General features: G+C 40.0%; 1 protein-coding gene across 2 annotated transcripts; it reads left to right on the top strand.

Annotated features, from left to right (window-relative positions):
* The first annotated feature begins 30,783 nt into the window (after positions 1-30,783).
* Positions 30,784-65,184, top strand: WDR36 (WD repeat domain 36). 2 transcript variants are annotated; one of them, XM_005529991.3, is made up of 23 exons: positions 31,484-31,655; positions 32,891-32,918; positions 35,718-35,818; positions 36,313-36,430; positions 37,278-37,410; positions 38,313-38,367; positions 38,955-39,087; positions 40,028-40,203; positions 40,696-40,816; positions 42,245-42,310; positions 43,212-43,295; positions 44,711-44,865; positions 46,018-46,132; positions 47,370-47,535; positions 47,814-47,922; positions 48,682-48,761; positions 52,367-52,474; positions 53,902-53,999; positions 55,145-55,287; positions 55,633-55,749; positions 55,977-56,058; positions 58,265-58,452; positions 59,781-65,182. In XM_005529991.3, the coding sequence occupies exons 1-23, from the start codon at positions 31,509-31,511 to the stop codon at positions 59,928-59,930; spliced, it is 2,673 nt and encodes an 890-aa protein (XP_005530048.1). In that variant the 5' UTR covers positions 31,484-31,508; the 3' UTR covers positions 59,931-65,182. The 2 variants fall into 2 exon arrangements, with proteins under 2 accessions (XP_087910513.1, XP_005530048.1); XM_088054387.1 differs by lacking the exons at positions 31,484-31,655; positions 32,891-32,918 and adding an exon at positions 30,784-30,921 and having other exon boundaries at positions 59,781-65,184.
* The last annotated feature ends 6,905 nt before the right edge of the window (positions 65,185-72,089 follow it).

The raw sequence follows: 72,089 nt of genomic DNA, 5'->3' as shown, positions 1-72,089 counted from the left end.
GTGATGCTCACGATAAAGAGAACAGCTTGAAAGCACAGACTGAGAAAAAGATTAAAGTAAAAGGCACCTCTGGATGCCATGTAGACCAGCTAACTTGTAAATTACACCAGGCTGCTCAGGATTTAGCCAGGTTTTAGAAATCCACAGGGATAGCAGTTTTGCAGTGTCTGGGCCACATGTCCCAGTGTTCAGGTAGCTCCATGCTGAGAAACATGCATTATACTCATGAGGTACAGCAAAGAGTAAGTGGAACAGTAAATAGAATTAATGCAAAAAATATGCTATCCATTTGTCATTACTTAATAAAAAGAAACAAATATAAAACTGAACCCACACAATCCCTTCTGCCCCCCCGAGCCCCACCAAAATATCACCCCAAAACACAAATCATAAAATAAAGTGTCATATCTAGAATAAGGCATAGGAATTACAAGAACTTGGCTTTCTAAAACTGTTCAAGAAAAAGTAAATCTGAGGGGAGGAAGAAACCCGAAAACATACACTCTCTGTGAACTCTTGTTCACCAAAAGATTCCCAGCAATGAGTCAGCTCCTGCAGGCTGGTAAATGTTAGAAAATTGTAAAGAAGAAAATAATACCAGGGGAGGAGACATACCTATTTTCACATTCCTAAGCAGCAACAGGATATGCCTTTCTCTGAAAAAACAAGCACAAAATCTCTCCGAGATGGTAAATAAATAACAACTAAAACTTAGGAGATGTTAACTAAAAGTAAGAGCTAAAAATGCCCAAGGCTCCAAAAACAAAACCTCTGGTAAAGGACCTGAACATAGATTACCACACATCTAATGATGTCCAAGTAGCTTAGATACCAGTGGAACTTGATACTTCAGTTGTCTCTTCCAGATCCCCTAGATACAGAGTAACAAACTCACAGGTAACTACCCAAAGATATGGGTAAAAGCCACAGACACAGCTTTCCCAACATGATATCAACATATGTCTCTAGCAGCTGTTCACTCTTGTGAGATATTAAGGACATGGTGATAAGTGTAAGGTCAGTATATTATAACATGGTTGCAGGGTTTCAAATGGAATCTCACAGATCCTCAAAATGGTTTTGGCTGACAGCTACTTCTTGGTATTGCACACTCCAGTCTCCCAGTCAAGCAGGGTCACCGAGAGCAGGTTGCCTGTGATCATGTCTACAGGGTTATGAATACCTCTGTGAATGCAGACACCACAATCTTTCCGGGCAGCCCTGACAGTAAAGAAGTGGGGTCTGTGCGTTCAGATGAAATACCACATTTTAATTTTTGCCAAATGCATCTTGTCCTGTCAATGGGCACCACTGAGAAGATTTTGATACCCTGTAATAACATAAAATGCACACGTAAAATGCGTGAAAAATAGTTAAACTGGGGAGAACTCAAAGGCAGGCAATCCAAGAAAGAAAACTACATACACAATTCTGAAGGGTAGAAATACCAGTAAAAACTGCATTAAAGATATTTGGTTGGAAAGAATATATCATTAAATTGGAATAACTAGACTACTGTTTATGTAAGGGTCACTGTCAAGAAAAAGACAAATTTCCTAGATATTAGAGACCAAATATGAGTCAGGACAGTCAAAATCTACTACGCAGAAAAGACACTTATAGGAAATTGCAAGAACCCTTTTTGCTGTAAATGACACAATTGCTTTTTTGTGTTAACTTCAATTTTCATTTCCAGGCAGCATGTCCACAGAAAAATCAATGACATACAAAGATACCTTAGTAAGTGCTGTGCATTTTCCAAGTATGTTAACTTGTCCATGGTGATATGCAATTTTTCTTGGAAGACAATATCCTTCCTTCTCTGCAGAAGTTCCTCTGATGTTCTCTTCTCACTTGGAACTGTATCTCAGCTATAAGCACAAACTCATCTCTTGTCAGTGCATTGACAGCTCACAGACTTGCTTTCTTTTCCCAGCGCCTTTAAGTCACAATGAGATCCTTATCCTGTTTCTCTGGTGGCTTTCTGTGGATAGCCAGCCATTGCCTTATGCTAAATGGCTTAAAATCCCTCTCACACTCTCTATTGAAGGTTTCCTTAACACTTTCAGCCCCACAGCTGGAGACATCAGCAATATATTATAAAATCATGGGAGTATACAATGGTTTGGATTGGAAGGAGCTTTAAAGCTCATTCTAAGCCCCTGCCAAGTCTTAGCACTCACCTCATGGCTATCAACTTTATACCAATTATTTTCCCTTACAGAAATATGCTTGCAGACCAATGCTTTCTTTTTCGATTTAATTAGACAAAGTTTTTTCCCCTGTTCCAGATCTCTATAGCTTCCCCCAGTATGAATAATTATTTTTTTGCATAATTGTTTCTAAAATAGACTTACAGGGATACTGCTAGACAGGATTTGTAATAGCAGCTCATTTAAGAGGAAAAAGAAACCATCAAATCTTCTTTGAATATAAATATTCTAAGAACAATCAAGAAAGGAGAAGAGTTTTTCTCTATGTGAAAATAACTTTGTCATGTAACAAAGAAAGCTTAAGTGTTCTGGGCCACGAGGTCACAAAGAAGATGAATTACCAAAAATTGTCACAGGTTTGATGTTACAAGACTATATTGTTCACAGAATCACACAGAGATTACCTTTAAAACATTGAGGAATGCCCAAACCATGTCTCTTCTCATTGTTTTCCTAAAGAGGAACAATTCTAATCATATATGTCTCCTAATAATAATTATTCTAAAACATCAAAAGGAGAGACCAATTGTATTGCACAGAGTTTGTCACATTTTAAAATTACTCAATAGCTGTAGGCACTTGTCAAGAATTCATTGTTCAAAAATCTCTTTTTTAGATAAAAACCCAAACACTAAATTTAGCATACAGTAATCTGCAGCACCACTATCTGAAACCATCAACAGGAACCCCTAGCATGAGATGGAAAATGAAACTGGAGTTGTCCTAATACTAAATTTTGGGCTCTGCTCTGGAGAGATGTGAGGCCAGTGCTGCCCACTGTCCTGCAACAAACCTTCCAGCTCTACCAGGGCTCCTGCTTGACCCCTGTGCTGCTGTGAGGTGCAGCAGATCTGCAAGGTGGACATGGCAGCAGCCTTTAGACCTCCATGTCCAGGGGTTTCCTGATGGGAATTAAATGCTTATTGATGACATTTACTGACATTTTCATTGATGACATTTGCTGGCATTTTCACTTCAAAGAGGCACAGATGTGTTTGTTCCTTGTGTTTGTTGAATTCTTCTCTGCTGATGTGGCTTTGTGGTCTATCTGTTTCTCTCGCTGACTCATGTTCTAGGAGAAAGCAATATGCATCACACAGATATATAATCAGAGTTAGAGTTTACAGATTAATACTGACTCATAGATTACACAAATAACAAAAGTTTTCTCAACCTATTAAAATATTTTTTTTCTATTCATACATATTCTGAGTAAAATATGTGTCTGTTGTTTCTTCTGAATTAACTCAGGGTGTGCTGGTACTTCTGCTGTGTTTCTTTGACCAGAAATTTTACCTGCACTGGAGTTTTTTCTCTTCGGTTCAAGGCAAATAGAAGAAAGACTGAATCCCTTCTGAATCTTGGGCATATCCTGTGCACTCAAAATGTGTATGCATCATTGAGATAGGTCGGTGATAAGCAGCATGGTTGCAAGGCCAAGGTGATTGCCGTCAGTCAGGAGCTCCTGCTGGAAAGCAGAGCTCTGAACAAATTGCATAAAATCAGAGGCAGTAGGCTTCTGAGGAACCCCCTTTTTCTTCTCCCAAGTTCAAAATTCAAAGGTAGTTGTGTGCTCGTCTGTGCTGGTTTTGGTCGGAATGGTAGTTTGTTTTTCCTGTATTAGCATGTATGGAACTATGTTTTGTATTTGTGCTGAAAACACAGGGATGTTTCCATTACTGCTGAGCAGGGCATGGGAACAGACAAGGCCTTTTCTGTATCTCACTCCACCCAGTCCACCAGCAAGGAGGCTGGGTATGCACAAGGAGCTGGGAGAGGACACAGCCAGGAAAGCTGACCCCAAATGACCAAAGGGATATTCCAGATTATATGACATCATGCCCAGTATATAAAGGGGGAAGAAGTAGAAAGGAGGTTGGTGTTTTGGATTGATAGGCTTTGTCCTTCCAAGTCACTATTACGTGAGGCCCTGCTCTCCTGGGGATGTCTGAACAACTGTTCAACCACGGGAATTAATTCCTTTTTTTGCTTTCCTTGCATGCGCAGTTTTTCTTTTACCAGCTGTCTTTATTGCAAGCCATGGGTTTTCTCACTTATACTCTTGTGATTCATTCTCCCATTCCAGATGAGCAAGGCTGCTTGGCCTGCTGTTGACTGGGGTAAAACCATGACAGATCCAGGCCATCAGCTGGCAATTGTCTATTTGCCAGCAGGGAGATCAACTCTCTGTGTCACCGGTGCCTTCCCAGGCATACACCACTTGACTCTGCTTTCTCCCTTGTCTCTCACTCCCTCCTCAGCCTGTTTCTTTCCACCCCAGCTTTTCTGCTTTCCCACCTTCCAAGCCTGCCTGTGAAGTCCTTGTCCCTCTAACCTGACAAAACAGCTCTGTGTGTCCTTCCTCTCCCCATACTGTGGCAGGCTTCCTGATGGGGAAATGCAGCTGGGGAATAAAGTGGTGTCTCAGCCTTCTCTCACATAAGCTGCCAAGTGTCTCTGGTCTCCCATGTAATTGTGGAATGAGGCCCATCTCTTCCTGTCCCCATACTTTCACACCAAAAGGAAGAGAGACAGAAGAACAGCCAGTTGGAGAGTTGCTGAAAAGGGAGGGTGCTGCTCCTTCACGTAACCTCACACCCTTCATAGCTCTCAAAAATTAGTCTCCTCTCTACGTCAGAGTCTCTCCATTTTCAGCACCCCATTTATTTCTCTTAGTCAGTGCTGCAGGATAACAGATTAGTGCTTTCAGTCTAAATTCATTCCACTTTCATGTCATGAAACTTTATTACATGCTTCTGCTGTCATAAGACATCTCTCCCTCAGAACCTTCCCTTGCCTTGAGCGTATATATGAAATCTCTGCTGCACAGCCACTGCTGAGATCTTTGCCCCAAGAGAGATCTTTGTGCATATAAGTGTGTGCATGGTGTGTCTATGTCCACACACATGAATAAGGATACATTTAAATGCAATCTCTGGATATGATGCTAAGAAAGCAGCATAGTGATTCATCTGACCTGGACTGCGCAGTGTCTGACCATGGGTCAAAAAAGGACACATGAATTTTTAAAAAGACCTAACCACTGCAACAGATTGATGAAACCCATGTGGAGCTTCTGCCCAGCCTTTTACTACATAAGAAGGTTAAAAGTCTGGTTTTGCTTATATTCATTGTGAAAAATGACTCAACAAAAACCTACAACTTTTGAACTAAGGGGTACCACACTATTAGCTCCTTCCTCTGTGAAAGAAAAGTCTTCCATTTGGGTCATAGATGTCACATGCTTGGAAACATTCAGATGGAGTTTGGTCGGGGCTCTGAGCAACCTCATCTACTCAATATCCCTGCTTATTAGAGAGAAGTTGGATTAGATGAATTTTAAAGTTCCCTTTCACCCCAAACTTTTCTATGATTCTATGAAAAATATGTGGGGTTTGCACCTGTAAATCTTCATGCATAACTAATTGAAAGTAGAAAATTTAGCTTCTCATACTTTTTTAACGCATAAGGACATAGTTTCTTGCGCTATGAGGACCTTAAAGCGTTGTTCAGGATTCTGTAAGACCCTTTCTCTTTTTCCATATCAGAACAAGTTCTGCTGTAAAAAATGTCTTTTCTGTTTTAGAGAAAGACAATGAGAAGTGTAATTTGTCAACAAGAGAGGCTACCACCAAAGAAGTTTAACACCAAATTATTGTCATTGGTAACTAGACTTGAGGGAATGATAGCACTTCTTTTTATGAAGATATATATTGAATAGTCAGCATTTTAAAAAGAAGATTTTCAGGTACATTTACATGGTTACACTGTTCATGCCATCTCATCTCCTCTCTGATGCTGCCAAACAAAGTTAAGTGTATTATTATATTAAATGTAAGTTAATACAGTTATTATTTTCTTCCATATAAAACATGGAAGTATTTTTCAATTATTCATAGGAGTGTATCATAAATCATTTGTTTAGCAGAACATATGAAAAATGGCACAAACAAACAAAAGTTATGGAAGGTTCTACCAACATATGAAAAAAAAGTTACCAGAGTCCAAACTATCTGAGCCCAATAGCATTTTGCTTCTCTTTTCTTCACATGAGGCATTTGTTTTCCAGTGTGATAAGGAAAGTACAAAATTATTTGATCTCTTCAGAGAGCAGGCTCCAGCCTGCCCTTGATTCTGAGCCTAAGACAGACCAGAGGAGCAGGATGTGTTGGAGAAGATCTAGGTGTTTGGTAGAGCTGTCTAGGCCCTTCACAGCATTGATCAGAGTTTCAGTTATCAAACATACAGAAGTAGGAAGATACCATACTATTAAAAAGCATCATTAAATTTCTTGCTGTAAAGTATTAAGATTTTTGCCTCCTAATGTTTACTTAGAACCTCGTAATGCTTGTTTCAGAGAATGACTTTTGGCATAATGGGAACCTAGTTCAAATAATTTTGAAATATTTTTGAAACTACTCTGAGATTTGACCTGCTAAGAAAGTGATTATTCATTATCATTATATTCTCCAGAGCCAGTGATGCTCTGGTGACTTGGGCTGCACCAGGTGCCTTTTGGTGTTTCCTACAGATTTACTAGTTGGTAATTTGATGAGATGTTGTGTTGTATTGAGTTTTGATTATGAAGACAGGCTGAGAGAGTTGGGATTGCTCACTTTGAGCAAGAGAATGCTCCAGCAAAATGTTGTATCACCTTCCAATAACTGAAAGGAGCTACACAAAGGTCAGAGAGGGACTTTTGACAAGGGTGTGTAGTGATAGAACAAAGGGCAATGGCTTTAAACTGTCAGAGGGCAGACTTAGATCACATAATAGGAAGAAATTCTTTACTGTGAAGGCAATGAGGAATAGGTTACCAAGAGAAGGTGTGGATGCCCCATCCCCATAAGTGTTTCAAGACCAGGCTGGCTGGAGCTTTGAGCAGCCTGGTCTATTGGAAGCTGTACCTGCCCATGGCAGGGGTTGGAATGAGATGGTCTGTAAGGTCCCTTCCAACCCAAAACAATCTCTGGTTCTATGACTCAAAGAATTAAGAACTTTCACATGCACAACACAAAACTGTTAACAGACCTTCTTCCTTATTTTTAGTAGGACTGTCTCATAGCCTTTCTGCAAAACAATGCAAGTCTAGCAACACTTGTTTCCACTCTACTATTTAGTTTGTCATTGTGACACTACATCTCAGTTGGCCAAGGGTTGTGTTTCATGCACATGTATTAAGTGATCTTGAAGACCCTAATTCCCACTTCCTTGTACTCCACTAGCTGTTAATCAGCATGGTGAGAGCAATCAATTCTTACAGAACTAACCCCAGTTTGGTATATAATTTTTCACAGACCTTCCTACAAAATGATTTCTTAATCAGTTCATATAAACACTCTTGCAGGAAATGTCTTTAGATGTTTGTGTGGTTGATTTTTTTCATTGATTGGTTGTTTGTTTTGTTTCATTGATTGGTTGTTTTTTTACCAATATAATTTTGAGATCTCCAGTGAATCTCTTAGGTAATTTGTTTCTGCCTAAAGTGGAAATTTTCCCAGCCTCTTCCCACATATTTCCACAGATTTTTCTATGGAAGTTCCATGAAGTTGATGTTCTCCCATTCAAGATTAATCAGGCAGACATGGCCTACTAGGTGCTGAGAAAACTCAAGTCACTTAGGTTAGCCTCTGTATTTCAATTAGTAACAAGTTTCAGAAACTGTGTTGTGAAATCAGTAATGAAAATATTAAAGTTTTATGTTTGTAGTCCTGGCTACATTTTTTAAGATAATGCAAATGAAATACTGTTCAGACTTGGACAGGGTGGAATACATTGCTTCCTCCTGCTCAGCTCCAGAAAACATGGTCTCTGTCTATTTTCCAGACTGCATGACATACATTACTATAACTTCTCTTGTTACTCTCTGTGATATGAAATTTGCATCAACTACAGTTTATACTGTAAATAAACTCTTTTGCAGTTTATTTTCTTCATAAACCATGTAACCATGATGTTGATGATTGACTTGGAAAACGGGATATGTCACTTTCTCCTTTCTTCAAATTTGGACCCCTCTTTTTCTGCTTCTCAAGTAGCTACATTAATTATGGTCTGCTAATCCAGACAATTCTAAAATAAACTGTCTAGGTAGTATTAGCAAATGATCCACAATGTCCAGCCTCATTTTGTGTGTTCAAGAAAAAAAAAAACCCATAAAGCAAGAGAATCAAGTCTTTAATATGGGTGATCCTGTCATCAAAAAGGCTTTGAACTCCAACTGCAGATTTATGCCCAGAGCTGCTCTTGCTTTGAAACTTATATTCAACTTTGCCTCACTTTGACTGTTGGAAAAGTGCTTCCAGGTATAACCATTACTCCAAATTAGCCTTCAAATGCCACTAGGCCCTCAGTAGAAAACAATGTAAATTTCTGTGAGCAAAGATGGTCTCGTGTGGCCAGAAAACACACTTGCAGAATGTTACAGTAGGAAATATTAACACTGTGCTTATTCCTTCTTTCAGTGACAATGGGTTATTATCAGTATTGCACAGATTTTTACTGCAGTGCTATGAATGTCACTCCACCATTCAGATGCAGCCCAGAGAGCCAAGTGTGTCCTGGGCTGCATCCAGAGCCCCGTGGGCAGCAGGGGAGGGAGGGGATTCTGCCCCTCTGCCCCGCTCTGGTGAGACCCCACCTGCAGGGCTGCCTCCAGCCCTGGGGTCCCAGCACAGGAAGGACGTGGAGCTACTGGAGAGAGTGCAGAGGAGGGACACCAAGGTGATGAGAGGGAGGGAGCTCCTCTCCTATGGGGAAAGGCTGAGAGAATGGGGATTTTTCAGCCTGGAGAAGAGAAGGCTTTGAGATGACCTCATTGTGGCTTTCCAGTCCCTGAAGGGATTCCACAAGAAGGATGGAGAGGGATTGTTCACAATGATATGTGACAGGACAAGGGGGAATGTCTTCAAACTGAAAGAGAGTAGTTTGGATATTAAAATGGCATTTTTTGTGAGGGTGGTGAGGCCCTGGCACAGTTGCCCAGGAAAGCTGTGGATGCCCCATCTCTGCAAGTGTTCAAGGCCAGGCTGGACAGAGCTCTGAGCAACCTGGTCTAGTGGAAGGTATCTCTGCCCACAGCAGAGGGGTTGGGACCAGATGATCTTCAGGGTCTTTTCCAGCCTTCTGTGATTTTAGCAAAATAAGTCAAAGATTAAGGAGACCAATACATAATAAAATGAATGATCTGTTCACATAAATGGAAATAAACCATCCAAGGCTTGAGGGGGACCCTCTCATCATTCCCCATTGCTCAAGTGTGGCTATTCTCTGGCTACCTGGTCAAAAAACCCCACAGCAGTCTGAGCCTTGCATTATGCCCATTCTAGTGGTCATCCCAGGAAGTGTCATTGCAGTGCTATTTCTAGAAGGTTGCTAGAAGCCTGCATGGAGTCCCACAGCTTTGCAGGAGGTTGGCCTCCTGGCTTTCACCTCCGATAACTTGGAGACTTGCAAATCAAATACCCATGTAAGCAGCAGTGTAATCATAGCTGCTTAGCAGTACACAGTCATACCCTTTGTATTGTGTACTTCCTCATGAAGTACTCATCTCAGAAGTACTCTTTTCATAAGTACTCATTTCCTTCCTATTTGATTTCAATGGCAGCAGATGCCAAGTGTTGAAGTGCTTGAAATTTGAAAAAAAAAACAACTAGAGTGCCAAGTAGTTCTTCAGTAGTTTAGCACTTTTAAGCAGAGTGTTATTGAAGCTCAAGAATACTTTGTTTTTTAAGGATTTTTTCTGATGGTTCAACCAGCATAAAAATTTGTTTGCCTGCTTGATTCTACTTTACACAAGTTTTTTCATGTTTTAGCATTTTTTTTTCATTTTCATCAGCAGCCTCTGCTGTTTCTTAACATGTTCCTCTCCCTGTCACAGTTGAGTGGGCAGTACTACAGTCCTAATGTTAGTTCTTTCCTCTTCAGACACAAGATTTTACTCCACTGGGATTTGCTACTATCAAAATGAAATACCTCTCTCTAGTGTGCTTAACACAGTGAAGATTAACTGCTCCAAGAATTTGCATAGTCTGCCAGCTCTGAGCAGTCTGAGACCTATCTGAATGGTCTCATGATGACTCCACTTCTTACTCAGAGTTTCTGAGATCCTGTTCTAAAACTACACACTGATTCACTGAAAAGAGAGCTAACAGATTTGGTTGTAGGTAAAGCAGAAAGTCTGACAAACTTTATCAGGCCACATAAAGAACTATTTACTTCTCATGGAGTTTCATATTTTTGAGAAAATACTCTAGCAATGGGATACTCCAGTTGTTCCCATGCCACCTGATTAACAATGCAAATATCACATTAGATTATGACGTGGGAACTGAAATTTTAGACACTGTAAGTTGTTACCTCTTGAATCAACTTGTCTGAGAACTGGCAATAAGAAAAAAAATGTTGGATTAGCTGTAGAAATTCCAAGAAATCTGGCACAATCCATAAGCCACAGACACATGTAGAATTTGCCAGAAGATGCTCAAGAGCAGTATTCTTACAGAAGGAGAAGAAAACCCATGGTGAATTAATATTTTACTTAAATGGGGTGGGTGTGGGTGCACTGATCAACATAAAAATAAAGAAACTTGTTAGAGGGAGCTTGGGAATAATAGGTCAAAATATTTATAATTTGCAAGCATCATGCATATGTTATTTACTAAACTAAGTAAATGCTTATGGCAGGTGAATGAGGACTCTGAAGACAACACATGCACACATATACAAAAAGCAAATTGATTCCACAGCAGAATGATGGTTATCTGGTTGTTAGACAAGGCATTTTTTTTAATACAGAAGTCAAGCACAAATGAAATGTAGAGATATCAATGAATTTTTATGAAATTAGATATAAAACCACTATAGGGAGCACAAAGAGAAGAACTTTAGGTATAAAGACATAAAAGGAAAAAAATTAGTGTATTTTCATTTCTCCTGGAAGCTGACACCATGCCAAGGAAGCTGTGGAATTAACAGGCAGAAAAAAAAGTAAAGGAATGCTCTAGTAAAATACCTATAGCTGTAATGTTTTGCATTGTTCCATTTTTGGCATATGAAAAGTCAAAAGAGTTGGCTGAGAATAAAATCTTGGTTTTCTCAGAAAACTGCTTTGAATAAGAGATTGATCAGCAAAAAACCTTCAGGCTGAGCTTGGAAAGAACAAGACATGAAATAGCTGAGATGGCAGCAGCAGTGTGGAACTTCTGGTCAAACATGCCCTGGCAGAGAAGGACTGGCTGGTGTCTCAGCGGTGTCCAGGAGTGGACCAGAAATCTAACTACCACTAAGTCTGATTGCAGTGCTGGGTAGATGTACAACAGCAGCAATATAAAAAAAATCTGCAGCTAGCAGAGACAGTCATACTCAGGAAGAAACAACACTGGTTTTGTAGGAGTCTGTGCATCACCAGCATTGCTAGTTTACTCTGATGCAATCAGTTGTGTGAGTCAGTCATACATCACAAAATTACAAAATTAATTACAAAATTACAGAATTACGAGGTCTCCTGTGGAAGTCTCTTTAAAAAAACTAAATTGTCATGGGAGGGTAAGGTTGACTAACAACCAGCTAAATATTGAGAAATAAATGGTAGGAATAAGTTGGGATGTTTCACCCTGAAAGGACATTGTCAGCAAGTTCTATTAAGAATTAATGTTGACCCTCTTGTATGTGACCTAGAAGAGAGTGGAATAGTGGGATGACAACTTTTTCAAAAAGCATATAAAATAATTGACATTTTTTCAGAGCAACTTCTGAAAAAACTTTTCTTTTTCAGAAAGTTTTCTTCTAAAATTTGCATGATATGAAGTCACAGAGTGCTAAAATGGCATTCAATAGTGACAAACTAAACACAGTGTGAAGAATATGTGAATGAATATAATATGAATTTTTATGTGAAGGAACTGCTCTACCCATATTTTCTAGGTTCAGGTCATAGATGTTAGAGCCATTAAGATGTAAGTTAGATGTAAGAGCCATGTTAGAGCCATACACAAAAGCATCCAAAAAATGCAAATAAAATGCTGTAACCCATTAAGAAGGCAATATTTATGGATGTCTTTCAACAGAGCATGTGGTTTTAATCTAAAGATTTTCTTCGGTGTTGTGGCTGCAATATTATTCCTACAGTTACACAAATTGGAAAAGAGCTGAAAACAAAGATGATTCTACAATTGTGATCTACATATATTTCATTATAAAAAGCAAGTCCAGTTCTGGTTCTCATATGCCAAAAAAGGCAAATCTGAAAAGGAAAGAGGGTAGAGTTTCTGTGACAGAAGACTTAGCAAGACTTTTACCAGCAAGGCATAATTGGGGATGGGGATCTATAAAATTTCCAATAGACATGAAAAGGAGTGACTAGGGAATGAATATTCTCTGCTCCTTAGGGCAAAAGGCACATGAAACTCTTAGACATCTGATTTAAACCAGACAATGGAAGCATTTTCCTACAGAATCTTTGTCAAGCTGTGGCATAAATCACCATAGGAGCCATGGAAACAAAATATTTGAATGAAATCAGGGAAGGCATAGACCAGCTCATGCTGGGTACATCCACTGAAGACCACTGAATGTCACTGATGGATGGACAGCTGTCTCCAGCCAAGGAAATCCTTGAACCACTGATGTCAGAATCTATGTTAGTAAGACTAGGTAGCATCCATTTTCTACATGACCTGTTTCTAGTACTCTTTCCCAAAGTATTAATTACTTGAGACATATAGATAATAGAATAATTGCAGCATTAAGGCCTCGATTTCTCCCAAGTCTGCTTCAGTCCTATGCTAAGCAAAAGCAGAGATTAAGTTTAGTCTTGGCCTCCTTGCTGACACTCATCAAATGTGGGATGCTTGTCGGGAGTCTTTTGACAAGACCATAGTTTAGCTCATGATGGATGTAGTGGGGTTATTTCTGAGTGTCTGATTGCTGTTCTTTCACTTCCAGAGCTTCTCTGAAGATCTCATTACCGGAATTTGCCCTCCCTGGCTTCCTCAGTTTGGCACATACATGGTTCTGCTGAGTCAGGGCCAGGCCACCCACTTTCTCCAAATGTCCAGGAATCCCAGGACTGTTCCACCAGGAAGCACAAAACCTCACAGGCCCTGTGCTCAGAAGGGTGTGCAACCCAAGAAGCTCCTCCATGAAATGGAGCATTTCCCTGCTCCACCAAATCAACTCTCAAAGCAGCAACATGCACAAGGACACACAAAAGGGTCAATCCAAGTAAGAAGCAAGACATCCCTTGGGAGTAAGAAATTCAGATATGGCCATATAGATTCAATCCACTGCCTAAGCATGTTATGTACAATAATTTACAAATGCATAATCATGACTGAGAAAAGGAGTGTCAGCATCATAGAACGTCATCATCTTGACACAGAATTTGTCTTGAACATTCTACTTCGTTCCTACTGTTGGGCCTTGCTATACTAAACATTTTTAGGCTCAGGCTGTTTGAGGACATTTATAAACATGTCTGGTTAATTCTTCTTAAACTTCCATTTTAATGATGGAATTATTTTAAGTTTAAAGGTGAAAAACCCATAACAAACACCTGTTTTGAAAATCAAAGAATTTAGTTAGGAAAATAACTCTAGGACCACTGAGACAACCATTAACCTAGCAGTGTCAAGTCCACTACTGCACTGTGCCTCTGAGTACCACATCTACAAGCTTTTTGAACAAGCCCATGGATGGTGATTCTAGCACCTCCTTGGGCAGCCTGTTCCAGTGCTTGACAACTCTTTCAGGGAAGACATTTTTCCTAATATCCAATCTAAACTTCCCCTGGTGCAACTTGAGGCCATTTCCTCTTGTCCTATTTCTTGTTCCCTGGGAGTAGAGGGCAATACCCACCTGGCTATGACTCATCTCAGTTGTCTGAGGGAAATAAGGTCCCCCTGAGCCTCCTTTACTCCAGGATAAACACCCCCATCTCCCTCAGCCTCTCCTCATCAGACTTGTGCTCCAGCCCCTTCTCCAGCTCTGTTGCCCTTCTCCTGGACTTCCTGCTTCAGAGCAAAACAAAAAATAAACCGAAATTCAGATGGCTAAGATGTGGATCATTTCTAAAACAAAGAGAAAAATGTTGATGAAATTTGCAAAATCACCAAAATTCATTTATTTTTTCTAAGAAATTGTAACAGCTCTCCTCTAGCATCCTTGGCACTGGGGGAAAGTGACTAATACCCCTCTTTTTAAAATCCTGTAAATTAAACGTCTAGTAACATTTCTGTTACCAGGATTAAGGCAAAAAATGCTATTAAAACTGAGCATGATTCACCAATTTAAGAAAAAAGAAAAAGAAAATTATGACTTGTAACTTACAATGTCATTTTCAACAAGACTCATAACGTCTCAGCTGCAAAGTCAAGTCTAGCTTCTCTTGGAAAAGAAATGTTGACTATGAATGATGAGAAGTCTGACCTTTGAAAGTAGTTTGAACAAATTTTGGTTGTTCAATTCAAATACAAGTACTCTGAAGGAAGATAGCATCTCTTGCAAAGTGCAAAGTGCTGTGTTCCCTTTCAGGTAGGAAAGACATTGATAAATGAAGTTAAGAAATGGAATAGCACAGACATGGGAAAACATTGTTTGAAAAGATGCACTTCAGAAACTTGTCTAGAATAGTCATGTTATTTTCATAGCTGGGTGTGATCTATGATCATGTGCTGACAGGCCCTCTGTCAGAAATAGTGTACATACATATGATTATGCCTTGAGAAAGGGTATAAATTATTATCTCTTGACAGCTGTTCTAGCTATATGATTTTTATGAACAAAAAAGTATTGCCATTGTTTATATTGCCTTCTGAAGTATCAGCTGTTTCCTCCCTTTATTCACTAACTGCAAATATATTTTTAAATAGCTCTATTTGCCTGTCATAATCCCTGCCAGATGTCATTTAATCAGAACCTTACCCACCATGATTTAATTTTTTAAAATAATCTTATTCCTTTATACTTGACCTTAGTTATGATTCAGAGAGACCAAGGCAGACTTCTCTTTGTAACTATCACCATCAAAAGAGGGAAGACAACACAGTACTGTCTTTACTCACCATTGGCTTTTCCAAGCCAAACAGCTTCTATCTCAGCTCCTACATTAAAATCTTATTTGACAGAAGTCTTTTTTCTTGGTAAATCTTTTATTCTCTACTAGGGTTCAGTAATGAATGAAAGACTTTCTCAGGATGGGATAGCAGTCCCCAGCAATCTCAAGGAATTTCCCTGAAAATCACTCTTCAAGTACGATAAATATTTACAGAGGGAGAATATTAAGAGTCAACTATCTAATATATTTCTGGGGGTGATTTTTTTTTTAATTTTATTTTATATTTTTTTTTGTGATGAAGATCACATTGGTTTAATCAGAGACTTACAAGTAACTCATGTTGATGCTGTGTTAAATATGGCTTTGGTCCTTGGCCTCTCCACAGAGTTTCTCTGCTCCCCACAAACATGTTCATCCCCAACCAGAAAACAGGATTCTCCACTGGTGAGCTGGTGTCCCCTTGGGGAACTACATAATATGATGTTTATTGGAATATCTGTGCTATTAAGTCTGTGATTTTCATTTTGTTGCTCATCTTTTCTTAACATGTCATCAATAATGACCTCAGAGGCTTCTGGGGTAGACTATCGTTTCTCTTTGTCCTCCTCTGGTACTACATCAAATATTGGGAGGTTAGAAAAGAGTAGAATTAGAGAATAGAATAGAATAGAATAGAATAGAATAGAATAGAATAGAATAGAATAGAATAGAATAGAATAGAATAGAATAGAATAGAATAGAATAGAATAGAATAGAATAGAATAGAATAGAATAGAATAGAATAGAATAGAATAGAATATGTGGCTTGAGCTTGGATGACATTTCTGTTTCTGGCTAAAATTGTGGTAGAGAAGTTTGCCTGTGGTTAAATAACAGAGAACTATCTTTTCTGGAACAATGAATGAAGTGTTGCATATGTATACATTAGGAAGACACATGCAAGTGTCTTCCAGAAGATGTTATGACAGTTCAAGTCTCCCATGAGGACCAGGACCTACAAATTTGAAGCTTCTTCCAGCCATTTATGGAAGGTTTCATCCATCCAACATTACTTCTAGGCAGGTTAACCTGTCAAGGACACCCATCATGTTATCATTCCCTCTTGTTCTACTTTCCAAACTACCCTGCAGCAAAACTATCTGAGACATTCCTTCTTCATGTAGTACATGAAGTACGTACACAGGTACATGTCCATACACATATGCTACGTATGACAACATAGTTCTCAAATGATTACTCAAACATAGCTAAAAAATTAACATGTTTAGCCCAGAAAACAAGAAATTCGTTATGAGGGGGTGGGAGCAGCTTGTATAGATTTCCTTATGCTACTATTTCAGTTGATTTCCACTGGATAAGAAATTGGTTTTATTCTGACACTTTCTAAAATGTAATACCTATTATTAGGATTGGAACAGGGCATTTACCAGCCATGTCATTCTTTCAGTCTTTACTTAGGAGAGACTGTACTAAATATCCATAGCTTTAGCCCATGTATAGGACATGCTCTTGCAAAATTGGAAAGGTATGGCAAATTCACATAGAATTATAGATTAAAAGGAAAATAGTAACATTCACAACCTTTTCAATTAATTGTATATGTTCCTTAGGTTGAAAACACCTTTTTGAAGAAATTAGTGGGTACCTTCCTCTTTAGGAGAGGCAATGTGAGCTCTTTTGCAATTTCAGTTATTTTAGAAGCCATTAGTTCCCACTCCTAAAAAACAACGGGGTTCAAATGGCTTGCTTTGGAGGGTTTTTTTCTCCAATTTCTGCACAATAAGTTTTGGAATATCTATAATCTGAGTATCAGAACCCAGACTCATTAGGGGCTGGTTATTCTATTCTATTCTATTCTATTCTATTCTATTCTATTCTATTCTATTCTATTCTATTCTATTCTATTCTATTCTATTCTATTCTATTCTATTCTATTCTATTCTATTCTATTCTATTCTTTTGCAATCCTCTATACTGACTTACCTGTTGTATGGTGTTAGCAAGTGGAGCTGAACACATTTGCTGAGTGATTCACTGGCTGGGCTGTAAAATACCATGTGATTTCTTTATGTATGGTACTGTGAATATGTTCTCCTTCTGTGCAACTATAAAGTAAAACATCCTGAAAACTTTATCCGGAGTTATCTGTAAAAAATGTAATTAAGTCCTCTTCACTAAAGTAGATTAATTCTTGATTAGATTTGATCCTTATAATAAAGAAAATACAAGCCTTCTTCAGAAATGTTAACCCAACGCACAGGATGCAGAATATAACCCTCAGATGCAGGAGGTTTCAACTCTTCTCTCAATTACTTTGAAAAACTGCTTGAAGGAACATTGTGTCATGGACCTCCCAAACCCAAGGGTGAGATGTCTTGTTCCAATGCAAGAGTTGTGATACTCATAATCTTATTTCTCATAAAAGCAACCATATCTGGAAAGTGGTAAAAGGCAATGTCCTGACTTTTTAAACTTCTTGTTTATTTCTAGTGTCAGGCATGATATATTTGTATGTCTGTCCCAATGCAAAAATGGGAGAATGAAAGTTTTCTCTGTGTGGTTTCTGCCCCAAATAGCTGCATTCAGGCCAGTGGTTTCTCAGGCACATATTTTTTTCTTCAAAGTTAAAAGCCATGAGAAGGTTGAGGCATTTTACTATCTGTTAACTATTCTAAAATCTAAGTAAAGAAAAATATTTGGAAAATATTTTTTCATCCTACCCAGTTTATCTATAACATTCTTGTGGTCAGTTATAGACAAAAAATAGTGTATTTATCTACTTACTGTTAATTAGTGTTAATTACTGTTTCAGTGTGGAAACATGATCTGCATACACTTAAAGTGGTCTTGTTAAGTTTTATCAGATTTAACAAAACATTTGCCAAAACCAAAAAAAATACTGGCCCTGTCAGAAGGGTATAACCTCCTAGAGAGTTCTTTCAAGAGGCCAATGGAGATTTTTAACCATTGTAACCAGGCACAGCTCTTGGATTATTACCCACTACTGATTTTCTGTGCAGGCAGTGACAAAGTTAAAATAAGAAGTCCAAGGGCAATCAAGAGAGATTTCAGGGCTTTGGGATGACTGGTTCAGGTATCAGGAGTGTAAGCACTATTCCCCTCTATCTTTCCACTTAGAGGAAATTATGAGGAAAGAGTCATGAAGACCCAGCAGATCAACACATGGGTCCATGACTGGTGCCACAAGCACAATTTCAGGGGTTTTCACCATGGGTTGGTTGACATGGCACCAGACCTGCTGGCAGCAGAAGGGGTACACTGGTCTCAAAGTGGAATAAGGACTGCTGCCGTTAGACAGATTCATTGCAACAGCTTTAAATGAGATTTGAGGGGGGAAAGGGAGAAAAATGGGCTTGACAGGGATAAGCCTGGGGGTGACAAACTTGTATACAGATGGGGGTCAGACTCTTTTCCCAGATAACAAGTGACAGTATGAGAAGAAATTATCTCAAGTTGTGGGAAACAGAAAAATGGAAACTCTACTGACACTGAAAGGTTTGATTTACAGATGTGTGTGTACATGACCTATCAGTTTATTGGCTGAAAGACAGATGCAGTGCAGCAGAATTAAGCAAAGGGGATAGGTTATTAAACAGAAACAAGTTTTGTGTTAACTGACTATTGGACCAAAATGTTCTATATTGCTGTGTGAGGAAGAAACCTGTGACTTCTCTGAGCTATGGCTGACTTGTTGGCCCTCTCCAAATCTCACACCTTTGAGCCTGATCTCTTGTCTGGCTTACTTGAGCAATAAATCATCTTAAATAGCATGGTGGTCCCATCCCTTGTATTTCATCTCGACATCAAGTTACACCAGGAGAGGTTTTAATTGGAGATGAGGGAAAGCTTCATGGAAAGGATCACCAGGTGTTGGAACAGGCTACTCAGGGAGGTGGAAAAATCACCATCCCTGGAGGTATTTAAGTAGATGTGGCACTTAGGGACAAGGTATAGTGGTAAACTAAATATTGTTATGGTTGGATTCAATGTTATTAATGGTCTTCTTCAACCAAAAGGATTCTATAGGTCTATGAAATTTCAAATAATATATAGTAATTTCTACCACTGAGCTGGTTTTTAGTGCAAAACCAGCAGGAAGGCTGCTTGAGCACCCTTCTCTGAGATTCAAGAGACAAAAAGGAAGTTCTGAAATAAATGAAAACTAGGCTTATACTCTGACCCCCATCATGAGGTAAGAACACTGGCACAAGCATTTCTTTCCTTCATTCCACACCACCTTTTTATAGCCTCAGGGAAAAGATATTGCACATACATTTCTTGGAACTAACCAAAACTTCACAAAAGGAGTAATTCATTAGTGCCACCTGTGTTTTCTCTCCTAAGAGAAACAACACTTACCATTCAGGTGTCTTATTATATAAATGACAAGTATCAAATTTCAATATGCAAAAAATCTGCTTTAAACATTTCTTGACAATGAACTAAATATTTTCATCTAGACAGGAATTAGATGGAGCTCTGAGTAACCTCATCTAGTGAAATACGCCCTTGCCCACAGCAAGGGGGTAGCAAAATGATCTTTAAGGTCCCTTCTAACCCTGGCCATTCTATAATTCTGTGATGATTCTATATACTGTTCAGCTCCAGTACAAAGATAAAAAGTTGTAAACTGAGAAATTAGAACATTCTCACAGGTAATGATAGTTTGTTTTCCAAGGAAATTTTTACCTTTTAAAAAACGTATTTATCTGAAAAGGCTGCTACATCTAAATTCCCTTATATCTTCTAATTGTTTGTTTTTTTCTCAGAATTATATATATCATTGTGTACTTATATTTATACTCTGCAGTCTTTTCTGCCCAGCAAAATATGTTATTTTCTGGACAATATTTGTTAACATTTCTAATTTCTCTTGCCTTTAAATAATTTTATTAAATTTATGTGCTGTATTTACATTTATGAATTTCAGTTATTTCACCCTATAAAACATGATGCTAAACTTTACATTAATCTTTCCAAAGACCATTGTCACAAATATTTCTGCCAGTTTTTTCAGTGCTATAGGTGTGCATATAAGAATATAACAGGATTGTCATGAATTCAGTTTAAGTTTCTATGATCTTTCTTTCAGTTTTTTTAAAATTTATTTTTCTTTTATTTTTCATTTTTACCAGTTTCTTTTAAGAAAAAAGAAAAAAACAAAAAACCAAAACAAACAAAAACCCAAATAAAAAACAAAACCAAAAAAAATCAAAAACAAACCAAACAAACAAACAAAAAATGATAATAGTATTTTTAACTGAAAAAGCAAAAGACCTATTCTCAGTCAATCCCTGATCAGGCTAATTTTGTGTGAATGCTTGTGTGGCATACACTGAAAACTGGCACACCGTATGTAAAGAAGTTGCTCAATGTGGAGTCTCAGGCAGCAGGGTCTCTGTTTCACAAATCATGGCTCTGCTACTTTTCTATCTTCTTGCCACAATTAGAAAATTAGAGTGTGGCTTTCTTAAAACAATGCTGAAGGCAACAGCTTTTATTTCTTTCACATCACATAACACTCAGTGAATCAAGACCCAAAAATAATTAACAATACATAAGTCACTGAAATGTCTGGTTTTACTTAAAAATCAGTGCCAGAGGGCTTTTAAATTCTTTGTGCAGTAATCCTCAAAAGCATGGCTAAGACATTAGCTTCCAACATACAAAGAGTCATAATGCCAAAATGCCAAAATGCCAAAATTAGTTACCTCCAGCTGCCCAGAATTTTCCTCAGGAGATATTAAAGGGATATGAGTAAGAAGGCATTTCCCAATCACAGCCTCATTTGAACCTGGTCATCTAGGCTGTGAGAACAGTGTCTCCCAGTTTAGTTTAACCTTCTAGACTCCACTTCCATTTGCAGCAAGGACTGGCTCCCAGTTTCCTCTAAGTCTCCACTGCCTTTGAGTAGACACAGAGCAGCTGTAGCTGAGCAAAAATTTGACTTTTAATCCCCTGCAGGTCATGACCTTAACTGTCCAAGGTATCCCACATCTCCTGTGCCAGGGAAAAGAACACATAAAAAAACCCCATGATTTTAATTTTCTCCCCCTCTTCTGCTAAATTTTTGTGTGTCTTGCTGTGGCATCAGAAGATGTAGGTTTACTCACTGGTGGGTTTTTTTATGTGGCCACCTGTCCTGCTGTGTGCAGACAGTCAGCACCACACTGGCACGTGGCTCCTGTCGTGTGCTTCATGTGGGTCCCCAGGGATAAGTTTCTGCCTCCATAGTGGAGAACATTCTCCCTAGCACTGCTTGAGCACAGGTCTAAATCCAAAGTCTCATTTTCCTCTCCACCCCATTTACTTCACTTTGAACTTCGGACACGTCCACCTTGCAGCTGTCAAGACTACGCACAGACCTAAGCTCTTCATTCCCTGAGCTCAATCATCTGCTAAATTAAATTTGTCTTGGGTTCACACTCTGTGTTGATGCCTCTATTACACACCACATTTCCTCATCACAGAGAACAGGTCTGGACTGGTGCTTCCTGCTGGGAATGGGTGCAAAAGACACACAGCATTCCCTGCTTTCTGCCCTTCAGCCAGACTGGCTGCTCCTAGTGGATATGCTAAGAATGAGCGTGCAAGAAGAAAGTTAAGGACAGAGAGCTGGGCAGCATGTGGATTAATTGGAAGCAGACTTCTGGAGAGAGCAAGCAGGAGGGGTAGCAGGGATGAGAGAGCAGGTGGCTGCCTGCAGCTAGGCTGGGGCACAGGATGTAGCTCAGGGCCTGCATGCAGGGCCTATACAGGGATGTGGTGTGTGCCCAGGGCTTGGAAAGGAATGAAACTCGGAACAGTCATAGTATAACATGTGAATAAGGTGAAATGCATATGCACATTTTATCTGAATTCCAGTTCTGTTAGCCTCAGTCATTCTACAATGTTACCTTATTCAATGGGATACCCCCAGTGGCTTTTGGGATTGTTTTATCATGAAGCACACATCAGGTCAGCTAGTGAAAAATTATCAGCAGGACAGAGGGCAGTTCTGGCAGGATGCAAAATCTCTATTCCCAGGCTCCAGTCCCACCAGAAGTGATGCCAAAGGAGCTGCCGCTTTTGGAGGGGAGGCAGCAGCTCCTTGCATTGCTGGTCTGGGCTCTAGAGTAAGTGGGACAGGCTGCTGTCCTCTCCATGTGCAGGACAGGCAGCCTGCCTGTCTCTGCTGTTGGGCTGGCAAGCAAGGAGAGCATGAATGCAGTAACTGCAGAGTGAACTGCAGTGCTTTCAGTGCAGACATTCTGACAACTGTCAGGCTGACAACTAGGGTGGATCAGAGCAGTGATGTGTAAGGTGCTGCCATGTGCTGTAGCTTCCCTGTAGCCTGTAGCTTTCCCCTTGTCTTGAGACCATGGGTCATTTGCAATGATGCATATCCAAGACCATGAGATGGATCTTTTAGGGTCCCTCTTTGGGATTGGTGCAGTTTCATATCTTCACTAACAACACAGATTAAAAGATTGAGTGCATACAGTAAATTTGCAGATGACACCAAGTTGAGAGTGCAACTTACACTCCTAAAGGACAAGATGCCATCCAGAAGAACTCAAGCAGTGAACCTAGAAATCTCATGAGGTTTAACAAGGCCAGGTGCTGGTGCTGCACCTGGGTCTGGGCAATCCCTGGTGCCAGCCCAGGCTGGGCATGAACAGATCCAGAGCAGCCCTGCCCAGAAGGACTTGGGGGTGCTGGGGGTGAGAGCTGGACATGAGCCAGCCATGGGCACTCCCAGCCCAGAGAGCCAAGTGTGTCCTGGGCTGCATCCAGAGCCCCGTGGGCAGCAGGGGAGGGAGGGGATTCTGCCCCTCTGCCCCGCTCTGGTGAGACCCCACCTGCAGGGCTGCCTCCAGCCCTGGGGTCCCAGCACAGGAAGGACATGGAGCTGCTGGAGAGAGTGCAGAGGAGGGACACCAAGGTGATGAGAGGGAGGGAGCTCCTCTCCTATGAGGAAAGGCTGAGAAAATGAGGATTGTTCAGCCTGGAGAAGAGATAGCTTTGAGATGACCTCATTGTGGCTTTCCAGTCCCTGAAGGGACTCCACAGGAAGGATGGAGAGGGACTTTTCCAAGAGCATAGAGTGACAGGACAAGGGGGAATGGATTCAAAGTGAAGGAAGGTAGGTTTAGATCAGATATTAGGAAGAAATTCTTTACTGTGAGGGTGGTGAGGCCCTGGCACAGGTTGCCCAGAGAAGTTTGTGGATGCACCATCCCTAGAAGTGTTCAAGGCCAGACTGAATGGGGATTGGAGCATCCTGGTCTGGGGAAGGGTGTCCCTGACAGGGAGTTTGAAACCAGATGATCTTTAAGGTCTCTTCCAAGCCAAGACATTTTTTGATACTATAATTATTTGGTATGCTATTAAAAAAGACATCTGGGTAAAGGGCTTCCTGTAGGGAGTGACTATTGCTGGGATATGCAACACCTGAGCAGCAGCATTGAGAATTGCAGCTCTGAGTGAATATACTTTAAATCAGTACAGTGAGAATTGGACATCCTCTTTATTCCAGTTACCAGGAATTCCCATTTGCTTTCCCTGGGGCTGAAGTACATCTATGTCTTACTCTACTTGGCAGACTTTCTTGGCAAAATATAATTCAGCATTATTTACATACAGAAGATTTCTGGCATATTACTCTTTTTTGAGAGTAGAGAGAGAGAAAACACAGCTAACTGCCATGTTCCCTTATAAAGCATATTGTAGTTGGATGAGGTGAAATGGATCTGGTGATTTTGAAGAAGCTTAATTCTGATCGTTTCTGCAGCCCTTGAAATACAAGAGCTTAATCCCATTTTTATCTAAACCTTCTGGTATTGTCTAGACTCACTTCAAATTTTTACTGAAACAGCACAAAGGCACAAATTTATCAACACTGCTTCAATTAGTAATGGCAAGCAAGTTGTTTGTAATATTAAGGTTAGGTTGCTCTCCTTAGTGAATATGATATCTCAGTATTGGTAACATTTAATTTAGATCTAATCCATTCATACAGCCACATGACAATTAAATAATGTACTTACTTTACTAGCACCTGTGAGAGGAAAAAAAAATCTTTTGCTTTTCACTACCCTTTCATTAAACGGATAATGTCAAAATCATAGCAGCATTAGTCTAATTATATTCCTGTTAAACAGTGTGCAACTGAAACATTCAGAAGCATTTTGTAAAGTCATCATTGCTCAAAGTCAAAGCAAGCAACAAAGTGCATAGAAGAAACAGAGAAGGGACAGACTATTTGTTGATTTTTAAAAATTATCAGTTGCTTATCAGAAAGTAAGTGTTACTAAGCAATTGGCAGCTCCAGTTGTAAATATACATATCATTCTTCCACTTCTCCAGAAGTTGTGGATCCCATGTTTGATCAAGGTAAGGATGTCCTTTCAGTTTCACTCCTTTCAATAACATGGAGATTGACTTTCTCAAGAATTCAGAGTTTTTAATTCACTTTGCTGAGTAAGTGCCTCAGGGTTTCTCCCTTGACAAAACACATCAATAGTATCACTGGATTTCTACTGAAATAACTCTTGCATGAGACAAATCTCACATATTTGGTGAAATATTTCAAATTTAGGAAATGGGTTTTTCCTCATGTTTTCTAGCTGGAAAATTTTTGACCTCCCATACTGAATGTGGTGGCTTCAAAGAAAGGATATGAAGGAAAAAATATTGTGTTGAGTTTCCTCACCTTGCTTTAGTGGTTTGAAAAGTGTTTTGTATACAGTCAGTCATATCCAGTTGCAACGAAAGTCAATGGATGTTCAATTCTAATGCAAAGCTCATTATACTTCAGCAGTGTGTTGAGAGTTGTTTAAAGTCTGAAGTGATGGCTTCCTTTTATTCAGATTTAAACAGTGGACATGATCAAAATACTTACATATGCTCCTTTCAATTTAACCTTAAATACATTTCAAATCATAGAACATTAAGTTTCAGTGTAAGTATATTAAGTTTGAGAGAGAAGAATGCTGGAGGTATATTGGACTAGTACTGAAAAAAAGGATAAAAATAATGGCAGCACTATTGTTATTCCTACTATTAATTCAGGAAATGCAGGACACAATTCAAACAAAGATAAACATGTTAATAAGTTATGATCACACAAGACTAAAATATCTGAACAGCCTTAACTCAGATGAGCCAAGAATACCTGGAACCATGACATGGTTACAATTCTGATACTTAAGGATTTGTGAACCAGAATAGATGCAACTAATATTTTTTCAGTAACTTATGGGATTTCAAAAGATGAGGACTGGGAAAAAGCAAGGGAAGAATTTGAAGGCAGGTAGACTCTTCTGTACCCAAGAAAGGTAAAAGTTTTAAAAAAGGCATTTAATCGTGGACTTGGAAAACTATTGGGACTGGATAAGAATAGAAGGGTAAAAGACTAAAACTAAGATGACAAGAGAACAGGGAGCAGCAGTAGGTAGGACAGTAGAGACAAGTCTGTTGAACTCACAGACTGCAATCCCTCAAGGGCCCTAATATTAACCACAAGAGTGATGAATGTTTGAAGGCTTCTTCTGGCAATGAATCACTGTGACGCCTCTTAGTAATGTGCATTTTATGCCTTCCAGCAACAGATCTGCATGTAGAATAACAGCTTCCCACTGTCATGATTGGTCAGCCTGGTTGGAAAGGATCTCAGCTAAGAGCATGATGGCTCCAGAGAGCACAGGCAGAGCAAGATGACCATCAGTCTGACTCCTGGTGCGGAAACTTCACTTCGGGATGGGTGCTTAATTTCCTAAAGAGACAGGAAATTAATGCTAGAAACAAATAGTACTAAAAAAAAAAAGTGGTTATGAAGCTTTTACAAGAGAGTGAGTGTGTGTCAGCAGTTGATGTTCTGGGACTTGGACAGCTTGGATGTTCAAACTTAGGGGGTTTTATGTGCCCAGGTAGAAGCTACCAGTGTGGGGAGGACTGTGAGAGAGGTGCATTCACACCCCGAAGCTGCAAAAGGCAGGGCATTTTTGATTAGGTGGTAGGTTGCTGAATTTTAAAATTTTCCAAATCCTATATATCCTAAGTATAAATATAAATTAATAAATAGTATAAATATAATAAATATACATCCTAAGTGTAAATATGGAACAATGGCATTTCTGTAATGGTGAGAGATTTTAGGAAAGAATATATTACTCATGTCTACAGAAAAGAAAAGCATAAATATTGCCTTCCAGCTACATGTACCAAGATATAAGAGTCAAAGGTGGCTCAGCAAATACAAGACAAAATAACAAATTATAATGCCAAAAATATAATAATATTGATTAGAAATGTGTACCAAAGTCAGTGACTTCATATTTTCTTTCTTCTTCTCCTGATGAGTGCTGGAAGCAGTCCTACCCACAGATACCATCTCAACCTGCAGCAAAATAGCAACAGCTGTTTCTCAATTCCATCTTCCTGTTGCTCAAGCATCACCACAAATGTGAGGTCTTCAATTCAACCAGGAAACAGGGATTAAGGAGGAAAGTAGGTGTATTGTAAGTATAAAGATCCATCAGAAAAATTATTTTTCTTGATGGAACCACTTCCAAGTCCCTTATATTTGGCCAATTGCTCCAGTCAAAAGCTGCTGTCAAAAGCGAGGCCACAGCACCCTTGGCTGAAGCAAGTAAAAATTTTGAATTGCTATGGTTATAAAAATGAACAGATTTTTCTAATATCCTCTTTTATCCCCTGCCTCTCTGGTACATATGTCAGTAACTGATATTTTCTTTTGGAATAATTTAAACTAGAAAACAAACTTGAACACATATTCATCATAATTCGACATTTTGGAGGTTTACTGCTTCATGCAAATGAAGAGATTAGCAAAGTTTTTGAGAGATAGTATTTATTTACATAAATTTTCCATTAAAAAAAAGTGGTTGAAGAAGAAGCTAATTCCCTTTTACCTAATAGACTTCCATTTGAACTTATTTACAAGCATGTTTTCAATGCCAAATTGTCTTTTACAGCCAAGCGTATTTCTGGTCTCTTTAAAAATCACATTTTTTTAATTTGCTAATCAGAGTATATAGCCAGTGTCTTTTGCAACTTTGTTCTATCTTTGGAGACACAGCTTCAGAAATAAAAGCCTGTGCATACTACCAGTGGTGGAAAAGAATTTCAACCCCTTGTCTTTTGCATTAAAACATAATTGCTCCCTTTATCTACACACAAGTTTCCTATATCCTGTTTGGTAGAGGCAAATAAACACCTTTATTTAGCTATTCACAGGGGTTTATGTCCTGTTCATTAAAGACAAATGAACAGTGAAAAGTAAAAAAATACCACGTTCCTGGACCTTAGATTAGTGTTACACTGAATTCATGGCACAAATAGGCTTTTCACTGGTTATGATGCTGGTTCTCTGGTGTACAATGAAACTCACCTAAGGTGACCTTTATGCTATGGTGCACCTCCAGTTATGCAAAGAAACACAAAACTATTTAACAGATTGATAGTTTACCAACTTAGTAACTTCCGTGAAGCCCATTAGCAACTTCAAACAAAAATCTTTAGACAAAGAATAAGCACATGACTTTGCAAGCTAAGAAAACCCCTCCTACAATATGAGAACAAGACATCCTTTAGGAAACTGGAATTTGTTTGGCAGCATTGTGAGAGCAGTACAGGTGAGCACCCTCTCCAGTGTTGTCGAGGGCTACCCGAGCCCGGCTACAGCTTTGCAGACACTTTGCAGACGCATCTCCCTTAGTGCAATAGCTATTAAGGCAAAGAGGCGGGGGCCCCGGCTGGCTGCGAGATGCAGGACGAGGAGAAGCAGAGAAAAGGAAAAGATCCAAGACGAGAGCAGGGCGGGAGCCCACTCAAGCGGACAGGCGCCCGCTGGTGACTAAGCTGCCCTGGCTGGTCCTCAGCTCAGCGGGCCAGAGAGGTGCGCTGTCCCGCGGCATCCTTCCAGGGTTTCCCTCATGACTCATGCCGCAGGGAGCATTCCCCGAAAACGAGCACGCCCCCGGCCGGGGCTCCCGCAGAGGCTCCCCGGGCACTTTCCCCGAAACACTTCAGCAGGACCAGGGAACAGCTGATGCCGAACGTGGCAGAGGCGTCGGTGCCGGCCGGAGAAAGGCTCCGGGGAGTGAGGAAGGGAGCGGGACCATGCCTCCTTTCAGCCCGGCATCCCGGGCGCCCTGGTGGCCAGCGCCCAGAGCAGACTAGCCCCCGACATCCCCCTGGTACGGCTACCCCGTGCCCGGGGCAGCCTGTCCCGCGCTGTTCCCCGCATGCCAGCCCGCAGTGCACGGTGCCTCCTGCCCTGTCAGCTGCGGGGTCCCACGGCCGGGCAGGGGCTCCTCCACTGCACTCCCCGCAGCCAAAGCAAGCCCAGGGGCTCCCCCGGCGAAAGGGTTTCTAGAAGAAAATGTTCACCTTCGAAAGAAAAAAAAAAAAAACAAACCCACAACTGTAGAGGGGGATAGAGAAACGACCACTACGCTCCACTCGCTGCCGCGCTAGTATGTTAAAAAGTGTCACTGGAGATGCCCCTGCAACCTCAGTGTGGAAGGTGTGCACGCTGCCCACCCCCGGGCAGACTCTCTGCAGGTGCCCCGAAGCATCTTTTCTCGCCTTCAAGAGAAAATCGGGTTTCACTGCAACAGTCCCCGCTGAAGTTGCACCCCACGTGTTTGTGGGGAGGGCTACTCACACTTGTTTCAAGCAAGATTGTCTGTTGTTAAGCTTTTGTGATTTCTTTTGTTTTGTTTGGGGTTTGGATGATGCCTTTGATTATTATTCGTTATCCCGGTCTTATTTTCGCATCAGTGACACAACTTCAAGACTGAGTAATAATTATTTACAAATCTGGAAAGAGGTGAAAGAGACGTCCAAATGAGCCCCGGTTATGGAATTGGAAACCTTTATTTCCGTAGGCGTACAGGTACATATATGAAGCCAGCAACGATCTGAAGCCCGGGAGGGGAAAAACAACGTGTAAAGACACCATGGATAATCACAACGGTAACCAACCAGTTTCTCTAGTGCTTCTGAAGCACGGGCATCCCTCTCTTCAGCTGCCTTCTGTGCCTTGTCGGGTCACGTAGCGATGCAGGATAATTAACCTTTGGCTTTTTCTTACACAGTCCTTTGTAGCTTGATCATCTTTCTTCAGATCGCCTTCTTACCGCGGGGGTCCCCCTACAATTTCAGCCTCTGTGACCACGACAAGATACAAGAGGATCTACTAAACGTTTTGGATGCAGACATAACCTTTACACAAGAGGTTGGTGCTTTCTCTGGTGGCATCGGAGGGAAACTATCGGGACGGCACTGCCTCCTCGTTTTTACCCTTGGCCACCGGCAGCTACTTTCTGACAATCTCGGTTAACAAGCCGGGATTTGGCTGGTTTAGTAAACCGGTACCTGTGAAACAGGACCTTGAATTTATGCCCTGCTCTCCTCCGGCGACCTTCCTAAAAAGTACTTCGCTGAAGCTGGGACTGGCAGGGACGGAGAGCAGGAGCCCGGGCGGCCGCTGCCAGAGCTCTACCCGACCCTTCCCAGCACCTTGCAGACCCGTAGGACTGAAAGTCGCTTGTATAATGCTTCAACGGCGCTGAAGATGGTGTCACGGTGATAAGTGGTTTAGAAGCTACGCCGAGGGTTCACACGCTCAGCCGGCCCTTAGCGCAAAGACCAGGCAGTGTTTTTTTCGCGGAAAGCAGCCCTGCCGCTGGCTCGGGCATCACAGCCCGCAGCTGCCCAGCGCAGCCCAGCAGCGGCCGCCGGCCGACTCCCGCAGCCGCCCGTACCCTCCGAGGCCCCGACGGGGCGGTGAGACAGGAGGCATGTCTATAACGGGGTGCCCGAGGCAGGCTGGCAGCCGGCGAAGGCGACCCCGGGAGACATGGTTTTAATGAGCATTCCCTGTTGTTGTTTCCCTCCAGGAGCTACAACTCGATTTTCACAACTGCGAGGACGCGCCTTCCGAGCCGGCGGGCAAGCAGCAGTCCGAGGTTCGCCCCGGTGCGCCTACTTCCCTGCGGCTAGGCGGCATTCCCGTTAAAAAAAAAACAAACAGGGAAGAGGGGAGCAAGAAAGGGAGAAAGGAAAAGGAGGAGGAGGGGAGGAGGGAAAAAGAGAGGAGGGGGAGGAAAATGAGGAAGAAGGGAAGGCAAGAAAAGAAGGGAAAGCGGGGAGAAGCGGTGGACGGGCAGCCTCTTTGTAAGGATGCGTGGGGAGGCGCTGAAGGGAAACGGAGCTAAGGGTCGTGACCGGCCGTCTGGTCGCAGGACTCCAGGCGGGCGGAGCGAGCGGGCCGGCTGCTGGAATGCCTCCTGGAGCGGGCGTGGGGATGCGGGGAGCGACCGGAGCTGTGGCGCGTCACCCTGTCGGTCCTGAAGCACCACTGCCCCGGCTTCTGCGCCTCACAGGCGGGCACTGAGACAGCGCAGCGGGACAGCCCCGGGGACAGCACCGGGAGCGCCGCCGGCACGTCAAGCCCGGCCCCGTGCGACAAGAGCAAAGCCCGGGAGCTGATGGCGGTGTGGAGAAGTTACAACAACTTGGCATAAATGGCCTAGGGGTGGCGCGGCTTTTCATTTTGCCTCCTCCGCCGGACTTCACTTCCACTGTCCGCCGTGCAGTCATAGCAACGGAGTCATCCTGCGGGTTGGTATTTTTTTTAATATCCATAATTTATTTTAAAACAAACAAACAAACAAACAACAAGCCCACATACAAAACCAACACTACCACCACCACAAAAGACTCTAAACAGACACCTCGGGAAGTTCAGAGGCTCCCGACGTGGGCATCCCGCGGGATGCGCCATCGGAGGCGGGCTCACCTCACGCTCCTCTGCCGCCTCTGCGCGGGGCCACCCGCAACCGGACCTAGTGCTTTGCCAAGACAAAGGGGATAACGAAATAAGGAATAAAAGGGGATACAGAAACGAAGAATAAAAGGGAAAAAACCGCGCAGTCGCGGCTGCGTGGAATGTTTGCGGCAGGATTCGCGGCTGATGCTCCCCTGCGGGCCCGGGCGGCACCGCGCCCGTGCGCGGGGCGGCGGCGGCGGAGCGGGGCCGGCGGAGCGGGGCGGTGGGGCGGCGGAACGGGGCCGGAGGAGCGTGTGCGGCGGGGCGGGGGCCGCTTTCGGCGGCGCACGGCGGGGCGGGGCGCGGCGGCGGAAGCGGGCGGGCGCTTCCGGCGGGAGGGCGGGCGGACGCGGCCGGGCGCGGGGACACGTGCGGAGCCATGGCGCGGGAGGGCGCGGGGCTCTTCGCCGCGTTCCGGGTGCTCGGCCGCTTCAGCGGGCACGTCCCGCACGTCCTGCGCTACCACGGCCGCCACCGCCAATTCTACCTGGCCGTCGCCGTCGGGAGCAGCGTCCACACCTACAATGTGAGTACGCGGCGTCCCGGTTCCCGCTCCTTTGTCCTGGGCTCCTTCCCGCTCCGGCCCGCCGTGGGGAGGCCGGGGCCGTGCGGGGACATCCGCCTTTTCCTCCCTTCCTCCTCCCGCCCTCGCCGTCATGATGCGGGAGCGTGTGCGGGGCTGCGGCGCCTCCGCAGCCGCGGTGACAGAGGGAGGGAGGGAGGGAGGGAAAAAGGGAGGCCGCCGGCTAAAGAGGCCGGGAATGGGCTTATTCAGCCTTGTGAGCAGCATTAGCCGATGTCACACGGCTCATCCTTCGGGAGCGCCCGGGTGCTGAAGCTTTGCCTTCGCTACAAGATAAACCAAAGCTCACCCGCTCTGGTTTAGCGTTTGAGGGTGACGTTTTAGGGGCGGGGGGCGGTCAGATCCTGTTAAAACTCTTGTGTGAAAACGGATGACCATAGTTGAGTTCAGCAAGATAAAAGCCTGTGATACGGACTCGTTTTTTGCTGTGTGTAATCATAAACCCCCTCAGGTCGGGAGGGAGATCACCCAGACCACCCCCCCTGCTAAGGCCGGGTCACCTAGAGCAGGTTACAAAGGAACGAGTCAGCGTGGGTTTGGAATGCCTCAAAAGAGAGAGACTCCTTGACTTCCCTGGGCTCAGTCAAAGCATTTTCACTGTATAAGAAACAGTACACAGAACTGAGCTGACTACGGTGAACACCCGAGCGCAGACATCAGGGATCCTCTGTGATCTTCTGTGGCGCCTTTTAGCGTTCACTCCCACCAGCCTTCTTCACAGCCTTTGAAGGAGAGCAGTGATCGGCACCGGGCAGAGATGCCTAGATCTTTGCAACTAAACCAAATTCTCTGTGAACAGAGATAAAACTAGAATACAGTGTGGTTGTAGTGAAAATAAGGTAGAAACAGAGATCAAGTGGAAACTAAGGTATCCAGGTTCCTCAGGGTGTCTTAATATGTCCTTAGTTTCCTGTGCATTAGGGTAAAATCAGGAAGCACAACTTACTGTTGGTGAGTAGTTTGTCTTTTGGGAAATGCATTGACCCATTCCTTTTGACCTGTTGTCTGTGTGTTTTTCAGTAGACAGCGTTCTAAACTAGGATGAATGATTTTTCTGGTTTGTGAGGTATCAAATTTATTGTCTGATCTAGGTTAATTCCTAGAATTTTTAATTTCTGTTTATATTGAATTCAATGCAACCTATCAGTAAAAATGCCGTTTTAACATTGTCATTGCAGGTGAAGAAGCTTGGTATTGTTGCTGTGAGTAAGTATTCACAAATTGTCCATTCCTCTTATTTTGTTGGGGATTTTTTTTAAACAGGTCTTACATCTGCACTTCATTTTCAACTCAAAAACAAGAAAGTAAATTGTACTTACTAATATTTACACTGAAATATATTAAAAGGAGTTCCAGAAATCTAAAATAGCAATTTGAAAATAAGACTGCTGTTGAAACTGAATTTAGTTTTCTTAGAGACATTTTCAACCTTCTGTTCTTACCATCTTGTTCTTCCAAAAACACCTCTAAGCCATAAGGGCTGCACAGTGAATAAAGCTTAATTATTAATTTATTGAATTAATTTCAGATCCCTGTTTGGTTGCTGTTTTTGTGATTATTAGAGGACTGTTATAGGAGGAAAATAATTACATGAAGAAAATAGATGCAGATGCCTTCAGGGAGTGTTCGGCATTGGTTGTACTGGTGGATACAAAGGATATGAATTGATGTCTTGACATTCACTTGGTCTTTGGTGGCAAACCAAAACACTCTGGGTGTCAGCAGCAGGGCCCATGTTCTTCACCAGCAGACTGGGTGACGAGGCAGCGCGCACTCCTGGGATAAGCTTGCAGAGGATGCTGTTTTAGGAGGAATAGCTGACACCCAGAGTGGCAGAGTTTTAGTCCAGGCAGCTGCTGCAAAACATGAAGCCTGGGCCAACAGGATCCTTGCCAAATTCAGCGAGGATAAGTGCAGAACCCTGCTGTACCTGGGACAGAGCAAGCTGGGAACTGACTGGCTTCATGGCATCCTCCTGGAAAGAAGCTGGGGCTGTGCTGGTGCCAGGCTGAACGTGGACCAGAACCATGGTAACTGAGTAAGGCAGGCTGTGTATTGAGCCTCATTAGGAATGCATTCAGCAGATCAGGCAAAGCTGTTCTTCTCCTGCACCTCACACTGCTGAGGTGTCCATGTCTGGGCTGCAGCACCCTATTAGTGTGGTTCTGTCCCTTCCACAGCTTCCTTTTCTCCTGCAGGAGGCATGCTGAAGAGCCAGAGAGTGTTGGGGCCTACAGCAAGCAGTAGGAAAAGAGACATTGGAGTAACTAGATCTGCTTAGTGCTAAGAAGGGCAAGATACAGGGTGGCCCAGAGGCAGCCTGTTCCTGAAGGGCACTTGGATGGTGGGACCAGATTTGTGCTGATGGTGGTAGAGGTAGACAAAGCAGCTAGGGGCAGCACTCACAGATTGCAGCTTGAGAGGGTCACAGTGGAGGGTAGGAAAAATGGTCCTAAGAGGTGACTGTGGTATGGTATAGAGCTTGAGCAAAACTGCTTCCCCAGAAGTGTTCAAGACTCAGATGCAGCTAACCCAGTCTGGTACTGATGATAAACTTTGTGAAGAGCTGGTGGGATGTTGAACCAGTTGATTTCCAAAGGTCCCTTTCACTTGGCACTTAGATAATTCAGAGGGATGCACTCTATCTTGAAAAGTCGAGGCTATACTTCTGTGTACCAGAAAAATTTTACAGAGGAGTCATATATAAAATATATTTTACTAAGAGAGCGTCTGTAAGCTTGAGAATAAGTAAACCAGGACTGGATTTAGATTATCAGCTATGTATTTTTAAAGCTGTAAACACATTAACTTTGTTTTCATCTTGCAAAATCATAAAAACATTGCATATTCTGTTCTGCACTGGGCTACATCATCTTACACGTGTAATCATCTAAGCTTTTTGAGAAATTGAGAGTTTACATACAAAATTGTGATTGAAAAAAATGAATGCTGTGCCTCTCTTTTATGATGCTGTTGGTTTGCTGATGTTACATGGTTGGTGCTCTGAACTTTTTAATTTGGGTCTGCCTAAAACTTAGCCTAAGCAGCCTTGCATACAGCTCCTGTGGAATACCAGGTATCTGTAACCTGGTTGTAAGTTTGAGTCACTTCAGAGGTGCTGTAGGAAGATGTATTCAGACAAATGAAACCTCATAGACCGAAACCTTCTTCTATTTCTTATTTCAGTCCCTTCTTTTGAAGCTGTGCTGCAGTACAGCAGAGGCTGCAGTTTTCTTTGTGCCTGCTAATAATTCACAGTACAAAGCACCTTTGTGGGAAAGGCTGCTGTGTGACCATGCTAGTTTGTATCATACATAGGTTCACTCCCACCGTGAATTTGCACTTGGTGTTTCTCTGCAGAAGAGTAAAGTGCTGTAATTTACATTTTTATATTTCCATGAATTGAGAGTATTATTCCCTATAGTATTTTTTTTCCTGTTTTCCCATTTGAGACCACACTAGCAGTTTCTCAGTATGGTCTAGAACTTTGACTCTTTTACCTTTTGGGCTAGTAAAGTAAATACCCTGACATTATATATACTCTTTCTGAACCAGTCATGAGGTAGGGAATGAAATGTATTCTTAGAGCATTAAATTCTCAGTGTGATCAGGACATAGGTGCAGGAGTGGGTCTCCTACTCCCAGGCCTGCAGAATAATAACCTAGTAAGCATTGCTAATGCTGAGACTTTGATTTATCATCTATGGTTCCAGTCCCCACAAAGCTAACATGTACTTTACTTAGTTCACTAATTTATTATTACGTGTTTTTCAAAAGAACAACCTGGTGATCTACCAATCTTATGTTACTTATGATGTTGGTACTGGCATAATGTTTTGTAGTAATATTTGTGTTATTTTGAAATGTGCGCATTTCTGTAAAATTCAACATGTTTGACCAGAGGCCTTTCTTTGTGGGTCACCATGCCGAAGAAATATGCTGTCAAGCTTTCTCTCTTGCTAGGAGCCTGAAACTTGTTTAACTTTTCTTTTGTTTGATCAACAGGTAATACTTTGCCACAAGACATCACATGTTTGGCAGCAGATCGCATGTTAATATTTGCTTCATATGACAATGTTCTCCAAGCTTTTGCCAGGAACAAAGAGGTTTCTATTAACTTACTTCTTACTCAGCGGTACAAAACAGTTGTGTAGTGTTTGTGGTATCAAGGCTGTCAATTTTCTACAAGTATCTATTTCCGTAGCTGGTTGGTACCTTCAGTTTTAGGGAAACAAATTGTAGAATAAGGAGTAAAAAGCTTAAACTGGGGGAATGTGAGAGCAAATTCCATAATGCTGAACTGTGTTTTGCATATTAATTACAATAATTAAGTATCTGTTTAAAGATTTTTTAAAATCATCAATTCACATAAGCTGAATTAATTGAAAGTAAAAAATTAAAAATAATTAGGTAGCATATTTTTTGCAAACAGTTTTAAATATCAGATACAATTATTTGTCTTGCACTTCAAGTTGTGTGGCCTTTCCATGAATTTTTATTGAATTTGCTGCTGACATCCATTAGCTTCACTTAAGTATTATGTTAACATGATATTCTGCCTTAACAGCTTACTGAAAGCATTTCTACTTTGAAATTATAGGTGGTTCATACCTATGAAGGCCACAAGGCAAGGATACACCTTCTACAGCCTTTTGGTGATCATGTCATCTCTGTGGATGTTGATAATGTTCTTATTGTTTGGAATATACAGTCAGAAGGTGAGAGATTTAATTTTTGTTGCTGCTTTATAGGGTAACACTGTTTGACAGCCAGTAATTTGAGAAGGGCTTTTTCCCAAATGCACATGTTCAGAAGCAGTTTGTTCTTGAAAAGGAAAATCTATTCTAGTATCTTAATAATTCTAATCCTGCAGTAATGTTTCATGAATGGATACTGTACCATGTGCTGAGACCCAGTAAGCTTCTGTGTAGATGTAAAAGAGAAAATGGTTATATGAAAATTACATTTTAGTGTTTCATTTTCTTGTAAAGGCTGTGATAGAGCAGCTTTGGCATTATTTCTGAATTCCTGTAATTCCTTGATATTTATCAGACTGGGTATGACTAAATTATAATAAATAATCTTCTTGTTTGTGTCAGCATCTTCTCATGCTGTTGTCAAGTGCTTTGTGAAATTGTGCTTCAGTGGGCCAAACATTTTTCTTTAGAAAGCATTCATTTGCGTGACATGGGGTTATTCTCTGCGGGCTGGTTGTCAGAAGTGTCTCTAACCAGGCTTTGGAGATTTGGAGTTGCTATAACAAGCAAAAGGAATGCTAATCAGATGAGGTGTTTTGCTCAGGCAGGAGCAGGAATCCCTCAGATACAAATCGCTGTGGTATTGCCAGTATTGTTGAAGTGTAGACTTACAGAGAACAAAATAAACCTTAGAGCCAACAGATGTTACAATGTAAAGCAGTTTATCCTCTTCTGTTACATGTTAGCTAATCCTTTAATGTAAGAAACAGGATTTGAAAAGTTAAAGATCTATCCTGCTTTTTCATTTGACCAGCCTGCAGAGTTGTAGGGATAGCCACACTAACACTGTTTCTTACTGTTTTTGCAGAAGAGTATCTTCGAATAGATTTTGACAAAGCCACTTTTGCAGTTTCTGCACTTCTGCATCCCAGCACCTATCTGAATAAAATTCTCCTCGGGAGCGAACAAGGAACCTTGCAGCTATGGAATATAAGATCCAAGTAAGATTCTTGGTATTTTGGCTACACTTCATGTTACAAGTAGTTTGATAGGCAGCAAATGATACTGTTAAGTTTGGAATATTTTTCCGAGTATTGGCACAGGTTTTCAGTTGGTATATCTCCAGGAATAAAGAATGCTGCTGCTCCCTGAATGCTGATGCCTTTCAGGTTGCGTGTTGTTTACTCTCCTTACAAAATGTCAGGGGTTGTTCAGGAATTATTTTTTTTTTTTTTTAAATTTCTCGGAATCACAAAGCTTTCCCAGAAAGCTATTGAAATAATAGTAGAAGCATGTTCAGGCCTCCTGCTTCCCATCTTCCAAACTTTTTTGGTTATTGTGGGTTCAAGGAAGTGCTGGCAGGTAGAGTGGAGGTAATTACTAGCACTTGAGCCTTAGACTCAGATGAGAGGTGTGTGGACATGCAGTTGTCTCTGAGCATGTCCCAGAAGATCATCATCCACCATGTCAGTATTTCATTCCTGCCACGAGCAGCTGCTTTTCTCAGTCATGAAAGTTACAGGTACAGTGAGCTTCACTGCGTGCTAATGTTCATACTGCAAATACATGTTAAGTCAGCTTGCATAAATCAGTGTTGTGTTCTCCTAACTCAGTTTTCCATGATATAACTGGTGTTTCTTTTATTTCATATATTCATGGCATGTAGTCATGTCGTCGTTGTGGTATTAAAGCACAACACTAGCTTTTTCAATAAAATTTAGTTGTAAGTTTAATTTTTAACCTTACTTCTTAGTATCACAGGCTTTTTTTTTTTCCTTTTTTCTGATCTGTAAGAACAGAAAGCTGATATACTTTTCTGTGTAAGTACGTATAAAACATCCATTGTGGCATGGAAAATCCCCAAGGGTTGATTAATTTATGGGTTTTTATATTTGTTTTACAGCAAACTCTTGTACTCGTTTCCAGGATGGGGTTTAGCAGTCACAACTCTAGAACAAGTTAGTATTTTTATATTTTTATTTTCATATGTAACTGGTCAAGAACAGCAGACAAAATATTGTTGTTTAAAATGTCAGCAGTAAAGGTGGTGTGTATTCTCTCAGGTCATTGTAGTAACCCTCTCATGACTGAAAGTTTATTATCTGCTCTTCCTCTATTCCTAGTTCTCTTGCATTTAGCATCTTACCTGTTTTGTGTTCATCACATCTATAGTCTTCACTGAATGATGTCATGAATTCACAGTTTTCAAGATGCATGAGTATCATGAATCTCCATTACACTGGTAGCTTTTTTGCCAGTTTTGTTTTGCTTCAGAGTTTGATAAAATATGGATTTTGTTGATTCAGTAAAATATTTTGTAATGGTATTTGCTACTTTTTTTTTTTTAGATATAAAAGTAAGTTAAAACTTCTTCGTAGCATTGATGACAGCTGTGAAAATAGTCAGCAGTTGTGCAGGATAAAACTCATAAATATGTGGGGTAGTGTGGCACGGTGTATAATGGTCTTCCAAAGCTACTGGACACTTAAAGTGATCTGCTTTTCAAAGGAGTTCCAGCTTCTGGAAACAGATTTTTTTCTTGCAGGCTCCAGCAGTGGATGTTGTTGCTGTTGGCCTTGTATCTGGTCATATCATAGTACATAATATTAAGTTTGATGAAACTCTGATGAAGTTTCAACAGGACTGGGGTCCCATCACAGCAATATCTTTTCGTACAGGTAAGTCCTAGTATTTTTTAGTAGAAATATGTATGAAAGCACTAACATAACTAAGTGGAACAGAAGAAAATAGTTTGTGATAAAACATTTCAGAATCAAATTTGTGCTGAGAGTTTTAGTTTTTGAAGGCTGAAGTAAATCAAAGAGAGGAAGCAATAAGTAAGGGAGATCATGCATTTTCATCATGCTAGCTGTTTTATAGCATTTTCTTGTGTTCATAGTGCATAGGAAGTGACATACAGCATACTTGAAAAGTTTGTTTACAGTGTGCCAAGAGCTAACTCAATACACAATTGTCAGAAGTGTTGCATTCAGTACCTCTTGCTTTAGTGTCCAAACTTATTCTCAGCAGTGTCTGTCCCCCCCAGATAATGTTGGAATGTTAATAGTTGGGTGAATACTGAATGGGTGTTAAGGGGGAATCTCAACTTATATTCACAGCTTTTTCTTGTCTAACAAACATGCCCTAATTATTAAAGCTAGTTAGTTCAATGTTGATCTTGCCTGCAGAGCTATTGATACTGAATCTAATCTCTCCTTTGAATAATCTTGCAAATCTTAACAGAGTATAGATTGAGTTCACACCCTGTTGAGAAAGAATACTACTGGAGAAAATTGTGAAAAGACTTGTGAGAAGTAGAAGGAGAGCCTTTTTGTGCCAATATCTATTGCATTTTCAAGCAAAACCTCTAGTTCTGATTGCTGGATTTAGAGATTTTATTGTTACCTGATACGAGAAAGTCCTATTTTTTTTATCAGTGAGTTTTGTTTCTTTTCTGATTGACATGGTACAATATTTCTGTTAAAAACCTAATTATTTCTACCATCAGCTTGAGATTTATTTTTCCTTGTGATTATAGACTTTTCTAGCATCAGTTTTAAGATGTGGGGATGAATTAAATGTCAATAAGCAAACCTTTTGAATTTTTTTTTTGAGCAGATGGACACCCAGTAATGGCAGCTGGTAGCCCAGTTGGACACATTGCTTTGTGGGATCTAGAAGAGAAGAAACTGATGTGTCAGATGCAAGATGCCCATTCCACAGCAATAGCTGGCATGACATTTGTCCCTGGGGAGCCACTTCTTATTACTAATGGTGCTGATAATGCTCTACGGGTGAGTTCCAATCACTGCTGCTCTCTGAAACCAATACAACAAAATTCAAGTTGCTTGTCTCAGTTGGACTGTAGAGGACTGTAGTTTAAAGGTTTACTGCTGTGTTGTCTTTGCTTCATTTACTGCTTTGTTGTACCCTTGAAGATCAAAGATTTGGATCCACTTTTCCAGAAACCACACTTTATATCCCAGTATTCTTTTAAATCTTGATCCATTTTGATAATGTTTTGGATCATAAGCAGTTGCTGTTGATAAAATCTCTTGTGCTACATGTCCTCTGATGCCATTAGGCTTTGGTGGAGGGGCAGAATGAGAAGCAGGAAATAAATCAGGTGATGTGATGGAAACTTCCGAAGTTTTAGCGTTAAGGATGAAAGTCAGTGTGTGAAGTGGGCTGCACCAGCTCCCAGATAAACATGTTCCACTGACAAGAGGTGCAATTATTGGGAAAATGTTTATCAGCCTGGTTTTTCTGCTTGTTTTGGGGTGCAGGTTTGGATTTTTGATGGACCTGGTGGTATAGGTCGAGTATTGAGAAGCCGAATGGGACACAGTGCGCCGCCAACAAAAATCAGATATCATGGGCAAAATGGAGAGCAAATTCTTAGTGCAGGTAAGAATCTCCATTCTTTTTCAGTCTGATTTCTTGCTGTGATAAAGAAAACATGCCAGAGCCAAGTGTCTTTATTTTATTAATATGCTAGATTATATTTCAAATGTTGTATAATATATTTATGAAACATAGTAGGTAGTTAACATAAATGGTGTAATTTATTACTGTAACAAAATGTTTCACTGGAGTTTTCCTACTCTAGTGGGAAATGTGTGTTTCCCTAGAATGTCAGCTGAAGAGTACTTGAAAGAAGAATATCAAAGGAGCTGCTATTATCTGTATTTATATATTTGATTAATGAAAATAGTTTTGTTATCTTCTGAGCAAGTGTTAGCTGGTCAGAGTGAAATCTTTAACAACTTGTGAAATGTGGTTGTGGCAGGAGAAAAATAAGTAGCATAATGCAGTTAGTAACTACTTTTTCCAGTAGCTTGATCAAGCTTTGTGGCTTGCACTGTCTTTGTAATTTATTACAGCTTACTTGTATTTGTAATACATATTTTCAAGGTTGCTTTTTACTGATATATTAATCTAAAAGTGTAAAAACGCATAAAGTGACGATCCTTCCTTAGGAGCTAGCATATCTAAAATGCCCCTTAGGAGAGGGAAGTGCTAGATTAGAGCATGTTTTACCCCAGACCACTTAGGCGATGGGGTGATAGAGACTCACTGCCTAGTCTCTTAATTACTCTTAAGTAATTGTCTATATGGGCTACTTTTGAAAACATTATACTCCCTGTACTAAAATGTCTTGCTGGTCATCCAGCTAACGACTTGCATTCATGTAATGAGTTCTTGTCGGTATTTCAGACCACACCAGACAAACCACAATATCAGTCAAGTGTTGCTTAATAAATCTTCACATTTGCTTTTGCAGTGGAGAGGCCACAGAGGCAACCTTTACAATGGAAAGGGTCTTAACCTTTGATACCCGACGTATCTGCAATGTAGAGGGGAGACTAACTCTCTACACTCCTTTCTGAAACAGTGCTAGAACTTTGTGCATCAGATATGAATTAGGGTTGCCTTTCATGGGCTACTAGTTTCCTTAGAAAAGGCATCTCCTCTTCTACGGAAATTCATAATTAACTTCATAAAATTTGATTAATACTACAGTACACTATGTTATAAATCAGACATTACAGAGTCAGAAGAATTGAACATGGAAAAGATGTCTGTGAAGAGGGGTCATTCTGATCATGTGTGGGGCAGAGTTGTGGGAATGGATGTAGGCCATAGAAAATGGGGTAGGCTCCATTAGATGAGCTACTCAGAGTCTATCTGTATTTATTCTTGGACCAGAATTTTTAGTGATTGAACCTGATTATAGTGTTTGAAGTTGCTTATTACTTTTGCTTTTCTTACTGAAATAGCTTATGAGTAAAGTTGATTTTTGCCCTTCACTGTTCTGTGCTAATGCTTTCTTAGGTCAAGATGGAACATTGCAATCTTTTTCAACAGTGCATGAAAAGTTCAATAAAAGCCTAGGACGTGGTAAGTATTTCAGTCAAAGTACAAACATAGGTGAAAAGAAGTCCCAAAAAGTATTTATGTAAACCTTTGACAGGCCTTATTTTCACTTCAGTTGTTCTGTAAAAGCTGATCACCTCAGTTACTCTGAAAACTCAGTCCTTGCTGCAGTGATGGTACTCTCAGATTAAAAAAGTGATTTCTGGTCCTGGCAGGGTATGTTACTTCTCTGTGGGAAACACTGTGCATGATTTTTATATTAAAAATGTGTAAAGCAGTGGCTGACATTTCAGCATATGTAACTGCAACTTTTACCCTATTTCCATTCTGTTCAATTGACTATTGGCCACTTCATATTTCTTGGCTTGTGTTCCTTTGATGTAGAGTTTGGCTTAAACACATCTTGCATGTCATGCCATGGTTAAGGAACCATTTGGGAGAGTGAGGATCAGAAAGACTGAAATAAGCCTTAGTTTTACGTATCTGTCTATGTTGTTATATATGTACTTGGACCTGTTTGAAAAGATGCATGAAAATTAATTTGGGCATAAATCTGAAATTCAAGATTCTTTGGTTATTGAAAGGGCTGGGTGCTATTTATTGCTTTATATAGTCATGTCTATAGGACCATGTTTTTAGCTGTGAATCTGCCTCAGAATTTCAGCACAAGGTCTTGGAACAAGTAGATTGAGTAGTGAATTCACAGCTTGAATTCACAGTCTGGTGTTTTGCTCAGCATTGCATGAATTTTGACAGACACTCCATTAATGTTCTTATCTCTACAAACCTATACAACAGTGATGTGTTTATTTAAGCCAAACGTTCCTAAATTTAAAAGGAGCTTTGCACTTTGTTAATGGTCCTTTTTAAACCATTATTTTCAGTTCTGGCAATGAGACTGAGACTTTTAATGTCTATTTTTAAGGTTCAATTAATAAAAAGAAATCAAAAAAGAAAGGCCTTAAGCTGGATACGATGGCACTTCCACCGATTACAGCCTTTGCTTCAGGTAAGTGGTCTTTGACATAGGTTACAGACTAAATATGAATACTTCATCTTCATGTGTTCCTTTCATTTTTGAACCCTCAGAACACTATTGTTTTGGAAGCACATGCTATGTCTAGATTATTCTGTGGCCTTTCATGAGCTTCTGAGTGACAGTTTAAAATTTCATTTGAGTTGGTAAACTGTTCCAATATTTCAAAAAGAGGATTTTATATTAAAACATCCTTATCTAGCTCTTGGCTTGAAAATCTCCTGCACAGGAGCCAGAATCTGCAGATGTACATATTATTCCAGGCTGGAGAACCAGCAGCTAGTTGGAGGTTGAAGATCTTTGTCAGCTGAGGAAATCTTAGTTATAGTTGATTTTGAGTCCTCAGTACACTTATTTGAGTCACTTTTTAAAGCTGAAATTCAAGTATGTGTTCATTTGTCATTCAGTAAGAAAATAATGACTCTAACTTCTTTTAGCAGAATTACAGTTATTTTTGCTTCATCAAAATGTACTTCTTTAAATTAATGGCCTCCTCTTCAGACTTGAAATCTGTTTTGTCAAAAATGTAACTATTTTCTCTTCTGAGGATGATTTATTGTTTCCTGCGTTAAAAGATCGGATTTACAGTTTTGTGTAATCCACGATGCAGACTGTCTGTACATACTAGTTGCAAGCATATGTGTATATTTTTAAAATTTATATTTAAAATGAATTAATTTTAAAATTACTGCTAGAGCTGCTGGTGTTTGAAGACATAAAACATCCATTCATTTAAGTACATTCTAGAGTTGTTTTTTCTTTCTCTTTTTTTGGTTAAGTGAACCATTTTGTATCTTTAGTCTTTGAAATTCTAGAAACACCCAGTTTCAAGCTCTCATTTTTTTTAAATTTCCAGAAAAAAAAAATCAAACTCGCTCATTATTTAGATCCCCATATATCATATTTGACTACAAAGTTTTGGTGCTGAGCTTTTGGTAAACAATTTTCCTGGAAATGCAAAAGAAGTATTTTGCTGTATGAACCAGAATAGCTCTTAAACCTAACTTTATCTGATGGCTTCTGATGCTTGAACAGCTGAAGAAAAAGTTAAAGACACTCAGGTGGAAATGTGTACAGACAGAGCAGTCTGAACCATTTAAACCAGTTTAAAACATTTACATTGAAATATGCATTTCAAACTGCAGAAGCTAAAATATGCAAAGACACAAAGTGTATTGTTTAAAACAATGCTTGAGGTTTTGTTGTTATTATTTTAGTTACATTATGAACAACTGTTTGCCCAGCAGTTTTTTTTGAGTGGTAGCCTTTTGAGTGTGCAACAAGAACAGTAAATATGAACTGTTCTGTCTCAAGGTACTGTAAAATATCAGGAGAGCTTAAGTTGACTTTAGGATTACTGTTTCTAAGAAGACTCTGTTACCTTGCAGAAGTGGCACATCAGAGTGACTGGGATGGTATTGTTGCCTGCCATCAAGGGTATATAACATGTACAACCTGGAACTATCAGAAAACCTCCATGGGAGCTCACAAACTGAGGCCAGAAGAATTTAGCAAACACAAACCTGTTGACATATATGCAACAGTAAGTTTATTTAGGGCAAGATTTCTTCAGATTCACACTGTGTGCTATTTTTATTCCTGTTGGTATAGAAATAAGGCTTAGAAGGAAAAAGCATGGTGTAGATTTATTTTAGTTGCTTGCAGAGTGCTTTCTGCCAGCTCAGTGTGTCCAGTGAGCTGGTTTGTCATGCTTATGGTCTTATGAAAATTTTTTCTTTTTCCCTAAATATTCAAGTTAAGTGCACTAACTTTCTGGCTGAGAGAGGTGGTTGGTGTTTACCTTTAGTCTGTCACAGCAATGTAGAGTTGTCTGTAGGCCTGTGATAATTAACTTACTCTGAGAGTGCAGATTGCTGAAGACTCTGGGCTTGTTTTTGGCAATACAAGGAAGAGTATTTCCAAATGGCAAGAATTGATACTACCTCAAAAATCCTTTACTAAAGAGCTGGACACAATGACACTGTGTCAAACACGCAGCAATGGAGATACAAATGCTTGCTGAGGTTTACCAGGTTTTTAAAGGAGGAATTACTGTGGTACACCTCATTTGCTAGGGCTTCATGCAACTCCTGTGTCTTACAATGGTTTTTGACAATATGCTTAGTAGTTAGGTGTTAGATAAATTAAATTGTATATACCCAATTTACAGCCCAAAAGTTTTCTTCTGACTACTAGATTCTTTGGACTCTATCTTTCCAAAGTCATCTACACCATTGTTTCTTCCTATTTAAACTCTCTGTGATCTCACCGTAATTTGGGAGGGTATTGGTGGTGTGGGCATTGAAAGAGGTGTGCAATTGCCATGCTTACACTCTAAATGTAATTAAGGACTGAATTTGTGGGTATCTTTATTATTTAATTTACAGTGCTATTATTACCTATGGCTTTTGATGGATGTCACCAAGCTAGGATTTCGTTATCTTTCATAACCATGCATCGCCATTTTTATTACATGCTGACTCTTTGCTCATTTTAAGAGCTTCTCCCTCTCCTTTCTTCAGATATAAGTTGTTTGCTCTGTGCAGGTTTCCTCAAAACAAATGTTAGTGTTTCATATTCCCAATATGCTGTGTACCTTCTAACAATGGTCATTAATGGACACTTAAAAAATGGTTTTCATAGGTGCTTTGTTTTGTTGATTAGTTGTTTTTTGGTTTTTTTATTCCCTTGAAAGGCAGTTGACATTACATCATGTGGTAACTTCGCTGTAATTGGGATGTCAACTGGACAGGTAGATGTGTATAACATGCAGTCTGGCATTCACAGAGGGCGTTATGGTGAGGAAACAGGTAAGAACTCCTAAACTTCCAAAATATGGACACTTAACAGAGCAGCAGTCACCTGCTGTTGTGTCATCACGAATCTTTAACATGGGTTCTGAGTTGAATTTGGGATGCATTTCAGTTTTTCTAATTATGTTGCACTGTCCTATCTTGCAGTCAGAAACTTGACTTAAAGGACAGGATCCTTGATAATTGTAACAGCTCTGATGTTAGCATATCCTTGATTTTATTTAACACAAAATTGTCAGTTCGCACAATGGTTAGCACTGAAGTGAGGTGCTCTGGCCTCCACTGGTTTTGAGATAGTCAGATTTCCAGTATTTAACTTCTTGTTTCATAGGGTTCTATCTCTTAGATAAATTTTCCCATCTGTTTTTTGCCCCCTGCTTAGAAATGAGAGACTGTTTCATGTGAATGGAAAACTGAAGTCCTAAGCAAGTCCAGTGCTTTGCATATGGTGTTATTTTTAATTACCCAGCTTCAAATTTAGGACATAATGTGACAGTGCTCTGACATTTCCTTTTAAAGTTTCATCCGTGTATATTTCACATCACGTATTCTCATGCATGTTTTTTGGCACTCGTGATCTGTATTTTTTGTTGTAGAAACAAGGAAAGAGTCCTGATGAGCCCTTAAGACTTACTGGATTTCTAAAAGCCTTCTAGCTCAGCAAACATGAAGTGGTGTCTTTACAAAATCATTGGTTGATAGTGGGATGAATTTTCTAATTTTGCTTACTGGCCATCAGCTCTAGGTAAAAACATTAATCTAGGTGTAGATTAAGAAATAAAATTGATCCAAAACCAGAGGAGCTAAGTCTTACACTGCAGTGTGAAGTAGCTTTGGATAACTGCCAGACTTTTTGCCTGAGCTGAAGCTGTAAATTTTGTCTGGAGTGGTAGGTCCTCTTGGAGGCATTCCTTGAGTGATTCAGGAAGTCCCTCATATCTCACAACCACAAAAAGTTCCCCAAATGGAAAGCAGAAATAAGAGCTAACACTCAGCTTCAGTTACACTTCTTACTTTTATTCTAGGTGTTTACTTGATATCAATTTGGTTTCTGTGGAGATAAAAAAAACTTAGCATGCTGGAGCATCTTGTCAAGTGGCATTCAAATTGTCATGTGCTTGCTGATCATTCATTGTAGTCAGGCAAAGATAAACAAAATAGTGTTTGGAATTCAGCTGATTTCTGTGCTAAGTTTAAATTCTGAAACAGCACTCTATTTTCTCTTGATTTGCAGCACATGAAGGGGCAATTAGAGGGGTAGCAGTGGATGGATTGAACCAGCTGGTAATCACAGCTGGTAGTGAAGGATTAATTAAAATTTGGAAATTCAAAATGAAAGATCTGGTTTATTCCACTGAACTTTCTTCTTCTCCAAGTGGAATTCTGCTTCACAGAGACAGGTAAGAAACTGAAGTTACTTCGTATGTATATTGTTGGGTGAACATATTTATCTAGAATGATAGCCAGCATTCTTAATTAGAATTAATTAGAATTAGTATTTCTAATGCTTTGAAATACAACTGACTAATAGACAGAGGATAATGAGACATTTTATTAGACTAAAGGAATGTAACTCTTGCTATTATTAGGATAAAAGATAATTGGAGCAATGTTAGGATGTTTTTATTTTTTTGTCACTTGAGTATTCCCTATCATGTGTGTTGATGTTTCTTGGCAGTGGTATTTTGGGAATTGCCTTTGATGACTTCACTATTAGTGCTTTGGATATAGAAACCAGGAAGATTGTCAGGAGATTCTCAGGACACCATGGACGAATTAATGACATGGTAATTGTTCACTCATTTTCTGTAACAGGTGACATACACAGATACCTAACAGATTTCACAGATGGTAGATTTCTCTGCATGTATTAAATCATTGGGTGTTATGTTCAGCTGTGAACAGTAAAGCTGTAGTTCAGCTCCACAGCACTTTCAGCCATGTTTGGAGATGTAAAGTGATAAATTGCCATCTGTTTTTTAATGTGCTTTGCGATTTACCTATAAATTTGCAACAAGCTGATTTGGGGGTCAAACAAAACAAAGCACTGGGAATAATGAAAATGTAATGAAAAGGAGCAAAATTGTGCAGAAGTCTCAGCCATGTATATAGAAAAGATGAGCAAGCTGGAAAAATATCTGAGATTATGCAGCACATTAATAATTCCTTATTTACATATTCTGTAATAGGTCATTGTAGTGTTCATTGAAATAGTTTTTAGCTTCAAATTTATATACAAATGCTACTAAAATAGGATTTACTTGATTTATTCAGCTTTATGCTTAGAAATAGGTTTCCACCATGAACGTAAAAGTGAGGACTGAAGTGCTTTGACAAACAGTGAGATATGTCCTGTGGTTTATGTTTATACCTGTTCTTAAAAAGCTTCTGGTTTTGTTCTTTCCTCACTTTCAGTAGTGTATTAGCAGTTTTGGTTTATGGCCATACAATTTCACCTGGGTTTTAGGGAGCAGTCTAATCTTGGCACAGCCTCCTGTGGGGACTGGCTTATTGGTTGTGCCTTTAAATTGACTATTTTGTTTTAGACTTTCAGTCCTGATGGTCGTTGGCTGATAACTTCATCAATGGATTGTTCCATTAAGACTTGGGACCTTCCTTCTGGATGGTAAGCCAGTTTAAAAACATACAGCAGAAGAACTTTCTCATAAATGGCAGAAAGTCTTCTGGCTTGATTATCTGTCACCAGATATGATATTCAAAGTTGCACATGATTTAACAACTCTGCCCACTATTTAAATTGTGTCCAGTGCTAGCAATGCATGTCTTCTTCTGGGTCTACAAATTAACACTGTCCTGAAGATCTGTTGATGACACCTGGAGTTTCCATGTAGTGTGAGTGAGTGTGAATTTGTTCCTTGTCTGGAAGCACCACTATGATCTAAAGGGAAAAAGATTGCTTGAGGTGAATTTCACTGTGATATGCTGAAGTGTTTGTAAGATCACAAAGGAGGTTGGAGTTGGAAGCAAAGATCTAGTACAGCTGTCTTGATGTGGAAAGGAACTTTTCTCACTAGGTCAGGTTACTCAGACCCCCAGCTTGGGCTTGAACACCATGACCCAGGGCTGGGCCATGTACTACTTGTTTATGCAGTCTGTTCCAGTGCCTTGCCACCCTCATCATAAAAAAAATCTGCCCTGTATCCAATCTAAACCCATAGCCTTTTAGTTCAAAGCTGCTGCCCCTTGTCCTGTCACCACAGACCCTGTTAAAAAGTCTCTCTTAATCTTTCTTGTAAGCTCCCTTTAAGTAAGGCCACAAGGTTGTCTCCTCCAGAGCCTTCTGTTCTCCAGGGTGAAGAACACCACAGCTCTCTCATTTTCCTCATAGGAAATGTGTTCCAGACCTTGAGTCATTTTCCTGGAGCTGTTCTAACTTCATGTGTGTCTTGTGCTGGAGGCCCCAGATTTGGATGCAGTACTCTAGCTGGATTTGTAAAGAGAAGCCTGTTTTCACTTACATTCATTTTAACAACACAGTATGGCTTTAGATCAATTATATTTTTAATTTGTTTGTAATTGCAACTGCCAAAAACATTCTCTTGAGCTCCACTCTGAGTAGTCTTCTCCCAGAATAAAGTTTGGCTGAAAAGTAGACAAGTACACACAAGAAGTTCAGGAGCCCAGGAAAAAAACAAGCTGAGAAGTAACTTTGCGTTCTGCCAGTGCATTCTTTCAGCAGCACATCAGAGAGAAATTTTTTTTTGTAATTTAAGGTGGTGCTGTGCAATGTGCAGCTCTGGTGGTTGTGCCTGGCACTGAAAGGTTTCATTTAGGTTGATTATTTTTGTTGATGCGGTTTGGTAAATACTTTTGTACACTTTAAAAGTTCACATTTTAGTACCAGAAGTGCATTGCATCTCAACAAAAAATTGGCCTGTTCTTGCATGATGAGAACCACTAGTCTAAAACAGGACAGGATGGACACTGTCTTCTTTCTAGTATAAATGGGAACCCATTTATACTGGCCAAATTAGTCCTCTGGTCTTCATCTTTCTAACACTCTTCCCCTTGCAAAGTAATATGTCTACAAAAAGTTCCAGCATGAATTAATATCCATTTCTTCTGTTTTTCATTTCTTCAATAAGTTAATAGATTGCAGTAAGAATCTGTAATGTTTTCAAAAGCAGTCTGATAGTAGTTCTCTTTTACAGTAAAAAAAATTAAATATTTTGTCTCTTGCCTCTGAAATTCAGGTCAAGATGAAATCTAGGCAGATAAATGACAAACCTTGGTTTTAAATGTAATTAGTTTAAATTATTCTTCCATTATGTAAAGGCAAGGTTTTTCCATAACTATAGGCAGAGGAGTGTATTGAAAAGGAGGAACAGCGTTTAATAAAAGGCCTGATGCTTGTTTTACCTCTGTGGCACATAAATAGGTAAAACATCTCATGAAATGTGTATTCTAAAGCCTCAGCTTTGATATTGTTCTTATAAAAAGATGGAAAACTTGTTTCTAGAATCCAACATTATAAAAATTGCCAAGACTTTGGTAAATGGTCTGACATCTATTGACTGGACATCTGTTTTTACTTGGGAGTGGTGCTTAACCGTCCTTACGCAATGTAATGCAGGTCTTCCTAGTGCGTCTTTTTAATGTTTAATGTTTAATGCTTTTTTAGAACTGGGAAAAAATTTGTGTAAAGAAAGTTACCAACAGAAGCCCTGGCATTATGCATATAGTTTGCAGATATTTCTTTCTACTGTGCAGCTTGCACAGACAAATTGAGGAATCAGGGGTATGAGCTGTTCATAGGTTGCATGGAGCACTTGCAGCCTAAGAGGCCTGCTAAATGTGAGCTCAGCATTATTCCTTCCATTGTCTCAGGCAGGAAGCATAAAGGTAGATGCCTTCAGCCTCAAGGCAGGATTAATTTAGCTTTTTGTGTAAAAATTACAAGTGTCTTATTTCCTGTAGTAGATTGATTCTTCCTTCCTCAAATCCTGTAATTTTAATAATGATTTAAGTTCAGTAAGTAGCAAAACTTAATTTCTTGTTAAATTTGATTTGGAGTTCTTTGTGGTTGACATATTAAACAGAATTTCTCAGTTATAGGTAAGGATTGTCATACAAAGATGGATTTGAAGCTAAGAAAAAGTATCCAGGGTAAATTTTTCTCACCATTGTACACAGTGTGCAAAATGTATCTAAGTCTGGGATTTATGGGTTTAGTGTTTATATATTTTATATTGGAAGTGATGAATGATTTTTCTCTTACCTGAGATTTGCAACATGCATCTAAGAACATGCATAGGGAGTAAAACACTCCATTCAGGGAAAAAAGCCTTTTGGTTTTGACATGTTCTCTCAAACCATCACAGGGGTGCTCAGTATCTGAGGAAATACATGCCCACAAGATTTTACACTTTAAACTCCTGTGTTACATCTGTATTTTTTCTATGGTTAGTGAACAGGGCTGTAGAGCTGTAAACAAGAGCAAAGTATTCACACTCTTCATTTGTTCTTTTTGTTTCTCTTGGTGAGCTAATTAGCAAACTCAACTTTTACATAAATTTGAAGTAACTGAAATTTGTATTTCAGCAAGTTACAGGTAATGCTGTCAACCTGGGCTTGAGTGGAAGTCTGCTAGAGAGTGCATCATCCAGGAATTAAATGTCTCATTGTAGTTGCATAGTAGTATGTTATTATAATGCTATAATAGTTACATTTTAAGTTTGTTTTTACATGGTATTTTTTCAATTTTCTGCAGTCATGAAAAAATTATCAAGAAATGGTTTATCAGGCTGAAGATGTGATAATGCCAAAACTCTTGCAGATAATCAAACTTCACATTGTACAGTTCATACTTTATTTTAGAAACATTAGGTGCTAATATTAACTAGGTGTATATGAAGTATGCTTGAGAGGGAATTGTCAGTCTGAGCAACTGGGCCTGACTGGAAATAGGGAATTTATGGCTAATAAAAGGTTTGTGTTAGGCATAAGGGGTTGAATGGCTCATCACATGTTCTCCAGGGTGTGGATATCTGAGGAGGTGCCAGCTTTATCTGATTTTAGGGCATTTTGTAGGGACAAGGGGTTTGTTGCACAGTGCTGTACACTTTCTGTGTTTATATAATGCATTTGGATACTTCTCCTACCCTGGTTTGTGTCCATACCTCTAGTAGCCTGTTTGCATTCAGCTGTAATTCAGATGTGTGCAGATAGAGTTTATCTTGCTAATAATTTCTCTGTTTTTTCCCTCCACAGTCTCATAGATTGTTTTTTGGTAGACTCTGCAGCTGTGAGCCTTACTATGTCCCCTACAGGAGATTTCCTGGCTTCAGCACACGTGGATGATCTTGGAATTTATTTGTGGTGAGTATGTAAGCTGTTCCTACACAGAATTTAGGATGGGGCAGAGTTGTTCTAATCACCTTTATTGCAAATATAGAACTCCCCTGTGAAGTATCATCTACAGTGTTTTGTGTTCTCTGGTTGTAATTAGGACAGGTGTTATGCATTGCTCTGATTCGTAAGTCACATAATTTCAACAATTAAATTACTTATTCAGATAGTTTAAATTATATATTTTTTTAAAATGTTTCTTACTCTTAAGAATTCCTGTTATGCCATTTGTAAAGTTTTTCCTAGACTGCATTTCCCTTACTGCTTTGAAATGTCTTCGTTCAAATAGTGCTTCTTTCTGAAGTGCTTTTCTTGTCCTGCTGTACAGTGTTGTCTGAGACTTCTGAGCAGTATATGAAAGATGTGATTATTTCTCTTTATTAGTGGCAAATGAGCACACAAGTAAAATGTGGTTTATTTTGGTTTCCTTCTGATACAGCTTTAAAGCAAATAACTGTTCAGGTCCAGTACTGAAGTAACACACTGTTAAAATGGCTTTTCCCATTCAGTTGACAGATTATTTCAGGTTTTATATGTTGGCTGTAGTTTTGCCTGAGGAGTGTTCAGTTGTTAGGCCTTCCTGTGGATAAGTAAAAGTGCTTCCTTGTGAATAACAACAGATGTTTTTACCAGTCTTAGTTTATATTGACAAAAGAAGCAATATTGTGTGCATGTTTCAAACCTGAAGAAAATTTGCTAAGACTATTACCCTAAAATCCTATGAAAGCAGGGTGAATCATTTATCTTTGCATAATGTGTTGTGCATAATGTGCTCAGCCTGGAGAAGGCTCTGGTGAGACCTTAGAGCCCCTTCCAGTGCCCAAAGGGGCTCCAGGAGAGCTGGAGAGAGCCCTTGGACAAAGGCCTGGAATGATAGGAAAAGGGGGAATGGCTTCAAACTGAAGAAGGTTTTGATTACACATTGGAAAGAAATGCTTGATTGTGAGGGTGGTGAAACAGTGGCACAGGTAAATAATTTTTTTGGCCATCAGGACTAGGGCAGTTATTGACCCTGTCCTGGGCACTGGTGAGGTCACACTTCAAATTCTGTGTTTAGTTCTGGGCCCCTCACTTCAAGAAGAACATTGAGGTCCTGCAGCCTGCTATTACTATCATTATTGTTGTTGTTATTATTGTTATTATTGTTATTATTATTACTACTACTATGTTCTTGGCAATAATACTTTGAACATAACATTTAAAATTCAGATGTTCAGGTAAGTCTATTGCCATACTTTGTTTCCTGTTTATCTGGTAGATGAGGAGAGCTAATCTTGAATAGAGCCTGTTGAATTGCCATGCTGCAGCAGTATTAGACTGTGGTATAAATTATATCTGAAGTACTTTTTCCCATTCATCTGGAGATGGCTTTTAAAATGCCTGTCTTATTTTTTCAGGTCAAACCGTTCTTTGTATTCACTTGTGTCATTACGGCCCCTTCCTGCAGATTATGAACCATCTTTGGTGACACTCCCCAGCACCTGCCCCATGCAAGGTAATCCTCAAATGGAAATGTATTTTATTTTTCCCTTGCAGTTTGTCCCTCTGCTCGTATGCCATAGATTCATTGTGATTGTCTTGTTGGCAAGAGAATTGGGTAGCTGATCTGGAATGTGCCTGTGCCCAGTGAAAGAAAGGCCTAGGTGGAATATTTGGTAAATTAATAGAAGTGATGGTGCTTCAGAAGTCCTCTAGATGGAGATCTTGTCTGCCCAAGTTTGGAGTGCCTGCACTTACATCTCCATCTGGAGGAGAAGCACACCTAGCTATTGGCCACTAGAACATACCTCATGATGATGGCTGCTTTAGCAAGCACATACTTGCTTCACATACTTAAATTCGGGAGACTGGAATTCATCCCAGAACTTTTAATGTTTTTGTCCTGATCCTGGCTTGAAGCTTTAACATACTTTGTGTCTTCAGCAAATGTAAAGTTCCTGTTTAGATGCTAAGGGCTCTTAATGGGTTATGTTCCTTTGTTGTTTCAGGCTTGACTATTAGATTAATTGTTTTAGCCAAGTAGTATTTTACAAAAAGAAAGGAAAGTAGATGTTTTCTCGAGACCACACAGGAAATAAAGGGAAAATCACTATAACAATTGACTGACAATATAACTTTTCTTGTGGGATGTTGTGCTTTATTGTTGAGACTTTTTCACTTTTACATGCCATTTCAGTCATACCTATGAAGGGGTTGTGATTAGGTAGTGAATATGGTGCAAGGATTTAAATGCAAGGATTTCACAGCTTTATAACTCAGAACTAAAATTACTGTGTATTTATTTATATAGTTAAAACAATAGACTGGTGTCAAAATTTCATTTTTCTTAGTAAGTCTGTAAACTGCTTTTATGTAACTTCAGTCAAAGTAGACAAATCTTATCAGTCTTTAAAATTTTGGTTATTAAATTCTTCATCTTAGCTACAATCTTTTAAAATTGTTTAATATTTCATAAGGCTAATACAGATTGTTTCTATAGCTTTTCAGCTCCGTGTTATGTTGGCATCTATGTCTATAGCTATCATGAATTTGTTATTTGTTATAATTAAAAATTGCAAAATAAATAAAAGTGTTGGGCTTGATTTTTTAAAAAATGAATATAGAGTATGAATGTTCATAAAAGATATCTGTTTCTGCAAGATATGGATGTGTCAGGAGATGAAGAGGCATGTGATGAAATGATAGAATATGTCTCACCTGAGCAACTGGGAGAGCAGCTGGTGACCCTTTCCTTGTTACCGGAATCAAGGTGGAAAAATCTCCTCAATCTTGATATTATCAAGGTACTGAAACAGCAAAAAATAGCAAACATCCATAATATTTACCCTGTTTCTTTGAAATGCATTACCTATTCATGAAACTTGATCCTGCTTCCAGGTATTTTTCAAGATGTTGCAGTAGAAGTCTATGTGGTGCTTTTCACATTTCCTGGGATTTGGGAGAGGGGCTGTTTTTCTGCTGAATAGTAGCTTCATAATTAGTGGTAAAAGATTTTATTTGTCTATTTACTTTTCAATTAGTATTTAGAGTTTTCACAGTATTTATAAAATTAAACTCTTGACAAACAAAATGCTCTTACTGTGATCATAATGATGATAATGACTTTAATTCAAATATCTAATTAACAGAAAAAAAACAAACCAAGAGAGCCACCAAAAGTTCCAAAGACGGCACCTTTCTTCATCCCAACACTTCCTGGTCTCATACCCCGCTACATTCCACCAGAGGAGGAAAATGATACACAGGTAAAAAAAAGAATCAATGTAATTGTGTTTATGTAGTGTATTTTAAAAGAACTCTCAAATGCTTTTTAGTGTTGGGTTAAATCACTAGACTTCAAAGTACCAGTTTTAACTCACTACATTATTGCTTTATTTCTCAAAGTCTTATTCGCTTAGTAGAAGAATAATGTAATTGAGTTGTAAAAATGTTTGCATATTCATGGACATGCTGCTGTGCTTTTGTGGTCTAGTCAAAGGTGGTAAATCTTGGGGTACTGGCGCAGAAATCTGATTTCTACATTCATCTTGAAGAAGCCCTGAGCAGCAACGAATGTAAGTTAACAAAATATTTCACTAAAAGTGTTGATGCTGCTTTTATTTTGATATATGTGTGATTTCTAATGTCAGAATTGCAACAGATGTGAGAAAAAGGATATGTGTAGTACAGTATAAAAGGCAAAGAAAATTAATGCACAGCCAGACTAGATCAAAAATCCATTGGTACTGCAGCTTGTCTGCAGCATGGAACCCAATTCTGGCAAAAACACTTCTGAAGAAAGAAGGTTGTGTTCCCAAGATCATTAACTTTTTTTGAAAACTGTGATGATATCACTCAGAAAAGATGCTATGTATCATTTCTAGGGAAGGGAAGGAAAGAAGGAAGGGATTGACTTGGTAAGGAACAGTGATTGGTGATTCGCTGAAACATGGAAAGCATAATGTGCGTAGCAAATTCTCCTTTCAAGGGCTGCTTCCCCAGACATTCAGCAAACTTAGTGTTAATTCATTGCCCTATAATTTAAAGCTTAAGAAGAAATAAATGATATAAAAATAAGATTTGGATTTCTTTGAACGTTCAGTTTGTTTTGAAATTCAGTCACTTAAACAACCTGTGAAATGTACCAGCTGTTTATCATGTTTATCTTGTGATGTTACAGAATTACTGAAACTCAGATTTTTTAAATGTTTGCTAATACAGCTGACTTGGAAATGTGAAGGGAAAGTAGCTTGCCCATAAAGCAGTTCTGTTGTGAATTCTTCTGCTTAAACTCTCTTGAGATCACCAGCTTACTCAAGTGCACTTAAAACGTTTTGTGTGCAGAACTTTCTTACCTGTCACAAACAGGGTGTGTTCTTATGCCTTGTTTTCAGTATTTTGATTGACAGTGCTCTATGAAAGTGCCTCAGAGCCACTCAAAAAAGGTCAGTGTTTGAACACTTTGCAGAGGCTCTACTAGGGAACAAGTGCACTCTGATGCATGGTGGTAGAGGACACATGGACCTGCCTCAGGCCACGTGTGCTGTAAGGCAGGTGTGCTCCAGGGTGTGTGCCACAGCCATCCATGATCCAGGGAGCCTGGTCATCCTGGCTGGGCAAGCTGCCGATGGGGAGCATGGCTCTTTGTTAGCTGGATTGCAATCATCTCTTCTAAAGGTGGCTGGACTGTGCAAATAAAAAGAATCCTGCTGGAAACCATCCTGGTTTACTGTTGGGATGGAAACGGGGTTTCATACCTCAGGTCAGATAGACTGAGCTGCAGCCTTTCCCATGTTGTATGTATATCAACTTCGTAGCATGTTCTATGCTTTGTTTGTTTAATTTCATAAAAAAATTGTACTTAATGCATCTGTTTAATACTTTTAAAATCAGTTATATTTAAAACTAAAAACTAATGATTTTTGTAAGAATCAAATATCAATTTATACCACCTGAGGAATATTAATCAATGTGTAATACTATTAGCTACCATGAAGTTGGTCTTCATAGCAACTTCTTAGTAAAAGAAATACTAATCAGATACATTTTAAAAATGAAAAAGTTGCATTTGCAACCAAACATTTTTGCTACTTCCATTTTTAAAGCAAATGGATAGAATCCTCATAGGTGATCAGGTAGGATGGTAGAAATCCTGAGAAGGAACAATTATGAAGAGGAAGAAAGTTTGTAAATTACATGTATTTCTGCTATGGAAAAGATTTTCCCCTATCACCCTTCAGCATAAGACAAGCACTTAACAAAAGTAATAATTTTTTTGGATGCATCAGAAAATCTCTAGTTTTGCTTAATGTAAACTAGAGTAAAGATGCCTAGTAAAAGTAGTGCTCTGTCTTTCAGAGTATATTCACAGTTAATGGTTCAAAATCTCAAGTATGTAGATTCTTTCTGCCAAGAGATATGAAATGTGACTAATTATGACTAAAAAATAAATCACTAATAAATGTGACTAATTAATCAATGTTATGTGACTAATTAGAAATTTTGTTTAACTTAGAAGAGGGGAAAAAGTGAAACAAATACAGAGATATTACTTGTATTTTCCAATTACAAATAAAGTGCATGTGTACTTCTAGTATGTGGTAGGCCAGTAAATTAAAGACAGGGAGACATTTTGTTGAAAACAAAAAAGTAAGGAAGCAGTAGCAACTTGAAATTCATGGTCACTGCTTAAGAATTTTAGAATAAGCCTGTCTTATGAAGGATCTGTTAGATTCTGTTTTGCAGATGTTACTGATACTGTGTCCCTCAATGTTCTAACAGATAAAGTTCCACTTGACTTACTGAAAAGCTTGGGGCCATCTAATATTGAGGTAGAACTGCGGGGTTTGGCCCCTGAAGGGGGTGGCTCAATGGAAGTGATGCTGAGCTTTCTGAAAATGATTGGAATGATGCTGAACAAGAAGTACAACTTCGAACTCGCTCAGGCGTACCTGGCGCTATTTTTAAAGGTAACAATTTTCTTATAAAATTTATGTTAGTCATATTTTAAATAATGGTTATGCAGTAAAAAAGTATAAATTGTCTTCTTGAATTATCTGAAGGGATTTTTGTTGAGAATGGTTTAAAATGTCTAACTAAATGCATTGGATGATTTGGCAACTCATTTCGTGACTGTCAAGAAAAACTTGCAAAACAAAAGATGTTGTGAAGAGGGCCCTGCCAGACAGGTTTTGTTCTACTATTCCTTACTTAGAACTGGTTCTGGTTTTTTGTAACATGCCTAACTTCTTAGTGGTTGTTAATTGTTAAACTAAGGTATGTCTTAAACAAGCAAAGATACTCAATGGTTGGGAAGTAAATTAGACATTTTGATGGATTTATCACTAGACATTGCAAGCCTGACCTACTTTCTATGTCAGTGGGCTGCCTTCCTTGTGTTACCTGTTGAGTATGGCAGAGCTAATGAACTCATGCCAGGGCATGTGTAAGTTAAAAAGTTATTCTACTGAATAATGGTAACAGTTACTCTAGAGACAAAAAGTGGCCTGCAGAAGATTGACACCCTTCTGATGTACAAGTGCTTAATTTATGAAATCATGTGAAAGCAATTAATAACAGTTTACTTGGAAAACATTGTTATAATTCTCTGGGTAGCCTGTTCCAGTGCTTCACCACATTCACAGTAAAGAATTTTGTCTAATATCCAGATTGAACCTACTGTCTTACAAACTAAAGCTCAATATCAGGGCTCCTAGACTTAAATTGTAGCCTGGAAAATAAATATTGCATCCATTAAGCAGTAATAGTTTCTGCAAGGTCAGAAGGTTTCTCTTCCTTCTGCTCTAACAAGGTTGCTGTTTGTCACATAAGGAGACCTCATCCACCTCTATCACTGTAGTGTGTCCTGCCATCATTCTTCTTGTTGTGTGCAACATGGATAATTAAAATAATAATCCTGATTGACCTTAGCACATCTGTCTAGCCTTTCTACCCTAAAGAGGAATTTGTGATGCAGGTCAGAAAGTGGAGAAAGTTACCCTCTAGGGAAGTGTGTGATGAGAATAGGTTCAGCAACCTTGCCAGAAGAGTATCTAATAAAAATATCACATATTTAAGACATTTTGCTGCCTTATCCCATCTAGTACATGAAAAATGGCTTGTAAAGGCTAGCAAAAAGGAGACAGTATTAAATAGTGGAAATTAATTGAAGGAAAAGTGTCTTTTTCTTATTTGGGACATTTCCTGAAAGCAAAGTGTTGGAATTGAATGGGGGGGAAAATGTATTTAAAATTTTTTATCTGTATTTGTTTCACTAACTTCTTGTTTTCATTTTCAGTTACATCTTAAGATTCTCTCATCAGAGCCAAAACTCTTGGAAGAATTATCCAGATTGTCAGTGCAACTTGGGGAAACTTGGATTCACTTGAGGGCACTCTTCAATCAGAGCCTGTGTATTTTAACATATATGAAAAGTGCTTTGCTGTAAAATACTTCAGGGTTTTGTCTGCATAAGATTTCCCTCAGAGTAATAGTACAATTTATAACCAAAAATACTGAATTCCAAAAATCATACTGGGTCTTGGATCATAGAATCATTAAGGTCGGAAAAGACCTCCAAGACATCAAGACAGCCTTCTAATAGCTACCACCCTGTCCCCTAAGCCATATCACTAAGTGCCAGACTGGTTTGGTTTTTTTTTAATACTTCCAGGGATGGTGATTCCACCATCCTATTCCAGTGCTTCTTCTGGTGCTGTATTTTATACATCTACATATGGCAGATATTTTAAAACATGCAGAACTGCCTATTTTTGTTCACTTCAGTTGGAGAAAAGATTTCTGTGTGCAGCTGAAGTATTTGTTGTGTTGGTCTGTTCTGTCAATGGACAGACATTTGGATTCAAGGCCCTGAGCAACCTGGCCTTGTGGAAGGTGCCCCTACCCATGGCAGGGGATTGAAAGTACATGATCTTTAAAGTTCCTTCCAACCCAAGCCTTTCAATGATTCTCTGATTCTATGGCTACATAAAATGTAGTTCACAATGAAGAAATGACTCGTGGGGAAAAAGAGTAGTGGGGATGCAACTTCTGTGCAGGAGACCAAAAACTGTATTGTTCTTAATAAAGTCATTGTTGATGCAAAAATAAAACAAAAGGTCTGAATTGTTAACACTTTATTAACATTAGTTTAAAGCAAATTAATCCAAAAATTGTGTTCATCTGCAATTAGAGCACTTTTCTTAAGATGTTTGTAAAAATCAGTTGTCTTCCCTCTTTTGCTGACATCTGTTTCTGAAGGCGAAGACTTCCAGCTGCACTAAAAATGATTGAATGTCACAGCACAGCTGGTCTGTAGCTGGTTATATAAATTTAGCAATAAATACAAAACTTAATTTGGCTTGCCTAGTTCATTCTAGAAAAGGAATAAACTGGTCCTCGGGTGAGCAATGATAGGATAGATTTGAACTCAAACTGGGCACCCCAGCCAATCCCATTCCATCCTGAATGCAGACATAACATTAGCCAAGGAGCTGGGCAGTGCAAAGACCCCAGCCACTCAATTGTCCAAGTGCAGGCATTGTGAACCCCCTATAAAAGGGGGCTCTGAACAATAAACCCTGCTATTTGTCACGCAACCATCAGTGATTTCTGTTGGACCTGGCTCCAGCCTAGGACTGTGACATAAGAATTGAACTTCAGAAGAATCCTAAAAAGCCAAGTACCAAACTAAACAAACAAAAACAACGTTTTGGGAGGCAGTTTCATATAGAAATTGTTTCTTTTCTTAAGGAGGAAAGATTACTGGAAATAAAGCTGTGTTTTGAGGAATTTTAAATTAAATCAGATGGGATTTTTTACAAATTGAGATTTAGGTTTCAGACCATAAGGTTTGGGCATTGTCTGGGACCTCATGAGTGAAATTATCTTTAACTTTGCTGTTTGAGAGTACTTCCTCCCAGCAGAAGAATCTCCTGAACAAGGCTTTTGCTCTATTTCACACGCTCAAGCTACTTACACAGACCAAGAGAGTAATTAATACAGATACATGCAACTTCAATGAGTGAACTTAAAAGGTGATTCATTGCATTTGATAGAAGACTGAAGCAATAATAAGGGTCAGTTGTACTGTATAGCTGTTGTTTTCTTTAATGCCATCACATTGTAGAATCCCTTTTAGGCATGTGTACTGGAACAAATTATCTGCTGCCATAGAATCATACAACAAAAGAAGGGATTGGGTTGAAAGGGACCATAAAGATCATCCACTTGCAACCCCCTACTATGGGCAGGAACACTTTCCACTAGACCAGGTGGCTCAGGGCCCCTTCTAACCTGACTGGACACTTCCAGGGATGGGGCATCCACAGCTTCTCCTGGTAACCTTTTATGGTATCTCACCATTGTCACAAGGGAGAATTTCCTGTTAATATCCAATCTGAACCTACTGTCCTTGAGTCTAAAGCCATCATGTCCACATGAGGTTTCTAATGAAGTTTGCTACTGAGATTCAAGAAAATCCTTTGTACCACAGAATTATTAATTTCTGGTGATATGGTTTTTGACAACCCATTGCTCCCAATTTATTGGATTGATCTGAAGTTGTCCAAAATCCCTTAAATGTCAGTGTAATATATAATGAACCTCTCAGCTTGCAGGCATTACTGTAACTCCTTTAGAAGATCTTACAGAATAATTTATTGAAAAAAGACAAAATGTTCAAAGGTTAATAAGGCAGTATTTGCAGACCTGCCTCAGTGGAAGAAGGAAGAGTGGATAAAGAGCTTTCATCTTGGATCAGAGGAAGGGTCTGCCAAGCCCACTATTCTGTCTCCAGCTGGAGGAAGAGATGTATTACAGCAGCCTGGTTGTGTATAAAGTGATCCTTTCTCAAGCATATCACAGCACCTTTCAGCAGACAGCAATTACATACTCTCTGGCCCAGCTGACAGTTGTGTTTAATGTTCTGTGACAGACCTTTTGTTCTCTGTGACTTCATCTAATCTCTTTTAGAACCCATTTATCCTTCACAACATCCTGTAATAATGGGGCCTACAATTTAATTAACGAGAATAATGTATTTCTGTTTATATACTCCAGACCTGCTATCTTCTAATGTTGTATGCCCCTCCTTGAATGTGAGAAATACAGTTGTGCTTCATGCTTCACTGATTTTGCCTTAGAGCAGTGGTGAAAGGGTTTCTCTTCATGAAAGACATACTTTATTTTGCTGAGTACATGTCTGCTTTTTCACTGACATCTCTTAGGGGGTTAGGTGTCTTTCCTTTTTGTTCTGTCTCACCTGTGGAATTTTTGCCCATTAGTGGCAAGGAGATCTGCTGGTACTTGTTGGGTGCTTGAGAAACACAAAGAGTTCGACTGGGCCCAGTGGGGAAGAGGGGCAGGAAAAAGCAGGGGGGCAGGTGGGGGCTGGCTGGTTTCTTCAGCTTCAGAGCAGAAAACTCGCTGGGAGTTGTAGTTTGGGGAAGGGAATTCACCATCACCCAGATGGAGCTGCTGCTGCTGCTGCTGCTTCTTCTGTCTTTTTTTGTCTGTGGGCCTGGCACCCCCTGTCCTGCCGGGACATGGCAGTGCCAGCCACCACCACAAAGCTGCTGATCCACCTCAGCCACCGGCCCAGGATCTCAGCTCATCCCTGCTGTTCCAGACGACTGTTCCTCAGAGCCCTGCAGGAGCACCGGGACTGCCCGCCTGAGGGGGTTTGTGAAACAAAACCTCTCCTCCATCCCTTCCCATCTCAGCCGAGAAAGCTGTCACGGGGCCCCTGGTTCTGTTTTCTTGTTAATGCCATAGTTATTGTTGTTTGTTTGCCTTGTTATAAATAGACAGTAAAGAACTGTTATTCCTGTCCCCAGATCTCTGCCTGAGAACCCCTTGATTTCAGAATTATAATAATTCAGAGGGAGGGGTCTAAATTTTCATTCTGTGGGAGGCTCTTCCCTACCAAACACCTGTCTTCCAAACGTAGACAACATCCAAGAACCCTTTCTGGGCACAGATGTTTAAATCTGTATGTACAAGATTTGTCTACAAAACTTTTAAGGATTGTAGACTAGGGGTTTTCCCCCTTCTGTTTTCATGGTCTGCTTGAAGTAATAAGAAAAAGCTCTGCCAAACAGGCTGTATTTTTCTTAAAACAGAAACATCAGAGTAATTTTTGTGAACAATGTATGTATAACAGAGTTGATATGATGTTTGCAGTCTGTATGACCTCATTAAATGTGTTTAATGCAGTTTCTTATATCATACATGTTTTAAGTCCACCTGGAACACTTCAATAACTTCCTTGTATAGTATTTAGATGGGTGTGATATGTCACCTTCTTTATTCTTATGTCTTTCTCAACATTTCTACTCATCACTGCTATTTCAGGGGTGTTTTACTATTACAAGAGCTGTAGAGTCTTCCACCAGTAGTTCTGATTGCTTCATGTTCTTGGCCTTTTATTTTGTCCTTTTTACCCCACATCAAAATGATGAACAACTGGCCATTAATAAAATCTCTTCAGAAATAAAAAACTTTCCTCCAGCTAGTGGATGGAAGTAGATATTTCACCTGCTACTTTCTGTGTTATTCCTTCACCTGAGATATCAAGGACAGTATTTTGTTGATTACCAGTGGTAGCACACATGAAACTGAATTTGATAATTTGAGCCTTGTGATGCCCATAAGAACTCTTAGCACAGTGTTTTTGTAATGGCATATGGAATAGGATGTGGAAAAAATTCTAGATGAATGAAGGGATATAGTTGCTAACTAGGTTTTCTTCCAAGCAGGGCAGCTACTGGGGATTTTACCATTCTTACACAATGCCAAGGCCATTTTAATCTAGCTCTGAGTAGCAGCTTGCTGTTAAAATTCTCCATGTTGTGTGTCACAGCACTCCTTCCAGCTTCCTCTCAAGCCTGTGCCTGCCTCTGTTCCTATGCTTCCTTTTCACCATGATTTTCTCGGCTCTTTTTGTTCCTGCGTGCAGCTGCTGCTCTTAGCAACTGCTGCACACAGCAGTCCTGTCAAGTTAGGTCTCTGTACTCCCACTGTTTTCTTTTGACTGTTATTTTTTCCAAACAGGTTTAGTATTCATGCTTGTTTTGACTTTAAGCCAGGTAGGAGGACCTTGCTACCTGAATTTGCTACTGAGAGGATTCAGATGCTGCACAGTGAACTTCACTCTTCTCTGAACTGTAAGAAGCCTTCAGTCTTAGTGCTCTTTGCTTTCCTTTTTCATTCAAGTAAAAATAAAGGTATTATGAGGAGATGCATGAAGAGAGAGTAAAAGGGTAGCAGTGTTTACATTGACTCCATTGTTCAGCAGCCAGTGTAGACCTCTCAGTTGAAGCTCTCCAACATTTTGTACATTTCAAATTCAACTCTTACTTCTTCAAGAAAAATCTTAGATCTCATATCTGTGCAAGTTGTCATACTGCAAGTGTTAAAGTCCTTGTAGTAAGGAAACGGGAAGATACTCATTTGCATTCTGGGAGTTAGAAAAGGCAGGGTATTTGTTGGCATATTTGAAGTCTGTTAATGAGCTGTGTTGAATGAGTTTAGTATTGTTTAATTATCACCATTATATAAGTAGTTTCCTGTGTTGTCTGTTGGCATCAGCTGATGTTTCCTGAGTACTGTACATCAATCTTCTCAGCACATCAGCATTTGTATCTTTAGAAATATTTGTTTTATGAAAAGCTATCTTTCAATAAAAATAACTTACCATTTTAGAGATGAGGAATCCAATCAGTGTCTTATTTGACATCAGTGCAGGGATTGGCATCCTTTACTGTTGATGTGTTTGCAGCACGTGTTAGAGGAGACCAAAATGCTGTCATTAAATGTCCTTATTAAAAACAAGATTCACTTAATAAATTATAAAAAGTTTAATATAAACAAAAAGACAATTAGGAGACAAAAGAAATAAAGCAAAGGGTTAAAATGGCCAGGTGCCCTGGGGGGTTGCCAGGAACACACCTGGTATCTCAGGAACACTCTTTTTATCCCCTCCTGCTGTGAGAGTTTAATGCATATTCAAACTTTTTCAACAAGTAATTAGCATGTCCCCTCCCTGGTTCCACCTATTTAGAACATGATCTGTTTGCTGACATGTTTGTTGACAATCATTATTTCTGCTGGTCATCATTATTTTTGCTGACCAACATTATTTTGAGTCTGGTTTCTTTTCTTCTGCAAATGGTAAGTATTGATAACAGTCCGGGCCACTCATCCTTCCTTTGAGGGCAGCTGGGCTTCATATCTTCTGCTGATAACAGTTTGGGCTCTATTGTTCTCCTGATAAGCAGCTTGGGCCCCACTGTCCTTGCCCTCTGGGGTTTCCTTGCTTTGTACCTAGGAAATTCTTTTAAGCTTAAAACTTGTTAGCAAGAAAAAAGTACATACATAGCTAAAAAGTATTTAACATATAATATTCATCTTAATACCTGCGAAAGCCAATATCACAATACAAATTTATAACATCCTTAAGCCCTGTGCTTTTCTTTCTGTGAAGCAGTGATGAATTCAGGAAAACAAAATGAAAAATCAAATAACTAAGATTTTTCTACCCTGGCTATTATATGTTCTACTCTATGATTCTGTGTTCCCCAGAAGGATTAAATGAGCTCTCTGATGCTTGTTGCACATCACAGAGCTTTGCTGGTTAGTAGCAGTCTCTGAAAAATGACTTTCCTCTGATGTGTGCACTGCTGGTTTGTGAAACGGTTTATGTGGCCAAGTGGAATTACATACTGCTTCCCTGACTATCCAGTGTGCTAAAAGAAGTGCTGGCTCTATGACTGTTAGAGATTATGAGTGCTTTAAAGATCCTCAGCCTGAAGGATCAGACAACCTTGGTGTTTTGCAGTTACCTGAAATCACTCGTAGAATAAGGTAGAATGAAATACTTGTAGAATCCTCACTCAGTTGCTATTTTTGTAGAGACTATGGAAATAAAACTCACCTACTTAAGTCCAGAGGATTCCTTCACCCTTTCTTGTTAGTCTGTAGCCAAGCTGATAGTTGCATTACAGTGTTGAGGGTTAGGTGTCCTTTTTTTTTTTATTTTGTCGTTCTGACCTGCCCGTGGAACTTTTACCCATTAGCTGCGGAGACAACCTAACTGTGGGTATTTAGTGGGTGATTGATAAAGGACAAAGAGTGGCCGGGCCCGGGGGGGGGGGGAAGGGGGGCAGGAAAGGAGGGTGGGGACAGTTTTGGGCTGGTTTTCTTCGGCTTCGGGAAAAGACATTTGTTTTGCTGGGTCGCGGAGCTGCTGCGGTGGGGAGAAGGGAATTTTGCCATCACCCAGACGGAGCTGCTGCTGCTTCTCCTTCTTCCCTCTTTGCTGGTGGCCTCACACCCCCTGTCCTGCCGGGACGTGTGGCAGTGCCAGCCACCGCCGCGGAGCTGCTGATCCACCTCATCCACCAGCCCAGGATCTCAGCTCATCCCTGCTGTTCCAGCCGACTGTTCCTCAGAGCCCTGCAGGAGCACCGGGACTGCCCGAGGGGGTTTGTGAAACAAAGCCTCTCCTCCGTCCCTTCCCGTCTCAGCCGAGAAAGCTGTCCCGGGGCCCCTGGTTCTGTTTTCTTGCTAATGCTGTAGTTATTGTTGTTTGTTTGCCTGGTTATACTAGTAAAGAACTGTTATTCCTATCCCCAGATCTCTGCCTGAGAGTCCCCTGATTTCAAAATTATAATAATTCGGAGGGAGGGAGTCTACATTCTTTCATCCCAAGGGAGGCTCCTGCTCTCCCTAGCAGACACCTGTCTTCTAGAACCAAGACATACAGCTACACAGGTGATGATCTATCACTGTCTCTCAAGTTGCCCAATGTTTGTCTCAGAATGAGACATTAATTTAGCAACTCATCCCATCCATTAGCACTCCAAACACTCTTGGAGGGTTGTACAGATTCAACAAGTGGGTTTTTTAAGTATAGCTCACTGGAAAACATAGCCATGACATTATTTTATTATAACCAGTGATGTTCCTGCTGCTCTGGAAATGTTCCATCCTTGTCATGGCTGGAACTGAAAAGTCACCAGCCTGTTGAAAAGCAACATGTCCCTTCTTGTCCCGTGGAGCAAAGGTTAAAGGCCAGGTAAATATGTTCTCAGAGTGTGTCAGGTTACATATTTTGTTGAACATCAGATTTGATCACACAGGGTTGTGCAGCTGGTTGTTCTTTACATTTGTGATTAACTTTTGTGTTTGCCCATTTCTTTGGGTTGATGAAAGGGTGAGGGATGACTGCCCAGTTCTCTTTGAAGAATTACTTTTCAACAGAATCAAGACAAATGTAAGCTATTTCAGCAGTGCTTACATCAATGCTTAATTGAGATGGTTTATTCATGGTGCTAGAGTAAACAGCACCATCTGTACAGAAATCCCTGCAGCTCCCTTTGTGTTGGTGGGTGAGGATGACAACCCACTGGTGCATATGGAAAGGGCAGAAATACTTGATACTTTTTTTTTTTTTTTTTCTGCTTCAGTCTCCACATGCAAAGCCTGCTTCCATTTTCAGTGTGTACCAGCATCCTCTCTGAGGGAGTAGCTAACAATGGGGTAGAAATGGGTTTGAAACTTCAGAGTGCAGAGCTCTGAATTCACCTTATAACCATGGGTCTGCAGAGGACTTGTGCACACATGCTGTCCAATGTGACAGCATTGCCTACACTGCCTGTCACAGCACTGGCATCGACGAGGTCTGTGACAGCTGGGTTGAGGCTGTTGTGCCCATTTTTAATGGTGAAGTGGAGGATGCAGGGAACTGTTGGTTCATCAAACTTCCCTCATTCTCCAGAACAATCATGGAGCATGTGCTGCATGTGCATTTGGGATCCATCTCTAGCGCACAAAGGGAAAGATTATGAACAACTAGCAGAGAGTCACGAGGGCAATTCATGCTTGCCTAAGGTGTTTGCCTTCTAGGTGGGTGCACAAAGGAAAAGCCATTAATTTAATGATAAATTTAGTGCAATTACAGCAATCTGTGATTACATTATCATAGTCTATCATGAAACATTCTAAATTGCTACTCTGAAAGTCAACAGACATGCATTCAGTTAATATTTTGCAAATTATGATGCTTCTTCATGGCAGTCTATGTACCATGTACCTTATATACTGCGAGCTGACTTAAGCATCATATTGGTTCTGCAGCACAGAAGTGTGAATTACTTTTGCAGTTATCTGTTATAATCAGCATTACAGAAATTAATCTAGTCACATTCTAATTATGCCTAATGTATGATTATTTTGTTTAATATCCCATAGCAAAGAAGCTCAATAAATTAGATGCAGAATGTTGAATAATGCTAATGGCATTCAAGAGATTTGCACTGAGGTGCAGAAGAATTAGACTGGCAAATGAGTTGAAAGTATTTCAAGTGAATGGCCGATAAAAAATTATTATAAAATTGGTGTGTGCCACAATACTCTTGGCTGGTTTATAAGTTCTTGCCTTTTATCCATGGAGGTTTCAATTTTGTGTATCACCACTGTATCATGTCTCCTGCTGCAGCTATAGATCTTCTTTTTACAATAGCTTCCTCAGCCTGATTATTTCATAACCATTTGGTAACACAACATGTGCTTGAGCAAAGACTCTTCCTGAGGTACTGTTGTAGTATGTTTTCTTTTTAAAAGGTTGAATTTTCCTTTACAACGGTTTGTTCTGTTTCCCCCCCCTGCTTTGTTGGTTTGGCCCAAGTTGTACCCTCCCTCCTAGCTATCCATCTTCCCCGATACCTGCCCCTTGTTCCCGAATGTTCCCTGTTCCCCCGCCCATTAAGTTGTCAATCCTCCCTTGTGCCACCCCCTGCCTGGACCGCCCCGTTTGGAATTCCCCTATTCCTCCGAGCCCCATTGGACCATGTGCCCCACTCTCCTCCCCTTGTGTTCTCCATTGGTTTATGTATTATGTAACCCCACCTTGTGCTCCTCCCCTAAGTCCTCCCTATTGGTTAGAATTTTGTACCCTCCCCTTGAACCTCCCTTGTATTTAAGTCCCTGTACACTCTGGTTGTCTTCTGTCCCTGGACCCCCTGAGAAATAAAACTGGTTTGGAAACCATACAAAAGACCCTTCCCTGGTTGTCATCCTGATCCTGGACACTTGCCAGCCTGTGCCATAGAGAGCAGATTTGCCACTGCAGAGCTGAGCAGTCCTGCTCTCCCACCACTCGTACTGGCCACACAGGTGAGGGCTGGCCAGCAAATTTCCTCCAGCACTGCATCAGGGTACAAGGCACTTACTCTGGGAATGGTGAGAGGTCCAAGAAACACTGTGAAAAGAGACTGCAAAAACACGTAGCCAGCTGAGAAAGAGGTGCAAAGTGCAGTTTTCTTAGTGTGAACATTCTAGAAATATATTTCTAGAACAAGACACTGTTGCTTAGGCTTGGAGACAACAAGACAGCACAGAAACAGACTGTGATGCATCTTCAGGAACTGGGTGCTTACTGCAATTAAATCTAATTTCTCAGGAAAATTGCATGAAGTGATTTAAAGAATCTGTGCAATCAGAAGTAGGAAAGGTTGTCTGTCCTCAGGAAGAGAATGCCCCAGTACAGTGGTACTTGACCCAGGAGAGAATGTTCTCTCTAGAGATGCTGTCCCTGTTGCAGCATCTCTCTCAATAATTAATGAAAAATTGCCTGAATATCACAGGAGTTGAAAAAAAAAACCTGCTTGGAGGAGAAAAGTAAAAACCATCATTTTACACAAGAGGGCCCTGCAGGGAAGCAAGGGTCTGATTGCTGAAAGCTGAAAGCCCGTAATGAGTAAAGACAAACATTCACATTTCTCCTCTTTCCTGTTTAGCTGTGGGAGCATTGTGGCTGTGCTGTAGAAACACCCTTTGCCCTTAGAGCGAATTGCCTGCAAGATGTTACCTTTATGCCTAAGATTATTCCTAAGGCACTTCTGCTTAGACAGTCACAGGTTCCAAAAGTGGCCCCAAGTGGCTAATGTTAAACATTGAGAATATCACATGCAAGTTGCAATCCTGGCCGCCTTTGCAGGACCAAACAGAATGATTTCCTCATAAACCCAGGAGGAAGGCCCAAATCTGTAATTCTGCCTTTCTGATTATATAAACTGGGATTCAAGTCTGTCTATTGTGATTGCCAGTGTTGAGATCTTAAAGGGCAACAGAAAGAAATTATGTAGTGGAAAAATACAAAGATACTGGCAAAGTACTAACTTGGTAAGTGGAAAATGTACTGATTTTTTCTCAACAGAATCCAATTAGTGAGATATACTGAGTGTTTCTAGGGGTTGTCAAGACCTGAACAGATTTGTCTTTCTAAACAGAAGGTTGAGGTACAAATTATTTTTGCATTAAAGTATCCATTTCTGTGAGCTTGGGCAATTTTAAAACCTAATTTATAACTGTTTAATAATCTACTTTGTAAAGAAAGTACTGAAATTGTCAAAATGAAAGGAAAAACATCAGAGAAATATTAGGAATGAAATAATGACATAAATTTTAATCCTATGGGATAATGATGCTGAAAATGTTATGGACTAATGTTTTACCATGGCTTTCCACGTTAGATTCTCTACTTCATGCGTATGAGAATGTTTTTTAACTGAGCCCAGTACCTGGTGTTTAAAGAATAACTCTTGATTATATCATACATATGTAAATATGTATTTTGACATAACTGAGGAGGTGCTGTTCTTCATTGAATGCCTTTTCTTTTCAAGCTCTAAGGAAAAGCTTTGAAAATATAATAAATTTTTTTCAAGCAGAACCATAGAACAACTTAGATACTCATTCCTCAGCTTATTTATCATCTTCATATGTTGGTGAAGGAAATCCTTGGTGAAGGAGGCACAGATCACTTAGATGTTACCAATAATCTTGACATAACCCATTCTTATGACCCCACTCAGACAGATCTCAGATAGATAGATGGATGATAGATCTCAGATACAGAAGTCTGATTATTATGGACAAACTGTCTTTACTATCCTTTCTGTCCCTACACACATCAACATTGTAGCCAGTGCCCCCATCAGCAGCAATGCTGAACTTGCTCTCCTGTAGCTTCAATAAACCACACTCTTGGGGAATCTGGAGCATGATGAGCATGGATCAGACCCAGAGCACTGCACTGGGAACTGCACTCTTTGTCCATCTGTGCTCAGACAAGTTCTTCTCTTGGACTCACCCACACTGATGGTGCTGAAGTAGCAGTAATCAGAAATGAAGCCCAGCCCCTCCCAGTTCCACTGATCTCTGAGGACCAGCTGGAGTGCAAGGGCACTGATTTCCTGCCCAATTCCAAACACAACACATACGGATCTTGTGCCAGGGGCTGGGATGAGAGCTGCCAAAGACATGAACACTTGTTAACCTGAAAATAAAGTGCAAGGGCCTACAGTTGGCTAAGAGCCAAAACAGTTCCTTTTGCACCAAAATCCCTGCCTCAAAGTAAGTGTTCTGCTAAACTACTCCATCGTTCACAACTGTGACCGGGAAAATCAAAATTATATCAGAACCCTTTCCAGTACTGGAAAAGGCAAGAAATATTCAGCAAAGACATCTTAGTTGGGTGGAAAAAGTAAACAGGTCTTCACTGCCTAAAAAACAACAAAGGAATGAAAAAAGGAAATAATCTCAG

Source organism: Pseudopodoces humilis, chromosome 4, assembly GCF_049639895.1.
Source record: "Pseudopodoces humilis isolate 2021_Gansu_Grassland_sample_001 chromosome 4, ASM4963989v1, whole genome shotgun sequence".
NCBI lineage: Eukaryota > Metazoa > Chordata > Aves > Passeriformes > Paridae > Pseudopodoces > Pseudopodoces humilis.
The sequence above is the reverse complement of the archived record's forward strand: the minus strand, read 5'-3'. Positions and strand labels throughout refer to the sequence as shown.

Bases quoted from the DNA above. Each gene is read 5' to 3' on its own strand.
- WDR36 (XM_005529991.3), top strand. From the start codon at position 31,509: ATGGCGCGGGAGGGCGCGGGGCTCTTCGCCGCGTTCCGGGTGCTCGGC. The intron at 37,411-38,312 runs GTAAGATTCTTG...TTTGTTTTACAG, and splicing joins CTATGGAATATAAGATCCAA to CAAACTCTTGTACTCGTTTC. The intron at 55,288-55,632 runs GTACTGAAACAG...TCTAATTAACAG, and splicing joins TCAATCTTGATATTATCAAG to AAAAAAAACAAACCAAGAGA.